Source organism: Ixodes scapularis, unplaced genomic scaffold (assembly GCF_016920785.2).
Source record: "Ixodes scapularis isolate PalLabHiFi unplaced genomic scaffold, ASM1692078v2 PGA_scaffold8__174_contigs__length_109621045, whole genome shotgun sequence".
NCBI lineage: Eukaryota > Metazoa > Arthropoda > Arachnida > Ixodida > Ixodidae > Ixodes > Ixodes scapularis.
Genome location: NW_024609883.1, coordinates 39378340 through 39450428, shown reverse-complemented (window position 1 = coordinate 39450428; position 72089 = coordinate 39378340). Strand labels below are relative to the sequence as shown.

General features: G+C 45.2%; 2 pseudogenes; both read right to left on the bottom strand.

Moving 5' to 3' along the window:
- Window positions 1–14223: 14223 nt before the first annotated feature.
- On the bottom strand, window positions 14224–15429 carry LOC120842085 (annotated as a pseudogene).
- Window positions 15430–15756: 327 nt separating this feature from the next.
- Window positions 15757–67145, bottom strand: LOC120842084 (annotated as a pseudogene).
- Window positions 67146–72089: the final 4944 nt, after the last annotated feature.

Here is a 72089-nt window from a genome sequence, read left to right as displayed (position 1 = left end):
GACCACGTGGCCTGGTGCCTATACTATGCCGCCATCGTTAATCATAGCCATGCGCTGGAGTTGGCGAAGTAGAAAACGCGTGCTGAGCTCCAGGCATTGTTAGAGTTCGGCTATTCGCATCACCGCAGTGGTTGGACACGAGCCACTACCGTAGTGTCCGCCGAGGCATTGATTGTTAGGAACCGAAGTCGAGTACTTACGCAGTTCTCGTGTCCAACCAATGAGCCGCGCTCAGTTGCCATAAGGCGGGTGGTTTTGATCCTACCATTAGGTCATCAAACTTTTCGAAGGCAAAACTGAAAAAAGAGAGTCCCCTTTTATTCTCACAATTTCACCGCGAGAAAGAAGCTTCTGAATAAGTGACGGTCTATGCGGATATAGTTGGGCCAGACTATGACCAATAGGCCTCTGCAAAGTCATGAAGATTCCAACCCGATATCGTTTTATGTCCTCTGTATGAAGCAGTCGCTTTTGTCGTATTGTCCACCTTGAAATTACTAAAAAAAAAAACGCAAAAGGGGCGATATCTCCATTTCACCCGGTGCCCATGCTCTAGCTGAGTCATGTAAACTGGGGTGCCTCCACGTCCGCTAGATCCAAAGCGGACATGAAGGCACCCTAGTGCATACATGGGTAAGTTGCTCGCAAAATGTAATTTAATTACAATTACAATTGCTTTGCACCAGTGTTGCGGAATGGGCACCCCCATTCCATTCCAATTCCATTCCGGGGAATTAGAGGTATCGACAATTCCATTCTTTTCAACTCCTAGGAATGGGGGCAATGGGCCCATTCCAACTCCTGAAATGGCTGAATCGTTCCATTCCTTTGCTCTAATTCCTAAACATAAATAGATTCACTTAACAGCCGCATTGCGTTGCATGGTTTGGCAGAAATATTCAAAATGTATTTAGAAACACAAATACTGGAATATGTGAAAATAGTTGCTCAAATAGTGACACCCAAGTCTCAAATATATCTGTAAAAATGTATCACGATACATATCGGAAATACATTTTAAAGAGGCAAAAAGTGTTTCGAAATACAAATACAGGAATACATTTTAGGGAGCGCAAAAATATAAATACTGATAATGCATTACATTTTTCAAATTTCGTTGAGACGCCAACTGAGATGAGGCTTTAAGCTTGAAGTGGAAGGTTTTTGTTGTCCCGAAATTACTTTCCCGCAGGCTTGGCACTTTGCCTTGAACGTAGTGGTTCCGGACGAAGAGTCTTTAATGGGTTCAAAAAAGGTTCCGTCAAGGATTGACCGCGCTCCCTTCCATGGCATCCTGTCTGTCTGACCAGTGATGCGAAAAGACTTCGAACTCTAAATAAATTCCATCAAAGCATCACCACTTCCCTGTCCAATAAGGGCGCCCCTGTCAGCACTGATCACTTGACGTCACGGTGGGGCGAACTAGTATTGCTACTATTGTTGTATATGCAGGTGTCACCTTGAACATGAAACTTTACCCACGCTGCTGTATGAAAGGACAGTACGTAATTTCGTTGTAGGTGACCCCGTTGAAGGCCATCCAGGCAGTTGCATTTGGAATTTTCGAGAAAAGTGGAGCGCCTGAAGCATCCTGAAGCACACGTCTTTTCTTCTGTTACGTTTGAAAAATCGATACGGTGGCATCCCTGTTGTGACGGTCCTATCTGCCGACCCTCCGCTTCCAACGGATAAATGGCAATCCTCAAGTTTCGCCTAGCATCATTCAAACAGAGACCTCGTGGATTGCAACCTGAGATGGCCGGCACAGGTGCGAGCTCTCCGAGAAACAGCCCGCTCGAGACGAGCTGCAGGTGTACGAAGTCTGGGTCCGCACAGCGAGGCCACGTCTGGCCTCCTTCCTGGGTATCGGATCACCAGAGCTGCGGGTCACGTTCACGTCGGCTGATGACGTACCCTTCAGCCGTGCAATATTTCAGGCGCAGATGCATTCGGATTTGTGTTGAACTTCACTGGTGAAAGGCGCTACCACCGCCCCCCCTCCCCCCTTTGTTCTTTGCTTTGACGCTTTTTTTATTGCATTTTTTTGCGTATAAGTCTGTTACGGCCTTACACGGGTTTGTAGTTTCCCGCTCATTTTATTTCTGAACAGCTGACTCGCTGCCTGGCTCGGTATAGCTGAACGTAAATAAATACATAAATAAAGATAAAGAATTTGGCGCATTCCATTCCCATTCCATTCCGAGCAAAAGACATATAACTCCATTCCCATTCCATTCCCTTCAACGTTGCCGCCATTCCCATTCCATTCCGGGGTCGAGAAAATGCGGAATGATTCCGGAATCATTCCAACTCCGGAGTGGCAACTACGCAACACTGCTTTGCACCAACAGTAGTTCAACTACAGGTACAATTACTACCATCTGAAAAGTAATTATTTACAATTACAAATTTCTTTTAAAAGTAATGCAATTACTTTACAATTACTTATTTTTGAGAGCGACCCAACTTGAGCCATATTACTTTAAATGAGTTGTATAGAACGCAACATATTTGTTCATTCTTTGTTCTAATGTATGAGGAGACTTAAGCATCGCTGCCTAAATGTCACGTATTGCACTACTTTCCGTTTATGAATTTCGCTAAATTCGTGAGAGAACTTGTCAGCTTGCGGCAATGAAGTACTACGTTCTTATATTTTTAATAAATTATGATAAATTAGCTCATACGCCGGAAAACGCCGGATCGCCAAAGAAAAAATTTGGTTGACAGACATTCGTTAGCCAGTCAACTTAAAATGCGGCAATTAGTTATATATGAATATATTACATCTGTTAAGATAAAATAATAGGCCCCACGCGCTGATATGACCACATGCACATACATATATTAACGCATTGTAAATTATTGGCATTGAGTTGAAATTATAATTATTATAGTCTCCAGAAAGCTGATGCAAATATAATCCGAAGTAACACCAACAGCAAACAAACTTGAAAATAATACAAATATACAAATAAGTGACAGTACCAGAAATGGGATCTAAAAAACCGACAAAAAAAATATTCATAGAAAATCAAAATTTCAGACCTCGGCTAAAAGCTGAAACTCAGTTTTTTTTTTTTTCTTTCAATATTTTGTCATGTTTACGCTATTGTTTTCTGCTCGCACCGAAGCCGGCGTAAACAGCGCCATTCAGGCAGACTCCCAAGGGGATTGTCTCCCAGCCCGCAGAGTAAACAACAACAACAACAAAAAAAATCAACGTGAGGCCATTTTTGTGCGTGCGTGTGCGTGCGTGTCTACGTGTGCGAGTATGTCACCGAGCGCCAGGGCGCTTGCGCGAGCTCTGAAGCTTTCAGAGAGGTTCCGTCGGCACCAGAAAATATTACAAAAGTAATTGTAATTGTGCCGCAAATTGTGCAATTACCGACGTTAGAAAGTAACTAAATTGCAATTACAATTTCTTTCGAGCCGAAAGTAAATAATCACAATTAAAATACCCCAAAAGTAATTAAATTAGAGTAATTTGAATACCGTAATTGGATTACAACCCAGGTATACTTTAGTCCAAACACAAGCGCACACTATCAAGACGCAACGCACTCTGTAGACTGTAAAAAAAAAGAAGAAACACGGGTTCCGGCTTTTGAACTTGCTTTAGGCTTTCGGTTGGATCGCCATCACCGCTTCCTGCCGCGATGTCACCGCTCCGCACTAAAACGCGTTCAAACGGGAATGTCCGAAAGGGCACTTACATTGGCCGCGCTTGCGAAACAACCCTCCGTCGGGTATTTCATGACCAGCATCATCATCAGTGCCTGGAGCTTGTTTTTATACTTTTGCAACGGCAGTGCGCCTGGCCAACAGGTAGGCTTCAATCCTTCAACCCATGATTGAGAGCGCTTTTGAAGAGCTGCAATACGACGTTCGTGAGTGCGCAGTTACGTGATTTCCACGTAATTAGTGGTCTTTATTTAACGTCCAGAAAAACAAACCGTGTAAGAGGATTTTTGATAAAAAGTATTGAATTGTATGCTTCTGAGGACGGCGTACAAATTTATCATTGCAACTTTTGCTTCAAGTAAAATATTTTAAAAAGTGCAATCATTAATGTTAATTGATTATATCATTGGGCAAAACACGAAAAAATGGTCTGATTTGCTCGAAATAAAGAATGTACTTATTCCTTTGCGTTCGTCTTCCTAACATGGTCAAAATGTCTTTAAACCTTGGCTTAAGGTGCATGGAACACCCTGAATATGATTTCGATGCTTATGCACTGCTTGCTATGGGCTATGCATTTTTATGGTACCTTGTTGTGCCTGTAAATCTTTTTCGTCTATCCCGAGCGTGACACTTTTCGCGTAAATCCAGCTGATTACCACAATTTGCGTTATCATCACACCGATACCATAGGGCGGGGATTCTAATTTGTTCTAATTGCAGGTTTAGCCTTCTACAAGCCAGGATTTCGAAAGCGTCCGTGCGTTATCCGCCTTGATAATAAAATGATTGGCGCGATTTCCATTTTACCGAAACTTGCAACACTCTAGGCATCCCAGTCGATTTTTTCGCTTCTGTCTTTGTTCATTTCGCTCTAGTTTAATGCTTGTCGCCTGTAGTTCTGCTATATTTATGTTCTGCAGGATAGGAGACAAACCTATAAGGGAAGGCGAATACTTCTTTTCTAATGCTTCTTATTTCAGAACGCTGAGCTTGGCAGCGTTGGGGTATACATCCTCCGGTATTCCCCCTATCCCCAAATGTACGGAGCCTGTAAGTACCACAAGTTAAGTCAACACGGTTAATATTTGGGAGTGTCTATGTGCCTATGAGTGTATACTAACTTAAAGACAATTGTGTCTACTGTCAGTTCAAGACGTAGCGAATACACACCAAACAACAGTAATGAAATTAAAAATAACAGAAGTTTTCAGGGCTAACCATTCAATGAAACAGAGAAACAACTGGTTTGGTAACACAGCAAAGGCTGCAGAGGAACATGTAGGGAAAAACAAAAGGTGAAAAACACGCAGTAAAGACTTTATAGGCCTGTTGTCACCTGGACCGACTTCCATTGGATCGTCATTCACTGAGTCTGATTAATCAAAACTATATTTCGTCTAAACCTGTTCGTAATTTTGTTTAGTCCCCTATGTCATCCCAGGGAAATTAAGTATTGATCCAGTTTTTCTTGATCTCTCTCCAGACCTCGGTACTGTTCTAAATTTCGTGCAGTGTTTTGCCCATTTCCCGCCATTTCTTCATTTCTTCAAATTTCCCTTGAATCAGTGAACTAATCTGCTCTTATCTAGTTTCGGTTTCTTGGAATTTACTCTTAAGGATTTGAACAATATTTTTTTTTACTTATAGGCTTCACTAGTAAGCCAGGCGGTGTTCTTCGCAACTGGTGGACCAATGTTTTTTTCAAGTTTACGCCAGACCGAAGTTACGACACGAATCTGAAGTGTGGTGTGTGTGGCGGGACCGGATCCGGTGTTTTCGACGAGTACACCAGATCGTAAATTAGAACGCTGGTCTGGTGTGGTTGTGTGTCCTAGCGCGACTTGGTCTGGTACTTTTACGTGTACACTGTTGCAGCAATTCAGACGCGGGTCTGATATTCTGGCGTATCTTGGCATGACAAGACCTCTGACTGACCCGGTTTGGTGTCTTGGTGTGATCCCTGTCCAGTGTGTTCTGGGCAGTTCCGGCCTACTCATACAGACATTTTATTATTTCGGTATGAAATAAAATATTTTCGATGCAAATCTAGGACATTGTGCAAAGACAGCACGACGATGTTTTAAAGGCTTAACTCTTTATTCGGTCACTTGTCAAGGCGTACTGGTACTCCTGCCTTGAGTTTGCATAGTTCCTGAATCAGCCGCCGAAGTCAATCTCATTTGATGACTTGGGTGCATGCACGCCCAAGCCATGCATGCACGCTGCCACGGGCGCGAAAAACAACATTCTCCTATTGCGGTAATACCTGTGTTCTATGCACAGTGACTAGGGAGCGTAACGGTACGGCGGTTTTCGTCTTCGGGGAGGGTATCGCCGCCACTCTCACCTGCAGGCCCTGGTGTCGGTGAGCGGGCCAGGTCCATTTTGAGCGGAGCTTGGAAGCTGGCTTCCGCCTGGTTGTTCCTCGGGCTCTCGGGTGTGACGATATCGTCTTGTGGTGGCACCCAAAACAATGAGGTCCTCGTGCCGCACCAACTGAAATACATGTTAGGAAGTTGTAGCACTCAACTTGTACGACGCTGGTCCTGTTTAAGCAAAAAGTGTTGCTCTCGACCACTTCTCACCACGTCTGAAATTTCATTCTCACGCTAGCGCCTATCGAAAATTGCTTTCCATTCCAACCGCCTTGACAAATTTCTAGCATCTGGGTGTATGGGCAACCCCTGATCCCTACATGGGAAAAAAGGCGAATGCCGAAGACAGGAGGGTTGCACTTGAGTACTGCACACGCGACGACCTGGCATGCTCTGTTCAAAACCCAACAAAAAGGACGTCGTCGAAGCCATGGTCAACGACAACAAGACCAAAGTCGTAAGAAGGTTTATGACCACTCTATTAAAGAAGCTTACCAGCTGTTTAGGAAGGACCATTACAATCGACAGGTAGGCCTATCAAATTATATTTCCTAGAACCATAATGGTTAAAAAGAGTCCTGAGCACGAGGTGTACGCATGCACATATTGCGCCAATTTTTCGTTGCTTTTGACGGCAATAACAAATGCCTCAAAGAGGACAGTTACTGGAGACGACCTCAAGCGCATCTGCCTCTGCAGCGCTCCACAGAACGATTGCTTCCTGCGCCGTTGCAAAAAGTGTCCAAAATGCAAAGCATCTCCCTCGCTCCATCTCGACGAAGACCAAGAGATCAGTTTCGCGTTATGGGATGCCGACGAACTCGTCAAAAAGGTTACGAACACTTCCGCCTTCCTGCGGGAATCGGAGTCATGGAGCTACAACTATATGAGTATATGAGACATTCTTACATCCGTGGCCTTCAACGAAGCCTGATACGTTACACAAGAACCGCCTTACCACCCAAGGCAGTGATGTTTCACGTCGACTTTGCGGAAGAATTGGATAGTAATCTTCCCAACCGAAGTGCAGAGTTTTCACTGGTAAAAACCTCAAGTTCCTCTCTTCCCATGTGTGGCTAGGTCCACGAAAGGCGGGAAAAACTTTGCCGTTGTCAGCGATGACACGACACACCGCACACGACACAGCTCACGCTTTCCTAGCTATAGAGGCCATCTCAAGAATCGCTTCCAAGTGCACAACCGTCTCGCGAGCCGTACTCTTCGGCAAGATGAATCTTTTCAGTCACTGAACACGGAAAAAGCGCATGTGATGGAGTAGAGGTGTTTAAATAAAAAAACACCACGCAACCCTCGCCAACTTAAGATCTTCGCTCAACTCAACGATTGTCACCGCTGAAGACTTGGTGGAAGTGCTACGTGAAAAAGTAGCAAATGTCTGCATGTTCCACCTGTCTCCGGAACGAGCTCGAGAGTTTTGTGCGGTGAAGCAAGCGGAGTGGACCACAGTAAAACATTAAAACATGTGAGAGGATTCCAGGCATCTTATGTGTTCATCATATGCCGAGAGGCCGGATGTATACATGACCACTTGCGCAATTGAGTGTTTTAAGCTTATGTATGCATAGTTAGCGAATTTGCAGAGTCGGGCCGTTGTGTTTTTGTGAATTTTAAGCTAATTAATGGTATTCCAGCTCAAAGTCCCTTTTCGCGTCAGTTATACTCACTCCTATTGAAAAAAATAATTAATAAATATAAAATACATGCCAAAACTAACGCTCAAAATGTTTGGTGCTATGCGGCAGAGCCGCTATGACGAAGACGTCGGCTCGCTCCGAGTGAAGATTTGTCATAGCTTTCCCCGTTCGGAGGTCATATTGCCGCGCGCAATATAGGCAGCGCTGCCGTAGCCTAACGATTCCACTTCCGGACGCGATAGCGAACGGACGTGTTATGCATCGCCCCTCGCCAGCGGCGGCGGCCGTTATCGGCCGCGGTGATAACGTTGCCCCCGTTTTAAAGGATCATCGTCTGCTGCTGCCGACATTGCCCACCGGTGAAGCGGCGAAACTCAGTGTGGCCCTTCACGCTGACCTAGAAGGGAGACCGTACCGCCTCGAGGACTTCCGGGACCCGTTGAAACAGGTGGGCGTCTTGTCAGATGTGGCGGGTCTGGGAGCCTACCAGATGAGTCACGTCTGGCTGCTCAAGTTGCGGACACCGGAGGCCAAGGCGAAGCTACTGCAAGCCGGGAGTCTCCAGGTAAAGCGGAAGATGTGTCTGCCGGTCGACCCAACCAAAGGGAGCTTCGCGTCAAGCTCCACTGGGTTTCCTTTGACGCGCCGGTTGACTCGATACGGCGAGCCTTCGAGCCTGTCGGGGACGTGAAGGAGGTTTCCCGTGAGTAGTGGAAGGTTGACGGCTTCGTTGACGTCGACTCCCCTACCGTCGTTATACGCCTGGCCCACAAGGAGGGCGTCGCCCTAGAGAGTCTCCCGCACCAGCTCCGTGTCAGCGGAGGCAACGTTTTGGTCGTGGTTCCCGGGCGGGCGCCCATCTGTCTCCGTTGCCGTGGCACGGGGCATATTCGTCGCGATTGCCGGGCTCCCTGGTGCACGGAGTGTCGCGCCTTTGGACACGAGGCCCGGGAATGCGCCCGTGCGGCCTCCAGCAAGGTCACTGAGGAGTCCACGGAGCTGCTGATGGATGAGGACGAAGCTGAGCAGGCTGCGACCCCGGCTACGTCAACGGCAAGCGTAGCGGCCGCCCCCGAGGGTGTCGCGGAGCCGTCCGATGTCAATGTCGCGCCGGTTGCTGGGGCGGCTGGCCGGGCCGAGTCTCCGGACGTTCCGTCCGTCGAGGCGGCGAAACCTGGGAACACGGCACCCGGCACGCACGACGTCACCGCCCCTGACTTGACAGGGGAATCGTCCATGGAGGACCAGGACTCCTCGGCAAGCGGTGCAGCCCCGAAGCGGAGACGGGACGGGGGAAGCGGGGACCCTAATGCGACGAGCCAGGAAGAGCCACCCTCCAAGGCGGCGCCCCTCTGGAGAAGACGGCTCCAAGTCAAACAGAACATTCCTGTGAATGACCAGAAAGGGGTGCAACCACCCCCCTAACCTGGTGTGCCCAGTGGCTCTCGGGCGTCGAAGTCCACACGTGGGACGGCCAGCTTCTCAGAACTTAAGGTCGGCACCATACGGTCTCCCTCCCCCTGAATGGCAATACGTCTCGAGGCAGCCTTACGCGTGGCCACGATTAATGTTCGTGGCCTGTCAGCCAGTCGTAGGCAGTGCCAGTTGGCCGTTTATTTTCTGAAAACGAGCTTGACATTATTGCCGTTCAAGAAAGCAAAATTGAAAGCCAGGAACACACTGATCGTATGGTGCGAAGTTTTCAGAATTTTTTTAACGTTTGCGTGTCGCATGCTGTTGGGTTTTCCGCCGGCTGTTGTTTGTCTATTCGGTGGTCAATTGGAGTGGTAGAAACAGCCGTGCATTCTTGTGGTTCCGGGCGATTTCTTTACTGCGATTTTTCGTTTTCTAACGCTGATTGGCGCGTTTTCTGTGTTTACGCGCCGAATCGCGAAGGTAAACGCGAAGTTCACCTTCGCGTTCACCTTCGCAAAAAACCCAAAAAACGAAGCAAAGAGCCTCCAACAAAGCCATGCGCTCCCACTCTCCCGACGCCCCGCATCGCACCGACGCCCCTGCATCGGTGTGCAACAATCTAAACGTTATTATCGACGGCCACGACACATCGGCACTCGTGGGCACCGGAGCAGACTATTCTGTCTTGAGTGGAAGGCTCTCTCACCGCCTTCGAAAAGTGGCGACGCCGTGGGAGAGGTCGCAGATACGAACTGCTGGGGGACACCTCATTACGCCTGTCGGAAGGTGCACTGCTCGAGTTGAAATCCGCGGTGAGACGTGCCCTGTCAAGTTCCTTGTTCTGCAAGACTGTTCGAGGGACGTTATCCTCGGAATCGGCTTCCTCTGTGAGTATGGCGCCGTCATCGACCTGGGAACAAACTGGCTGACGCTACGAAAACCTGCTCCACCACCGGAGGAACACAAAGCGACGTCATCCACGGTCCGCGTCCTCGCAAACCACGTAAACTTACCCCCGCGGTCGAGTGTTTTCGTACTCCTCGGGATCGATGAAGCTGCATGCGGCGAAGTTCTTCTCCAGGGAAGCCTCCAATTGCCCTTGGGAAGAAGAATAGCCATCACGAGAGGAGTAGCTGAACTTCAGGATGAGCGGACTATGGTCCTCGTGACGAATGTTCGAAATGAAACGAAACACATCACGAAAGGTGCAGCCGTGGGCCACGTCGAGTAACTCCGAAACTCCACCGAAATCGCCGCGATTATTGACGAATTCTCGCCATCTCAGCAAGACAGTACGTCGCCAGCTCAGCTCGACATTGACCCTAACCTTCCGGGCCCGAAACCTGTGCAGCTGATTAACCTCCACGCCAAATACCGCCACTGCTTTCAGACGTCGTCGAAGGTGCGCCAAACTGCCGTAGTGAAGCACCGCATCGTTACCGAGGACGACGCGCGCCCTTTGCCTCGATTGCCGTACAGAGTCTCTGCTAAAGAAAGGGAGGTGACCCAGGAGCAAGTTCAAGAGATGCTGAACGACGACATAATCCAACCTTCGAGCAGTCCGTGGGCGTCCCCAGTAGTGCTGGCTAAGGAGAAGGACGGAACGCTAAGGTTCGCCGTGGACTACCGGCAGCTGAACGCGGTGGCGAAGAAAGACGTCTACCCACTCTCCCGCACCGACGACACTCTAGACCGGCTGCGCCACTCTCGATATTTCTCATCGATGGACCGGAAGAGCGGCTACTGGCAGATCGAAGTCGACGAACGAGACCGAGAGAAGACAGCCTTCGTCACGCCGGATGGACTGTACGAGTTCAAGGTGATGCCCTTCGGACTATGCACGGCGCCAGCAACTTTCCAGCGTGTCATGGACACCGCACTGGCAGGACTGAAGTGGCAGAGCTGTCTCGTCTACCTCGATGACGTCGTAGTGTTTTCCAGCGACTTCGACGAGCACTTGCGACGACTCCGTGCTGTTCTTCAAGCCATACGAACCGCCGGACTCACCCTCAAGCCGTCAAAGTGTCGGTTCGCCTATGACGAACTGAAGTTTCTAGGTCACGTGGTTAGTAACGAAGGCGTTCGCTCCGACCCAGAGCACAGAAGTAAATAAGACGCCGGAAGATGAAGTGGCATTCTCGAACAAGGGGCCCCCTCACATTCCGTTCCCACGCACTTCTACTCGGCAGTCGTAAAAACTGCATCACAGGCGTCCTTGTGCCAAGGTGGCGACGAGCAGCCAAAACATAACACTGGCGCGCACGAACGCAGGAAGAGATGCTTAACAAGCCTTGGTCGCGTATTAACCTAATCCGGTCAATGCACGCAGGCACCGCGCCTTCAACTGCAACCGTAAAAAAAAAAAAAAAAAAATCTCCAGGGTTTTTTTTTTTTTCGTGGTGTTTGCTTTTAGTGAGTTCTACCTCAAGCGGTTTGGGGGTTCCACTGGAGACGCCTCTGGAATGACCTTGCACCTGGGCGACTGTTCCCATGGTTGCCTCGTCGTCATCGCATACTCCCTTGCGAAGCCGGACTCCTCGGCGCACAAACGCAGACACGGATAATCCGTTCATTTGAGCAAGCACGTTCCCGCTTCGACCTGCAACTGTACGAGCGAGGATGCTTGTTCACGTAAAGGCCCGTTCACACTCTTGCGACCGAGTACGACTGAGAGCGACGAGATCTCTTACAACTTCTTAAATGTTTCTAGAATGAGGGAACACACTGACATTGTGGCGCCATCTATGCTGTGACCCTAGAACTGCATTTCACAAAAGCGAAGGTTTTGCGGGATTTCCGAGGTCAAATGTGCGTAATACCCATAGAAAGGCTCGTTTATAACATTGACAAAAGTTTTTCGAGCCAAAAAAGAAAGGATATTGCGCGAGAAATAAAAAAAAATATGCCGGACCGCCGAGTTTACACTGCTTCCCAATAGATGGCGCCAGTGTGTTCTCTGGTTTAAGAAGTTTTAAAGGGGCACTGACACATCAAAATCTTATTTTATTTTACTATCCGGAACGATTGAAAACGATGCCTGGACATTACCCTCAAAATTTGAAACTTGGGAATTCAGTATTTCTGAATTAAAAAAAAAAAAAAACAATTTCCAAATGCCGAATTTGAAGTTCCCGCGCGATCCGCGCCTGTGCAGCGAGTCAAATTTTGCGGTCTCCTGCGACTCGACTTTCTTTCGGACCTCCGCTCCACGCTGTGAAGCTAAGCGCCGTTGCTACCGCGGCCCGAAGCGAGGAGGAGGCGAGCAGGCGGGATAGAAGGGTGCCGGCGCGGGAAAAAAACCGGTTTCGTCCCCGACTCGCCGATAATCCTCTGCTCGAGCGCCGCCAAGTTTTCCGAGGGAGCATACAAGTCCAGGAAGCGACATCACACCGAAATCTTATTTTCGGTATTTCAAAAAGAAAGGCCGTAGTGCGTTCGCAATTGCGTTAAAAAACATGTTTTACGATTGCCGTTATTAAATGTTATAGAAAGGTCGCCTACAAAGCTTCTAAATTTCCTGGTTTTTGACGTCACCGATCAAAGGAAGCAAGGAGGTGAGCGCGGGAAATATAAACGCCAAAAATAAAAAGGCGCGCGCGCGCGCGGAGAAATTTTTTTTTCGCGATGCGGTTTTTTTTGCGTGTTTATGACTACAATTTGCATCGTTTTAGACAATAAAAAAGAATACGACCTTTGGGGTGTCAGTGACCCTTTAAGGAACCCAGGTTTAAGAGGTCGCAAGCAGTCGCAAGAGTGTAAACGGGCCTTAATCCTTCGCGTCCTTCCGAACTTCCACGCCAGGGAGACCTTCTCTTTGGCGAGAACGATTTATTTGTCAGGCGTGTCAAGATACTGTAGTCGCCAGCGAGGATTGCGAGTCATAATTGGTAGAACCTTTTGTTGGACCCAGCGTCAGTGGCGAAACATACTTCGTTTCAAAAAAACTTTTTTTCTTTTTTTTTTTCTTAGTAGCGTAGCATTAGGACTGGAACGAGACGCGCAGTCGTCCGGATGATCTCAACGTCGTGGATCGAGACTTTACCCCATGACGGTCAGGTGCACTCACTCAGCGTACTCTCCGAGCGTCGTAGGAATAACAATCTCAACTTGCCGAAGAAAAAATAAAAAGGAGGAGAGTTTGTTATGAAAGACCCTCTAGCCGAGAGAAACTACACATGTTTCGTCATGGACACCAAAGATGCTGACACTCGCATACCCGACCCTCGACAGTCTGTTTCTGAAATTCAACGCTGCAGTTCTATCCAGCGCCAAGGTGGAACGTCTTTTTAGCTTGGCTGGGGATGTCTTTAGGAGGAAAAGGGGAAAACTCCGCGATAAGAACTTTGAAAGACAATTGCGTCTGCGAGCAAATAAACTCTTTTTGTGAAAACGCATACCATAAAATTACTGCATTAATTTTAGGTTCGCAGGATTTTTCAGAGATCAAAACTTCTGTTCATTTTGCTACCACATATATATAAAAAGTAACTTCGAAAGTAACTTCAAGTTAACTCGCTACTTTTTTACAGTAGTTAGTAGTTTACTCAATTACTATTACCAATGCGTAATTTCTACTCTAGTCCAATTACTTCTGGCATCGATACTCAGTAACTTAAATTAACTACCTTTTTTGAGTAATTTGTACATGTCTGCCGTCGTCCAATGACCTGCAAACGTCAGCGCGCAAAAGCCTGTTGAGAGGTGTAACCACACTGGAGAGGTTCGGGGCTTTAACCCATTGCTTCCCAGTGCAAAAAATAGCGAGTGTAATAATACTTAAAAAAACAAGCGAGCTGGTGATGATTCATGGTAATAAAACCCGGGACTCAGGAACACAGAACGGGATGAGTGTATTCGAATAAGATACTGAACATAGGCTCATTCAACACAAATATAGACACAGGGTCCAAAAAAAGCTTCATAAGCTATAAACATTGTCTACTCTAGCTTGTTGCATATCTGCAACAATGGGCAGTAAGTGAATATCTTAAAGTATGCGCCAAATTTAAGATGTGTGTATTTTATCAAACAAGGCGAAGCAGTGATAAACAAAACAAAGACAGATATGTTTTCTAGCATGTCTTGGTTATCTAACCTCGATGGAAACCGACGAAACAATTCAGGTCCTTGTTTATGCACAAGTGAACATTGCACTTAGAGCAAGCAACGTAGCTGTAGCCTCCTGTGCACACCTTGCATCTGTTGCGGCGGTCAATCCAAATGGGCCAATGATTGCTACCATCGCCTCTTACGTCGCGTGGAAGTCCTGGTGACGCTCGCTTCACCACGGAAAGATTCTCTTGAGAAGGGCGGCCAGGTGGACGCTTCCAGTACAAAACAAAGCTCGTGTCAAGGTCAGCAAGAAATTCTCGCAGAGGCTTTGAGCCTTCCCTTTGCTGCAGTGAGTGACGTTTGTGTAGATACCTCGCATTCACAGCAGCAATTTCGACACTGTGCCAAAATATGTACATGTACCACCGCTTTGAGCGTATGAAAAACCTGTAGCTGTAGCACATCTTGTCTTGCAAGTCAACGCCACCCATCGATTTGTTGTACTCAGGTACAATTGCTGGACATTCAACTGAGATGTGAGACTTATCTTCTTATTCCATCTCTTTATCGCGGTGACTAGTTCCACACCAGTGCAGTTAGGAAGAATTGTGACCGGTCTGTTGTCGAACCACATTACAGCTATCATGCTTCTGTCACCACATGATGCGACACATAAATCACACGCGGCACGACCTTGCATCTTCATTCCCTTCTCATTCATAAGTTTACACGACTGGAGTCTGTTCTCTCTCACAGTTGCAATGAACGAAATACCCCTACGCATTAGCTCGCAGACTAAGTGCGGTCCTGTGAAAAAAGTTGTCAGCAACAATGAGATTGTTGTCTCGGTCAGGGAGACTTGAACACAACTGAAGCACCGCTCCTGCACCAAGACCCAACTGATATCCTTCTTGATCTCCGTGGACTCCTTTGCTGCATGCCTGGTAAACGTCAAAGTCGTAACAAAGTCCAGACTCGCCAGCACGAGCCCAGAGCTTGAGGCCCCACCTGCACTTCGGCTTGTTTGGAAGATACTGACGAATTCGCGACCCTCCTCGAAAAGGTATCAAAGTTTGATCGGCGGATAACTTGCATTCCTGAGGTATATTTAGCATGTTGTCCTGCAGTTCTGAAAGCCATGATCGCAGCTTCCAGCATTTGTCTTGTTTCTCTTCGTCTGTTGCATCGTCGTTGTCAGCAAAATGCAAGTCACCAGCAATCTTCTCAAATCGATTGCGCAACATTACCTGTGCAACCAGCTCATAGCGGCTTCCATGCTTCCAGTAGGGACGTACATTATGCATATCCACAAGTCCCATGCGAAAAAACATTCCTAAGACCGAGGTGAGCTCTTCGACTGTCATATTTAGGGGTGTTCCATGCTTCCTCATATAGTAGTTGTTGGTTTCCTTAACATCGTGTTCTAGCATGCTCCTCGAAACAAACAGGTCAAACAGCTGCTTTGCTGCCAGGGGTTCAGCAGGACGCAGGGGGAAGTCATTCTCGAAGTCTGTGCCAACTTGGTCAAATGCACATTTTTTTCATGTGTAGCGTTTGTTTGCGTAGGATCTCTACAGGTCCCCCTTGGGACCTCCCGTCTCAACATTAGTGTCAGTGCTCTCGACGTCTTCATCGCCGCTACCTTCAGTGATTGGGTCGCATTCTTCACTGCTGCTTTCACCCTGCAATGGATGTTGTCCAGCAAGTTATCCTTGCCAAGGAATCACTTTGGTCTTGTCTTTGGCACACCATAGAAGGCCGAAGGTGCAATGACGGCCTGTAGATGGTAAAAGAAAAAATCACCAAGAGTACAACAACATCCCGAAACGACAGCTGAAATATGTTACCTAACCAAAAAAGAAAATTGTAGCGAGAATAAAAAAAGGCGAATGTTACATATATGCAACAACCGTGTGAAGTGACACTCACTGCCCACTGTCTCACATTTACAACATGTCAGGAATAAAAAATTATACAGCTTGATGTAATGTTTGGAATGCGAGATTCTGCATGCGATTCATGCGAAGAAGATTGCTAGAGGCCCCTCCCGTAATATAGAGCACCTATTTTAAGGTTTAGATGCTTTGCGGAAGTGTAAACATACCTTATTTGGAGAACCCCCGCCCGGCGTGGGGGACGCCATTTTCAAAGAATTTCTGCGGGCACTGCGCTGCCCCCAGTGCCGAAAGTCGTAACTCTATGGATTGAGAAATGTCCACTGAGGAGAGTACTGAAAACTTTTGCTCAGAAAATGGGCCCAATGTTTGTTTTTTCAGCTGTCGAAATCTGTGTTGCAGATGTGCCACATGGGGCATTAATGGGTTTCGTCAAACACAAAGTTCGGGTCGAAGCTCGCGGAGTGTGCCGATTGGAGTAGCGTGACGATAACGCAGCACTTTTGCCTCCAAAGTCCAGTCGGCGCGCTCCGCGAATTTTCGGCTCAAACTTTGTGTTGAAAGAGCTTGGAGTACTAGGAATAGACTTCTGGTGGTATTTAACTAGCCCCTGCTGTGATTTCAACTGCTGCGTGCTTTCACGACAGCGTCGACCTAAGTGCTTTCACGACAGCTTCGACCTTGACAGGGGCTGGTGGATCGCCATTAACGCTTAATATGCGACCCAAGTACTGTAGCATGTCCTTTAAAGAACGCACTCGGACGGTTTGACACTTAAGCCGTGCTCAGATAGACGGTGCAACACTGCCTCCAAGTTGCGCAGGTGCTCTTCGACAGTTTTTTCCATTACAATTATGCCGTCGGTGTAACAGGTGACGTCTTAGAGACTCTTCATGATAGTGCCCATAATTACCTGCAATATCGCCAGTGTGGCAGTGATACTGAACGGAAGGCACCTTACAGCGAAGAGCCCTTTGTGAGAGTACTCGGTTAAGGAACTTGTGGATTCCTGGTCCAGTTCAACCTGCTGGTACGCCCAGTCAAAGGATAGCATCAACAACTTTGTTCCTCCCGCGAGGGCGGAGAACTCGTCTGCTTTTGGAAGCGAATAACACTTGGTGGTGTCTAGAATTGGATTTAGCGTGTTGCCGCAGAGCCTAATGAAGCCATTCCGTTCGATGACTTGTACGGTAGGCGTAGCAAACTGGTAAATGGCAACAGGTGTTATAATGCCTAGCTTTTCAAGCTGCGAAAGCTCTTTTCAACCGCCCCTGTTGCCTCTAAAAGAATGTAGACGCCTGATTATTTCTAAACTGAAGAGGGGCAATCGCACAGCAATTGCTCGTCTTTATTTTTTAGATTTCCCAAGCAATTCCTGAGCAATTTCTTCTGAGATATGGAGTGATAGGCCGTCGTTGCTTGTTTCTTGAAGTCCTAGCTACTCAGCGTGTGTAGTGTCGTGTCAGTGTCCAACCTTGAATGAGTCGTCATGGCGTTCTTTACAGTTCCTTCTGGTGATAAGTCACGTTCACCGGCTTTCTGAAATTTTAAGTGCTTACCTTTAGTGATCAAGTGTCTCCAAATGTCCGTTTGTTGAAGGCTACTGACAAAGTGGACTCGGAGGGACTCATCTAGAAAAGTTCCGAGTTCGCACGTTTGCGCAAGGCGTAGTATCTCGGCTACGAACTGTGAAATGGTTTCATTGTGCTTCTGCGGCCGACGGTGAAATTTAGCTCGCACTCCAATGACGGACGGTCCGGGCGACAAGTGGTCTCGATGTTGTTTCCACAATATGCCGAAATACTTTGAGAACAGGGTTTCTGGAGTGGTCAAAGACTTGAGGAACGTGTTAAGTTTTCGGGCCGATCAAACTCGCGAAGGCACTCACTTGTAGGCCTGGCGGAATTTCGTAGGCACGTAAATAGGTTACCAATTGCTCTTCATAGGAAAGTCAGTCATTGGTAGATTTACAATTGCGGCTCGAGTAGCAGTGACTGCAAAAATTGCTTGTATGTCCTGCATGAATTTGACTGCCTTTCTGGACGTACGGTGAAAAGGCCGGAAATCGAAACGTGCTTGGACACCGTTCACGAGTATTCCGATTAAGAATCAAGAGGGCTACGCTAACCCTCATCGCTTATCGACACGCATCGTTCACACCATGATTAACTTCGCCCGTGAGTTGAACACGTGTTGTTAGCGCTGCGAAGGCGAAAACATGTGCTTCGAGATCTGGAACCGAGGTACCGCGAGAAATGAAATCCCGGGAAGTTGAGTGATGGGAAGGCATGCGCCAATTTCGGGGAATGGTCACATTCACAAGAGGTCTGCTGTGCCCCATTAGATTTCGCATTGCATTGACTCGCCCTGTGATCCGTGCGGCAGCGGTGCTATCATTCCGGCGATTTAAATGCTTGCTTGCTGTACCGACAATTTTGGCCTTTAGGCCCCGATTTTCCCGAGGGGAAGCAACGAATTCTCCTTCGGACTTCATCTCTGTCCTCCTTAGTGGAATCCCCAGTCCTCAGTTTCCGGTCAATATCCTCTTCTATAGTCTTGTTGCATGCGTGAGGTTGCAGTTGAGCCTCTAGAAAGATGTAAATATTTACTGCGACCTCCTGCAGCGATTTACAGTCTCGCTCCTTAAAAACACTGCCAACTTGCTTGATCAGGGCACCAGAAACTGCTCCACCAAGACGATATCTCAAATCCATTCAGAGGTATTTTCCACTTCGGCTACTTCGACCCACCTGTAGAGGTGATCGCTTTTATTTATTACGTTTTTCCGACCGATAGGACGGCATGCCCCGCTCTGTTTTGTTTAGTCGCCTGACGGCGCTTCGGTCGGGAATGGGGAGGCGCATTGGGAGTCGAGTGTCGCGTTTCAAGGGGTCCCGTGCCGTTACAAGTTGGAATTCTGCTTGTTTATGAGCTTTTCCCGGTATCGGGGAAATGGCCGCGGGCATGTCGCCCCCTTCGCTGCATTTCATGCGGAACCCCGGTTTTTGAACCCACGGGAAAACACTTCACTTGCCGACGAGAGGCTGCTGTCTCAGCGCCGCGTGCGTCTACCCCTTGACCTTGAGACGCGGGGCCAGACGCAAAGGTTTGCCGGAGACCCCACGGCCGAGACATTAACACGTCACCGGTCGCCAGGCCGTTTGCTGGGAGACAAAGTGCTTCAGAACTCTCGGAGTAGTGTCTCGGAACTCGTCCGTGACCTCCGCAGACCAGGCGCTTCCCATATATTCTGTATATCCCTGGCGTGCCTTTCTTTTTGCTTTGTTTCAACGGCATTTTGTGGTGGCATTGACGTGCCCCAGCCGACATGTCTCGGTGGTTCTCGCCTTTCGCGAATGTGTATCTTCTGTGGCAGATGGGAAAGCGATAAGTCGTATTTTATCCTCGGCTTCTGAGAACCAAGGCTTGGCTTTTGGTTCACTCCCGGAGCAATGACCTCTCACACGATTGGTCCAAAGTGCGTTGCGTGTAGGCGTTGTAGTTTGGTTCCTCTAGCCAATGGGACCAGGGCCGAACCCTAATTGGCCTACGCAGGTTCGAGCACGCTGTTTTAGACCCTGGCCGGACAGGGAAATTGGAGTTTTGGAACGGGCTCGTGAGCGACCCCACTGACGTTCAGCTCCCGCGGTGCGCCGTGTTACCTGTCGTGCGCGACAGTGTCTTCGTCTTCGCGGCTACAAGGTAGTCGCCGCCCTTACCGTGCGCGGTAGGACCATTCGAGGCCGAGGCGTCTGTGCAGTCTGTAAGCCACGTGCGGCAGTTTATTACAGTTCGCACTTGTATTTTATGTAATTGTATGAACCTTTTTTTTTAACGAAGAATAGTATCGTTCACCTCGTTAACCTCCGAGTTGTCGATCGCCTCTGCATCACCACCGACGAATCCAGCCCTCCAGCAACTAGCTTCATCCACGATCCCCCGGTCCTCGGCGGCAACTTTCAAGGTGGTCCATCGAGGTCGGGGAAAACAACCTACCTAACATCTACTCCACCTATCGAAGTAACCTCCTAGACCTGCCCCAAGTTTTCTTCTTGCTTCGCCCTTCTCGGGCTTGGCTTCGGGGAATCTTTCACGGCAACCTGCCCTGGTGTACCTGAAACTTTGAAGGAAAGCCAGATTCACCTTCGGGTGGTCTAGCGTATCCGCCGGCGTCATTCCCTGACCACCGTGAGCGCCTCCCCGAGTAAACATAGACTTCATGCTATAGCCCTCTTTTGCTGTTGCCACCAAAATTCCATGGTCGTACGTTCAAAGCCCTGCAGATAAGCGTTCGAATCGTCCCTCCGCTCGTTAAATTGGAGAATTAACTTGTGGAGGCACTCGCGGAACGTTTGGCAAGCGCTTCCCTCAGTCCGCCTTCTACATTTTCTCCATCCTCACGTTTCCCTTCACGAGCAGCGATCCTCAGCTGCAGCACCTCCCTTTCCTTGACCAGTTTCACACACTCTGAAGCTAAACCTCCTTTCACCCGCCTCGCGATCCAACCTAGCACTCTCCCACTCCTGAGCTTTGAAATCCCCCAACAGCGCTTTTTCTTCCTCTATCCGCGTTCTCTCGTGTTCAATCCACCCCTTACGTTCCGCTCCAGCGTAACCCCATTGTTTTGCAGCTGCGATCATTTTATCTATTTAAATAGCTGCTTACGACTCTCACATCTCTCGCCTGTCTCCTCACAGACAAACGAGACTAGGATTAAAAAGGCCTCGATCCTGGCAAGCTCGACAATTGTCAGGTTTTAACAACGAGGAGCGAGAGAGGTATAAAATATAAGAGGCCGAACGCAGGTTGAAGAAGTTGTTTATTTATATACAAAAATATATATATAGAGAGAGATAAAGATATACGATGGGAATAAGACATTTAATTTAACCGAAAATAAAGAAACAAACGAAAACATCTAGGAAACACCAACGTTGCTGGAGCAAGCTCAGTGGCGCAAGACGTGGGCTCAGTGGCGGTCACGACAACTAGCAGCGCTGCAGTCGAGTCTTACTTCCAGATTGTCTAGCCCGCCAAGCTTAGGTAGCAATGCTTAAGCTTGGACGAGTTGGTGATTCATACTAACACTTCAGAGCGCAAGGAAACAGACGCACACAACAAAAATTTCAAACAGTCAAAGAAAAAAAAAAAACATTGCGCTGACTCTCAACTCTCTGGTGTATTACACTTCATCTTCATCATCCTTTTTTGCTATTATACACATGGAAGTAATGAAAAAAAGCAGGAAGAAAAGAAAAAGAAAAGGAAGCTCTCAACTCGGTGGCAGCAGGCGACGTGGGAGAGAAAGAAGTAAAATCGGACTGCAGCGCTGCAAGTTCTCGTGACCACCATTTGGGACACTCCCCTCCGCAGGTGAGATTAGAGAGCTGCGAAATTGAGCGTGCTTGAGTAACATTGGGAAACACAGCCCACCTTTAAAGCCCAAAGACACAGCTTCTGTGCGCTAGGTGCTGGCCTCTAAACATATGCGACGCTGCCACTGCTTTTGTTAGCTTGGTGGAAGGGCAGTTCGCATACACTCACGCGGCCGAAAATTCTATCGTCGGTATCCACTCGTAGGTGCGAGACCAAGTCTTTTAAATGTTCCCGGGATTTTCTGCTCCGACGCGGTGAAGGGCTCCCGAGCTAACTTGGAGAGGAGTCCAGGGGCCTGGGCATTGCGATATGTGCCGCGCTGCCGCGATGAAGGAGCTGAGCTACCCTGGACTGGAGCCAGAGAGTCGTTCAGCGGCGAAGAATGAAGCGCAGTAGCTTGCCCTTCTTTGTACCGTCTCGGCCGACAAAACCCGATTCGCGCTCTTGCCATCTTCGCGCTCGCCTTTTTCCACGCTCTTCGTATAATTTTTTTTTTTTACTTGTTCTTCGCTTTGACGTAAAACGTGACACTCGGACAGGGGGCTTCTAGGCTTGGCCCTTTTAACCTTCCCAAATTACTGCCTCAACTTTCATAAAAACCCCTCTTCTGGTTTAGTAACATAAAAAAACAAAAATGCAAAAAAAAAATCAATCAATCATTCGGGGTTGATAACGCCAATATATGCTACATCAAATTAAAAAAAAACTAATAATAATAATTTTGTTCTTTAACTCGACAGTTCGGTAATTAATGTAGGCATTTTAATACATCCGTGCTCACAAAGCACAAGCAGCAGAGTCACGTTGTGCGAAGGCGATACACGACTTGCCAATGAGGTACAAATGCGCGCAAATAAAACGTGAACGGCGAAGTGCTTCGGCCTCAATGGAGGCTGCGCTACATGGTGGCTTCTTGGAACCGATTAAACTGCAGACGAGTGGAAACGGACGCTCTAAGAGTGGGGAATACACGCGTACTCTAAATTTCCATCTTTATTATTCCCAAAATATACATTTTAGTAGAGTCATGCACACTCAGTGTGTTCAATGATTATGTTTTATGCTATACTTTTGGTCTCATGCAATTATACACACACTGTATTTTTACACCTAATATACTGCAAATAAAATGTTCAAGAAAGTGCTTTAGTACATCAAATAGTATAAATAAGAAAATTTTAGTCTATTGATTTTTTTTTTTAAGTAGTAATAATGTACGTGCTTTGTGATATCAGTTCCCGAAAAAGAGCACTAATGTTTCAAAATGTGAGGAAACGGATTTCAATTACGCACTGGCAATATACAGTTGCATAAGAATATTTAGAAGGTTTCAATTTGTGTTAAACATTGTAAACTGGCTGTAAAAATTTATAAAAAAACTGCTCTAATTTTTTATATATATACATATATATATATATATATATATATATATATATATATATATATATATATATATATATATTTTATTTCATTTTTTGCAGTGCACTGGACGAGCGGGTGAATGCCCGACTGATTGCAAGCATTGTCGCAGATTCATAAACAAGAAGGGACTAGTTTGCGCTAGGGGCTACGGTTAAGTAAACAGTTAAGCAAACATGCAATAAACTGTTGAGTAAATATGCAATAATGTAGATGTTAAGTATACATGCAATAAAGCAGAGAAACGATTTCCAGACCAATGCACAATTACGTTTCTGTAGCAGGGTGGGTGAGGGGGGGGGGGGAGAAGCCAAGCAATCTTTTGTACACGAATGAAATGTGACCTCTATGGGAAATAACAGAGCGGTGTTCTTGCATTGCCTAATGCAGGCTACTTGGAATTGCGATGGCATTGCTTGTCTCCAATAAAGACCATATTCCACTGATTGAGTTGAGGCGAACCCTCTGCAAGTAACTTAACATCAAACGTCACACATATTTATTTAATAAAATGTTTTTTTTCTTACTTTTTTTAAATGCTTTACCGACTAAAATTGTAGCATAGTTAGGGCAGTGGCGTATGCCATGCCTCCTTCGCAGGCGAGGCGCTACTCACTTTTTACCGGCGCCTAGAGCCCCATTGCGCGTCTGCTTCTGATGAGCGATGCCCTTATTAGTAGGTCGTTGCTCCTGCGAGGCATTGTGAAGAAGACCGGAGAACTTCCAGCCAACGTCTCACTTTTAATATAGAGTGTGTCAATGTTACCTATCGGTTTGGCTAGAGTCTCCACTCGGCTGACGGCTTCTTTAGGTTAGAATTTCCAAGTCGGCTGGACGCTCCAATTCGGCGAAATGCCCAATTTGTTAGAATCTCCGATTCGGTGAGACGCTTCAATTTGGCTAAATTTCCGATTTAGCTGGAATTTCCATTTCTGCTGGACGCTTTGTTTTGGCTAATCGTAGACATGACTGGACTCTCCATTACGGCTGTATGTTTAAATTGGTCTATATATTGAATTCGTCTGGATGCTCCAAGGATGGTTGAATTCTCAGTTCAGTTAGAACCTCCAATCCGACCGGATGGATGTTAGGCTTATGCATTTCAAATTGGCTTCACTATGCCTGCGTCATGCGTTAGCACTTCATTGTAAATAAGACATTTCTGCGAAAAGCCCCTCATGGCCCATGGTAGTAACACTTGTATTTCTGCAACTACCATTTCTTTCTGGTAAAATACAGGCTTTCTCCTATTCAGATTCAGGTCTATTCATTTTTCGAGAAATTAAATACAAATGCACACAAATTATTTTGTCCCATAGCCACAATCGGTAGTGCCGGGATCGTGTTCGTGTTGTTTGTAACGTTGAGCTGCTCCGCATACGCCGATCTATGGTAAAATGGTTAATAACGGGCCCACCCAGCTGTCCAGTGGTCGGGTCTTCTTTCAGCGCTGACCGCGATCCCCTTGAAGATGGCAAGACAAGTCCTGGCTCCTCCTTTGTCCAACATATGAGGCAAAAGTATGAGTCAGAAAACAAAGCAGTGTTGTAGGGATTCCTCTAAAGGATTTGGGGTTTGAGGACCGGCACCGCAAAACGTACGCGATGCACCGTGATAGCGGTGAGGATAAAGCTTCTGGCACCCAACCTCATCGCACACTGCACTATTTTTAATATTTTTATTTCATTTGTTAGTTTTGATGCAGCTGTTGAATCTATTTGCTGCTAAATTCGTATGCTGCTTTCACAAGTGCAAGTTTCAGTCGGCCCCAAACTTGCGTAATACTTGATGTCCTTGCTATGCATTTCCGTCCCTACATGTTTGTTCACACTCCTTGCTTCGTTCACTTTTGTCGGCTAATGATGCACTCGCATCAGCTGCGGAGCGATAACAAGGTGCTGGGGAACTTAAGCGTCCAATGACTAGAACAATCAAAAAAGGCAGCCTATACAACTTCCAGTCAATGATTCCAGCTGTGACGTGATTGGTCCAAATTATTTTGAAGCAGCGAAAAGAGTGTTCGGAGTAGATACATTATTTCAATTAATTTCGCCGCAAATACTATGCTAGAACTGTCCGACTAAACAACAATGCCTTTTTCTTATCCCACTCCTGCGTCACCTTTCATAAATATGCTCGCACATCAGTTTTCTCCCCTCAGTCACCCAACAATTTGTATACTTGAGCTGCGACAAGTATTTGTGACAAAAAACGTTGTCCTTGTTTGCAAAGAATCATTGCAGCAAACTAATTAAACGTACCAGCTGACCGAATGAACGGCACCACGTGGTGCACATCCGTGAACGGTTAATTTAGGTATGGGATCAAAGATAAACCATGATAGATTAGGATACGAAATAATTTTGAGTACCAAAGCCGAAGCTTTGCTTTAAGTTACGAGGGCTGCAACAGAACTGTTCGATTACTAATCACCTAGCGAAGAATAGTTTCTAAGTAAGCATGTGCACCCATCGCCTCTATGTCTAAAATTTTCAGATAATGTAGAATCGGCATGCGGTCAATAAATGAAACTAAAATAATCGGGTTAAAATGTTGATGTCAATTCTCATGCTTTCGTGCAATCACTGCTAAAGCTAATTTAGTTTCAACATTACCGAGTAAGCGGTCAAGCATTAGAGGCTCCTATAGTTGAAGTATCTCAATGAGGGATTCGACATTCCCATTGAATATCAGGTGGAGCCTAGTGTAACCTAATCGAGGTTATTCAGAAATATTCTCCTATAACAAAGTGTCTTCCTTTTAATCACACATTTGATACAAAATGTCCCGACCAGGGATTAGCGCCAATCATCACGATGTCATAGCCTATCATATAACATGCCTCGTTTTAACTTTAATATTTGCTACAAGGTACGCAAGCATTCATCAGCTCTAACTTTTTATATCTACTCTACGGGTGCAAACTCACCGCCTCTCTATGGAAGAATGCGATTCTCTATGGAAGAATGCGAGGAGAGTAAATTCATATGAATTTACTCTCCTCACACGATATAGATCCACCCTCCGATGCAATGAACCATTTTTTACTTGTATTTCAAATTTAACTCCCATTTCTAAACCTTATGACGTTAGGGAAAGAGAGCGCTGGAGAATACCATTTAATCGCACGAGCTACGGGTTTCAAATGTTGAGCTATAATCTTCCACTTGTCTTAAATAAAGCTGAAAAACAAAATTTGTCAAACATTGAAAAGCTACATTTAAATGAAATTCGAGAACTTTGTTTTCACAAATAAAAAATAAATTGTCTTTGTGAGCTGTAAATGCATCCGGTTTATATATTTTTGTTTCCTGTATACATCCAGTCACTAGATGCTGTTGTTATTTTCGTTCTTTGTGTAAGAGGTCAAATCCTTCCTCTAGCAGCAAATAGAGTATATAAGTGTTTTATTTTTTATTTTTTTCCCCATGTCGCTGTCTGCTTGTTTTCCCCTGGTTGCTGTTGTTTGTTACCGTATGCCAATTGTAAGGCTGCAGAGGCCTTGTCAAGTCAAAACTGTTTTGACTTTTTGCCTCTGCAGCCCACATCACTATTTGATGATGATGTAAATAAAATTGATTGATTGATTGATTGATTGATTGATTGATTGATTGATTCGCGTGGCTGCCCTGCGGCAGAGATACGCAAGATTGTGATGTCTGCTTTGCAAGTGCCGCTTCTCCATGGCTCAACGATGCACGCTAAGTAGCATGTAAAACGGGCCCAACTAGCACGCCTGAAAAGACTACGAACAAGGATAAATGTTGCGTAATTTTCGAGAAGTGTAACTGTTTGATGCGAAGACCAAATCAAATATTATACTATTCAAAGCAACATGTTTTTGAAAATTCACGCCAGCCTCTACAGTAAGTACAGTCTATATTTGCTCAAGCCACTAGGTTTAGTGTCGAGAAATGCAAAATTTAGTTTTGCCAGAATGTTCACACTGCATGTGACTGAAAATGAGCACTTTGGTGCAGTTTGATATAGCAATCACATCACCGCTCAACTTGTTCCTGATTATACTGGTGACTTACCAATGCTTTATTTCACATCAAGAGTTCATATAGGTTGCAGGGGAAATAGGTAAAAAAGCAGCTTATGATTTGCACATGGTGACAACAAAAAAGGAATAAAAAGAGAAAAAATCTATGACAAAAACATATAAAGTCCTATTTATTTATTTATTTATTCAAATTACCTCAAAGGCCTGTCGGCATTACCTGAGGGGGGACAATACAGTCTGATTAACGCGAATAAAGAATGTCAGTGAGCACACCGACTCCATACAACAACAATACACACTTGCGCGCATCAAAATAAAACAAATATTTGCACAACTGGGTGACATGAAGCACATGATGACATAAAAAAATAATAATACACACATCCGTTAGCATCTCGAGTAATGCAAAATATAGATACAGTGCCCAGTTCACAAGGGAATAACATTGTTACATATTTTTAATTAGCTAAAATATATGTGGTTAACTCTGAACGAAAAAGTGCTGGTTCGGAAACTGAAACAACGGCCTCGGGAAGATCATTCCAGAGCTTGATGGCACGTTGCAAATAAGAAATATTGAACGACAATGATGTTCCAAAAAGGCGCTTAAAACTCTTAGAGTTAAAATTACGTGATTCCTTATTCAGGTGTTCCAGATCCAAGAACCATGTCCCACCGGGGCTGTGGCATAATCGGTGAATTAAGCATAGGAGAGAAATGTTACGTCGAGTTTCCAGTAGACAGACAGAATATTTTTGCTTTATTAGTGGCACGTAGTCGAAACGCGAATATGATGAAGAAATGAAGCGGGCAGCTCGGTTTTGAATGGATTCGATTTGATTAATAAGGTAGGTTTGGTGAGGGGCCCAGATAGCGAAGGCGTCGCTTCGTCGTCGCTGCTGCCTGAAGGTGTTTCGACAGTGGCTCTGGAGAGGCAGTCGGCGTCGCTGTGCTTGCGGACTGATTTGTGAACCACAGCCGTGTTGAAGTCTTGTAGTCGGAGACTCCATTGAACGAGGTGTCCTGACGGGCCCTGAAGGCTCGCAAGCCAGCAGAGCGGTCTGTAGGTCCGAGGAATGGGCTCCCGTACAAGTACGGACGAAACTTCATGATTGCCCAGACGACCGCAAGACACTCTTTTTCAGTCGTAGAGTAATTTCTATCGCCTTGGACAGTGCCCGACTTGCGTAGGTGATGACTCGCTCGGTGCCTTCTTGCACTTGAAGCAGTGTCGCTCCAAGTCCTACGTTACCAGTGCCTGTGTGAATCTCGGTTTCTGCATCCTGGTCGAAGTGTTCAAAAACAGGAGGAGTCTGGAGTCCGCCCTTCAGCTCGTCGAATACTTTTTGCTGCTCCTCAGCCCATTCGAACTTCTGGGCGTCCTTTGTAAGGTTCGTGAGCGGTGCAGAAATTCATGCGAAATTTCGAACGAAGCGCCGATAGTGGGGACATAGTGCAAGGAATCTTCGCACGGCCTTCGTTCCTGTCGGTGCTGAAAATGCTCCGACGGCTCAAGTCTCTTCCGGGTCTAGACGAACGACTTTGTTACTAACCACGTGACCTAGGAACTTCAGTTCTTCATAGGCGAACCGACACCTTGTCGGCTTGAGGGTGAGTTCGGCGGCCGGTATTGCTCGGAGAACAGCTCGGGGGTTGTCGCAACTGCTCCTCGAAGTCACCGGAAAGCACTACGAAGTCGTCGAGCTAGACGAGACAGCTCTGCTACTCCAATCCTGCTTGCACGGTGTCCATGACATGCTGGAAAGTTGCTGGTGCCTTGCATATTCCAAAGCGCATCACCTTGAACTTAAACTTATAAAGGCCATCTGGGGTGAACAAATCTGTCTTCTCTCGGTCCCGTTCGCCGACTTCAATCTGTCGGTAGCCGCTCTTCAGGACCATCGATGAAAAAATATCGGGAATGGCGCAGCCGGTCTAGCGTGTCGTCAATGCGGGGAGTGTGTAGACGTCTTTATTTTGTCACCGCGTTCAGTTGCCGGTAGTCCACGCTGAACCTAAGCGTTCCGTCCTTTTTTTTTACCAGTACGGCTGGAGAGGCCCACGGACAGCTCGAAGGTTGGGTTATGTCGTCGTTCGGTATCTTTTGAACTTGATCCTAGATTACCTGCCTTTCTTTTACACAGACTCCGTAAAACGATCGATGCGCAGGGCGCTTGTCGTCCTACGTAACGATACGGTTCTTCGCAACCGCGGTTGTGAAACACCGCACCGCTTTGACGATGTCGCAAAGTAGTCGCGATATTCGGCGAGGAGGTTAAACAACTGCCGTCGTTTTCGGCCCGGAAGCCTAGGGTGAAATTCGAGCTGCGCATGCGACGCACTATATTGCTTGGTTGGCGAGGATTCTTCAGTAATCGCAGCGGTTTCGGCGGAGTTCCGGAGTTCCTCAACGTGACCCACAGCTGCACCTTTCGTGAGGTCTTGCTTATCTTTTCAAACGTTCGTCGCGAGGACCACAGTGCGGCCATGCTGAATTTGAGCTACTCCTCTTGCGATGCCTATCCCTCAACCCAGGAACAATTAAAAATTTCCTTTAAGAACAACTTCGCCGCAGGTAGCTCCGTCGGTCGCGACGGTTACGGTATCGCTTGATTGCGGCGGCAGGTTCACATGGTCGGCAGCGACTCGGACAGTGGCTGAATATGTTTCGGGTGTCTCTAAAGGCTGAACAAGTGGCTGCAGAGTCAATCTGTACGCTCCAAGGGCGATGACTGCGGTGACGTATTCACACAGAAAGTCCATGTCGAGAGTGACGTCTCTGGCACAATTTTGTAGAACGACGAATTTCACAGGACGCGTCCCGCTGTGATTGTGACGCAAGCAGTGCACCTTCCGACAGGCGTGATGAGTTGTGCTCCAGCGGTTCGTATCTGCGGCCCATCCCACTGCTTCGTACTTTTTGAAGGCGGCGGGAGAGCCTCCCACTCAAGACTGAGCAGTCTGCTCCGGTGTGCACGAGTGCCGATGCGTCGTGGCCGTCGATAACAACGTTTACGTTGTTGGGCACTGTTGCAGGAGCGCCGTTGCGACGCGGGGCGTCGGGAGAGTGGGGTCGCTCCGGCGTTCATGGAGGCTCTCAGAAACCTCCTCGGGGAACCATTCAATGGTATGCGATGCACTGACTTCCTTGTGGCCAGGTGCGAATGAACACTTCTTGTTCCAACCTCGTCAGACACCTGATATTCTAAAGAATTGGTTGCAATAGCAATCGACGTTCAGAGAGCAGCGGTGGTACTCATTGACAGGTGTTTCTTCAAGAAGTAAACCTGGCAAAATACGTTTCGAAAGAAAGCAGAGAAAAATGTTATATTTGTTAAATATATAAGTATATATCTTTATACCCCCCGCCCCTTGTAAACCGTCCCCTTCAGGCCGTCGCGCCATCCTTATCATAATAAAGTATAACAACAACAACATCTTTATACGACTTACCTCTTTGAAATGCCGGTAGAATAAGCACCACGGCGAAAAGTACGAGCAGCATGTGGCTTATATTGCGACGCATAATCAAAGTTTAACGGGAACGTCCTCCTAAAAGAAAAAGATTAACAAATATAGCCTCGAAACTCGACAGGGCAATTTTTTTTCTCGGACTGTATAGTCACCTGCTCAAACGAGAGCTCCTGCGAAATATCAATGGTCGTCGATTTTTATAAAAAAATTTAGCGCGCACTAAATATTTACCCTTGAATAAGTTTATGAAATATCTCATTAAGATATTTACTTTCTTTTGAGAAAACAAATTTTGAAGTTTACGTATTCGAATCACAATCTTCCGCTCTACTGGCAACACTGAGCAGCGGCGGCATTGATTTTGACGTCAAATGTTCTATCCAAAAACTGACCCTTCCTCCTCGTTGTGTGTTGTAGCAATCAGAAGTAAGCGACAAGACAGTGGCGCCACGGTGCGGCTCCTCGCACAAGCATTTCATGTTGAAAGCGACCAGACTGACATAGACATTTCTGTGCAGCAGTTAACCTTAGTTTCTAGAGCTGACTTAGCTTAGCACAGTGCTACGTCCAGGGCCCCACACTGCGCTAACTCTTTTTACAGGAGACCGCGAATTCGAGAACACAGATCCTCTCCATGAGCCGACAAAAACCGTCGCAATCATCTCAATTCCAGCACGTCTACGCAATCCGCCGGCAAGCGAGGAACAATTTGATATTAAGAAAAGCGAAAAATACTTCTCACGTAAGTTTTATCAATTACTGGCTCTGATGAACGTCGTCTCGTAGTGATTTCCAGACCGCCGCGAACACGAACGCTTTGCAGAGGCATTTTTCCGAGTAGATAGAAGAAAAAAAAAGTGAAAGCCGTTTACAACTCCATGTAACGCCGAATTTGAGATCAGCTCTTGAGGAGGAGGAGGGAAGGGTACTGGGGAAGGGGTCACGTGACGATGTCGATGACGTCATCAGTGACGATGCAGATGCCGGTGACGTCATAAGTGACGTCACTGATGACGTCATCAGCGATGATGACAATGACGATGCGGATGCCGGTGACGTCATCAGTAACGTCACTGATGACGTCATCAATGACGATGACGTCATCAGTGACATCATCATCGTCATCAGTAATGATGATGATGACGATGCGCATGACGTTGACGTCATCAGTGTCGTCACTGATGGCGTCATCAGTGACGATGACGTCATCGGGGGTCACGTGACCTCGGGGGAGGGGGTCACGTGACCTCGGGAGGGGTTCACGTGACCCTGGGTCACGTGACCTCGGAGTGGTCTCGTGACCTCGAAGGGGGGGGGGGTCACGTGACCTGGGAAGTCACGTGACTTTGCGTGTCACGTGATCTTGGGGGTCACGTGACCCTGAGGGAGGGGTCACGTGACCTTGGGATGACCTTGCGGGTCACGTGACCTTGGGGTGACCTTGGTTACGCCGACGCCGAAGGCGACGCCGCTCAAGCCGGGAACGGGCCCCTAACCGCTCATTCACACTGGAAGCGGATCCGCGTTCGCAAAGCGGTTGCGAACGCGGTTGTATAAAGATCCAGTACAATTGCACGCGCACTTGATGTCATCGGGTGCGCGTGCAATTGCACTGAATCTTTATACAACCGCGTTCGCAACCGCTTTGCGAACGCGGATCCGCTTCCAGTGTGAATGAGCGTAAGAGCTGCGCTCTAAAAAATGCGGTGGCATAGCTCGGCTATGCCAGGATATACGTACACCGTGAGCTTATGCGCAGAAAAGGAGAGGCGCTATCAAGCGGCTCCGGTGCAGCGTCAGACTGGGCTACTGCGCAACGGAGGCGCACAGCTGGGCACGCGGCGGCGCCAGTGCGTCTGCCGTGGTTATGATGTCACTCCTCTGGAATGCGTAGACCGGCGAGGCGGGCGCGGTGGCGGCGGAGCGCGCGGCGGCGGCGGCTCCGGCGCGCCAGCTGTGGGCCGTGTGACGTCACTGCTCCTCGCGCATGCGCAGCACGGAGCACGGCTCATTATGCGAGCCACGGGAAACTGCTCAACCTCGGTCATGTATCTCACGCTACAAAATATTCAGCCTTTCTACTCTGGTGAAGAAGGAAGGCAGCGGAGCTGTAGCTTGTGGGTCGCCGATCAGGCCGAGTTCCATTCGCTCAGAGGAAGTCACACAGGGAGCGCTATCATTAAAGGAGCGATGCAACAATTTTTGTACTTTGCGCAAATACCGCTTAAAACGGATCCCTAACGTTAATGACCTATGAAACACGCGTTCGTTTTTCACTTCACGCAATAGAAGTCCCAGAAAAAAATTAAAGAAAAACGAGCAGCGTTCACCCCCTCAACTCGCAGCCAGAACAAGCGGCCACGCGATCTGGAGCCGATTATATGCCACCAATGTTGATCATAGCCACGCGCTGGGGTTGGCAAAGCACAGGACACGCGCTGAGTTCCAGACATTGTTATGGCTCGGCTATTTTCGTCGTTGCAGCGATTGGACGTGGGCGACTACCCGAATGCTTCTCGACCTAGTAATTGTCACGAGCCCAAGTCGAGTGCCCACGCAATGCTCGGGTCCAATCTATGAACCGCATTCAAATATCGTCACTTGGGTGTACTGCGATCCCCGAGTTACGTCATCAAATTTTGCTAAGGAGAGATTGAATGAAAATGATCGCTTTTGTCCTTGAAATTACACCGCAACAAAGGAGTTTCTTGGCCAGTGGCGTTGCGTGTGAGTATCCTTGAGTCCCAGGTGTGCCAGTAAGCTCGTGTATAGTGAAAAACACTCCAACTGAATATCGTTGCACAGCTCCTTTAAGCAATGTTTAATTGATACTTATGGGCTCGCTGTGGCTCGGGTCTTTCCTGGGCTCGCTGAGTCCCGGGTGTTTCCTGGGCTCCTGAGGTCCGGCTCTTTGTGGGCTCCTGAGCACCGTCCCTTCCGTTGGTCCACCGCACTTGGAACTCCTCTGTCCTCGCGCACATTCCACGAGCCTCGCCCTTCCTCCTCGTCGCCGCTCTTGGCGCCGTCCCTCCGTGTGCTGTGCAGCTCATTGTCCCCCACAAGCTTCTGATCGCGGCGGTGGCAACCCCCGGACATTTCCCATAGGGCCAATGGAGTCGAGTTTTGTACAGTAGCGCCGAATTCCTCGTCCGTGGTGGGGGGCTCTCATTACTTGAACGAGTCAACTTATCATTTTATGTTTGGTAAATTATAAAATTATATTAAGAGCTAACCATGCTATTAATAAAATATCTGCTTACTTTTCAAAACGACTTTAATATACACATTTGGGACGTAGTAGCCTACTTTGAAGCCGTTTCTAAGCCAAGCCGTAAAGAATCCAACATGGCGCTCTTTTATTTTCTTAGGGTGGTTCTCGTATGATCGCTTCGGGTCGCGCTGGAGCCTGGATCCAGGCTCCTGAGCATCACGCCCAGTCCCGGTAGTGCAATAATAGGGACTTTTAACAAATCATGTTCCGCGTACCGCACTATCGGAGCCTTTGAGGCATGCGTTTAAGTGCGCGCCCCGTTGTCACGGTACCACTCCGGGTGCGCGCCTATAAAGCATGTTTCAAAGGCTCCGATAGTGCAGTACGCGGAACATTGTAACAGTTCGCTAAAAGTCCCTAACGTAATATACGATGTGCGATTTCGCTTTCAGCTGTATAAGGTGCGTAGTCGTGTGTGTTCGTTGTTCTTCTGTTTCGAGGCGTCCCGCGTCCAGTAAGGAATCCAGAGCTGCGACCGAAATATTTCGAGGGATATTTATTGCACAGATGGTAAAACGGAATTAAGTACAGCACTGCAGCTGCATACGTGCAAAAATAAAACATTGACAAAATCACTTGTCAACCTCGCCCACCAGCTCCAGTTTCAGATCGCCAGCACCTCTCTGTCATCTGTGCACGATCTCATCACTTCAATATTACATGCGGCGCCGCACACCTTGGAAATGGGCTTTATCACTAATTTTATCACTATCACTTCTTGGGAATTGTCACTAACACATATCTTTACAAGTGTACATATTGACCCACGTAATTACGCATTCAACATACCAAGTTGGATCAGCTGTTCACTGAAAGTAAAGTTGTTCACTGATTTAAGAAATATAAACCACTTAGGTCGCCCCCAGCAATCATTAGCTTCATTTTTACACAATCAAAGTTCCTCACGCAAGCAAGATGAAATTGTGAAATAAAGCTTCGAAAAATGTTGGTACTCAAGAGGCTGTATAACTGGTTGGGAACCACGAAGTGTCCGAAGCTTTCTTCCTCCTTGAGACAACGTTCAAATGCTCGTTCCATATGTCCCAGCATCTGTAATGACAATGTGGTCATGATATTTAAAATTTTAAACTGATTTAAAAATAAAACAAATGTCTATCTACAGAGAATAAACTAAGGACATAATACCGTTGTCGCACCCGGAACGATGTAGTATTAAATGAAACTTCAAATTAATATATAGGATGCCTCATTCTTTCTTTTTATTATCCTCTGTCTGTTCGAGGACCGCCGAATACCATTTTCAATATTAAACCCAATTGTTACACTTTAAATAAGCAGGTGTGCACAAATCGAAGTGGGGCTAAATGTATACCCTTAACTTCATCAAAACTGTACTTGTTCGGGGGAAAGCATATGTTTTTACTGCGAGAACGAGCCTGCAAACTAACAGCTATGGGCAGCAAAAGTTTAATGGTAAGTTCGCTGAGCTAATAAAACTGAGTACGGGAATTACGTACTCACCTGCCTTTTCTTGAAACAAAAATGAACAAACAAAAACTTGTGGGTCTTGGCATTTGCGCTGTTCGTGCACCATCGGGATATGGCCACGTAAAATGCACCTCTCAACAGTCTCTGAAAGTTCGTACCAAAATACCCATCGAGTTCGACAGGCGCGCGGAACGCCGGAGAGCGAAACGACGCTCGCACGACCCTTGGGTAAACAAAACCACGCGACACCGCCGTCCGCCGTAACGAAGTTTCAAATTTGGGCGAGGGGAGAGCGAGTGGAGCAGCGGCGCCTTCCAAGGCCCACGGCGCCGGCGAAGCCAGCGGATCGGTTTAGTGTTTTGGTTTCAGACCGAAAACAGAACAAACAGAAAGAAATATATAAAACAAATTGCATTTTATTCTCATGGTGCGGTGAAGACGCTTTGTTGAAATTACTGTTAGCAAACAAAGTTCCATATTTGTATTTTTGTATTAATCAGAGCCAGCCCCCCCCCCCCCCCCAAGCGTTGCTGCCGGTGGCGACGCAATACACAGCGCCGCTGATGGTGGCGACGCTAATAGGGAGTTTTCGTAGACCGCGCTGCCCTTTCCGCCAAGCGTTCCGCAACGAAGAAGTTGCTACTGCGCCTGCGCGCCGATAGCCTTGACTGTGGAGTTCCCGCTATCGTAGCGGGTTGCGGAGGGCCTTGCGGGACGGCGAAAACGATCTACGAAAACTCCCTATTGTCAGCGCCGCGAAACTGGGACTGTGGCGGGGGTTGGCGGTGGCTTTCCAGGCGAGAGATCTGCTCTTCCTTCGCTAGGGAATTTGAAGCGCCCGACGGAGTCAAAGTTTAGGCGATAGCAGCCTCGCAACGGTTGCGAAACCATTCGCGCTGCTGCGCACATCCTTACTAGTTCCGTTCCCGCTCTTCTCCCTCCGAAGAAATGCCGCGCTCTATGAGCGATGGCGGGAAGCGGACAACCGGCGAACACAAAACGCGGGACACCTACCGCCATCTATGAGCGACGGTGGCAACCGGAGTTTTGTGGCGACATTTCTTTGCGGGGGACACGATCCTGGACAAACTTGCCCTTAAAGGGTAACTGCAAAGAAAAAAAGTTTTTTTCTAAATAGCCTAATTGGGACAAGCATGTCAAAAAACATATTAACGGAATTAGCGCACACGTATGAGGAAGAGAAAAGGGACAGAAAAGAGCGCTACTCACAACTGTATTTACAGAGATGAAGAAAAGAAAGAACATCGTCCAGCTCCCCATAAAGATGAAAAAGGAAGAAGAGGAAGCAGAAATATAAAACAGGAATATAAAACACAAAGTCGGGTGTTCCCTCGCGCGCACAGGCTTAATGCACTGGTTCTTTAATTAAACCCTAAAACCTTTTTTTTTTTTTTTTTTTTTTTTTTTGCTGTGCTTTTGTTGTCGTGGTGCTGGGTGTGTTTGCCTCAGTCTTCGCTCGCGCCTGGTCACCCGTGTCAGGGGGGAGACCAACACATCATCCATGGTCGGCTGCCGCTGGGTCGTCATGCCTGATGTCTCGCGGCACCCGTGACTCATGCGAGTTCTGCATTGTCCTTCTTAAAAAGTCTGTTTCCTTGCTCGTCAAGGCTACCGATGCAACACTAATGCATTTAGTAGCTGCGGATATGATGTAGAAGGCTTCTACCACTTCGCGGGTCATTTTATCCTTGTGTCTCTCTAGGGTTATGGTTTCCCCGAACAGCGGATTACAATTGCACTCCTTGCAATGTGTTGCAAGATGGCCTCCCACTATGGCTCTCAAAGAATAATCATGCTCGCGAAGTCGGTCATTAAGACACCTGCCTGTTTGCCCTACGTAGACCTTGCCGCAGGAGAGTGGAATCTTGTATACCACGCCTGAAGTGCACGGAACAAAAGGTTTAGCATGTTTTTTTGTGCACCTCTGTCTTGTGGCACCTTCGGCTTGCGAGTTGACTATGGAGCAAATTTTGCTCATTTTTTGCGGGGCTGAAAATACCACTCGGACCCCATACCGACCTGCCACGTTCTTTAAATTGTGTGACGTCTTGTGAAGGTACGGGATTACCACCGGTCTTGTCTTTCCTACATCTTGTTTGTTGGCTTGGAGGCCTTTTGCCCTTTTCAACAAGGTGTCCGCTACATTAGCCAGTAGTGGTAACGGATAGCTGGCTTTTTCTGAGTCTTTCAACCTGCATCGAGAAGCTGGCTTCCATTGTGTGGCAACATGATTTCTGGAGCGCGGATCCCAAACATGTCAGAGCAATGCCCCTCTTGACGATCTTAGAGTGAGCCGAACTGAAATCCAAAATTCGTTTCTTAGAGCGTGGAGAGTACGTCCAGCACACATGCGTATCACCTAAGTGAAGCGAAAGGTCTAAAAACTGGAGAACGTTTTCTTGAGGGACCTCATACGTGAACCTGAGGCCCCCTCCATACTCAGTGAAGGTCGCCAAAATATTGGTCACCTGTATGTGCACATCGGCGTTATCTTGAAGAACAACCAGGAAGTCATCCACATAGCGGGCTACCTTGTTAACTCCTCGACTTCCAAGCTCCCTTTCAATGGCACAGTCTACTGCTCCCAGATAAATGTCACTGAGGACTGGGGCTACACAGGAGCCAATACAAACTCCTGACTTTTGTACATAGCACCCATCTCGCCACCCAACAATCATGGACGTTAGATAAAAATATAAAAGCTCTAAAAAGCTCTCCGTTGAAATTCCACATGAGCCCCTGAAGGAGAGCTCTCCATTGGCTTCAATACATGTCTTCACAGACTCCAATAATTGTGCATGTGGCAATGAGTAAAACAGGTTCTCCACATCTATACTGAAGGCCGTACCGATCTCATTGCTCTTTAACCGGAGAAATTCGACGATTTCCTCAGAATTCACTACTTTGAAGGGGTCCTGTATTTTTAAAGATGACAGATGTTTTTGGAGATAAGACGCGACTTGTCTTTGCCAGGAACCCTTTTCGGTGACAATCGCTCTAAATGGGCTTCCTTCTTTATGCGTCTTTACTGAGAAGAAGACTTCAAGATGAAACTTGTCAACCTTCCCGATTCTCGCTGCTAACTGAGTTAGAGACAGACGTTCACAAAGACGCTTTGCTGCATCCCGAGTTTTCTTGGTGTCCACTTCTACCCGTTTGAAATTTTTCGTGATTGCTGTTGAGGCTCGATCATTGTACATGTTTTCTGGTAGAACCACAAACTGTCCTTTGTCTGATAGTAAGACGCGAAGTCCATTGTCACCCATAAAATCCACCAGGGGCTTAAAATGCCCAACAGGTTTTTTCTTCTGCTGAGGGTGAAGACTGTCAACGCACTCAGAGATGCACCGTGGTCTGTCCGTTTCCACTGTCCTATGGGCGATTTGCTTTGCTAGTGTAATCAGCTCCGGTGGGCTTACCACAGGTTCGAAACAGTACTTAGGGCCTACCCCTAGACGCTTGCCAATATCCGGTGGCATCCTTACCTCCCCCAGTGTTGTGTAGAGACCCACCGTGGAGGGCACCGGTTCATTTGCTTTTTTGGTCGGGAGATGTGGCCTGATCCTTTCCCAGAGAAACTCCGTAGAGTCTTTTGCTGTGTTGTTCATTACATGGTAGAACCTTCTTTTTTGTCGTTCGTTGCCATTACCCGAAAAGCAGGCAACTCTCAGGCAGTCCCTCAGGAACCTCTCCTGACGCCAGTATTCGGATCGTAGGATACGGCAAATTCTTCTTGTATGTCCTATTGAAGGAACCAAGAAGCCACATAGTCCCCTGAGTTCCACAGGACATGTACCCCTTCGAATGTGCCAAGAGGCCACCCGAGCACTGCACACACTCTTGGCTATCAGGTCCACAAGGACACACGGAGGCAAAAAAGGAAGGTCAGAACTCAAAGGAGAAGGGCCCGATGCAAAAGAAATAAACTGTAAAAGGGTTGATAACTGGGCTAGTTGGTAGTTAGACATATTAACGGCATTAGCGCACACGTATGAGGAAGAGAGAAGGGACAGAAAAGAGCGCTACTCACAACTGTATTTACAGAGATGAAGAAAAGAAAGAACATCGTCCAGCTCCCCATAAAGATGAAAAAGGAAGAAGAGGAAGCAGAAATATAAAACAGGAATATAAAACACAAAGTCGGGTGTTCCCTCGCGCGCACAGGCTTAATGCACTGGTTCTTTGATTAAACCCTAAAACCTTTTTTTTTTTTTTTTTTTTTTTTTTTTTGCTGTGCCTTCGTTGTTGTGGTGCTGGGTGTGTTTGCCTCAGTCTTCGCTCGCGCCTGGTCACCCGTGTCAGGGGGGAAACGAACACATCATCCATGGTCGGCTGCCGCTGGGTCGTCGTGCCTGATGTCTCGCGGCACCCGTGACTGATGCGAGTTCTGCATTGTCCTTCTTAAAAAGTCTGTTTCCTTGCTCGTCAAGGCTACCGATGCAACACTAATGCATTTAGTAGCTGCGGATATGATGTAGAAGGCTTCTACCACTTCGCGGGTCATTTTATCCTTGTGCCTCTCTAGGGTTATGGTTTCCCCGAACAGCGGATTACAATTGCACTCCTTGCAATGTGTTGCAAGATGGCCTCCCACTGTGGCTCTCAAAGAATAATCATGCTCGCGAAGTCGGTCGTTAAGACACCTGCCTGTTCGCCCTACGTAGACCTTGCCGCAGGAGAGTGGAATCTTGTATACCACGCCTGAAGTGCACGGAACAAAAGGTTTAGCATGTTTTTTTGTGCACCTCTGTCTTGTGGCACCTTCGGCTTGCGAGTTGACTATGGAGCAAATTTTGCTCATTTTTTGCGGGGCTGAAAATACCACTCGGACCCCATACCGACCTGCCACGTTCTTTAAATTGTGTGACGTCTTGTGAAGGTACGGGATTACCACCGGTCTTGTCTTTCCTACATCTTGTTTGTTGGCTTGGAGGCCTTTTGCCCTTTTCAACAAGGTGTCCGCTACATTAGCCAGTAGTGGTAACGGATAGCTGGCTTTTTCTGAGTCTTTCAACCTGCATCGAGAAGGTGGCTTCCATTGTGTGGCAACATGATTTCTGGAGCGCGGATCCCAAACATGTCAGAGCAATGCCCCTCTTGACGATCTTAGAGTGAGCCGAACTGAAATCCAAAATTCGTTTCTTAGAGCGTGGAGAGTACGTCCAGCACACATGCGTATCACCTAAGTGAAGCGAAAGGTCTAAAAACTGGAGAACGTTTTCTTGAGGGACCTCATACGTGAACCTGAGGCCCCCTCCATACTCAGTGAAGGTCGCCAAAATATTGGTCACCTGTATGTGCACATCGGTGTTATCTTGAAGAACAACCAGGAAGTCATCCACATAGCGGGCTACCTTGTTAACTCCTCGACTTCCAAGCTCCCTTTCAATGGCACAGTCTACTGCTCCCAGATAAATGTCACTGAGGACTGGGGCTACACAGGAGCCAATACAAACTCCTGACTTTTGTACATAGCACCCATCTCGCCACCCAACAATCATGGACGTTAGATAAAAATATAAAAGCTCTAAAAAGCTCTCCGTTGAAATTCCACATGAGCCCCTGAAGGAGAGCTCTCCATTGGCTTCAATACATGTCTTCACAGACTCCAATAATTGTGCATGTGGCAATGAGTAAAACAGGTTCTCCACATCTATACTGAAGGCCGTACCGATCTCATTGCTCTTTAACCGGAGAAATTCGACGATTTCCTCAGAATTCACTACTTTGAAGGGGTCCTGTATTTTTAAAGATGACAGATGTTTTTGGAGATAAGACGCGACTTGTCTTTGCCAGGAACCCTTTTCGGTGACAATCGCTCTAAATGGGCTTCCTTCTTTATGCGTCTTTACTGAGAAGAAGACTTCAAGATGAAACTTGTCAACCTTCCCGATTCTCGCTGCTAACTGAGTTAGAGACAGACGTTCACAAAGACGCTTTGCTGCATCCCGAGTTTTCTTGGTGTCCACTTCTACCCGTTTGAAATTTTTCGTGATTGCTGTTGAGGCTCGATCATTGTACATGTTTTCTGGTAGAACCACAAACTGTCCTTTGTCTGATAGTAAGACGCGCAGTCCATTGTCACCCATAAAATCCACCAGGGGCTTAAAATGCCCAACAGGTTTTTTCTTCTGCTGAGGGTGAAGACTGTCAACGCACTCAGAGATGCACCGTGGTCTGTCCGTTTCCACTGTCCTATGGGCGATTTGCTTTGCTAGTGTAATCAGCTCCGGTGGGCTTACCACAGGTTCGAAACAGTACTTAGGGCCTACCCCTAGACGCTTGCCAATATCCGGTGGCATCCTTACCTCCCCCAGTGTTGTGTAGAGACCCACCGTGGAGGGCACCGGTTCATTTGCTTTTTTGGTCGGGAGATGTGGCCTGATCCTTTCCCAGAGAAACTCCGTAGAGTCTTTTGCTGTGTTGTTCATTACATGGTAGAACCTTCTTTTTTGTCGTTCGTTGCCATTACCCGAAAAGCAGGCAACTCTCAGGCAGTCCCTCAGGAACCTCTCCTGACGCCAGTATTCGGATCGTAGGATACGGCAAATTCTTCTTGTATGTCCTATTGAAGGAACCAAGAAGCCACATAGTCCCCTAAGTTCCACAGGACATGTACCCCTTCGAATGTGCCAAGAGGCCACCCGAGCACTGCACACACTCTTGGCTATCAGGTCCACAAGGACACACGGAGGCAAAAAAGGAAGGTCAGAACTCAAAGGAGAAGGGCCCGATGCAAAAGAAATAAACTGTAAAAGGGTTGATAACTGGGCTAGTTGGTAGTTAGACATATTAACGGCATTAGCGCACACGTATGAGGAAGAGAGAAGGGACAGAAAAGAGCGCTACTCACAACTGTATTTACAGAGATGAAGAAAAGAAAGAACATCGTCCAGCTCCCCATAAAGATGAAAAAGGAAGAAGAGGAAGCAGAAATATAAAACAGGAATATAAAACACAAAGTCGGGTGTTCCCTCGCGCGCACAGGCTTAATGCACTGGTTCTTTGATTAAACCCTAAAACCTTTTTTTTTTTTTTTTTTTTTTTTTTTTTGCTGTGCCTTCGTTGTCGTGGTGCTGGGTGTGTTTGCCTCAGTCTTCGCTCGCGCCTGGTCACCCGTGTCAGGGGGGAAACGAACACATCATCCATGGTCGGCTGCCGCTGGGTCGTCGTGCCTGATGTCTCGCGGCACCCGTGACTGATGCGAGTTCTGCATTGTCCTTCTTAAAAAGTCTGTTTCCTTGCTCGTCAAGGCTACCGATGCAACACTAATGCATTTAGTAGCTGCGGATATGATGTAGAAGGCTTCTACCACTTCGCGGGTCATTTTATCCTTGTGCCTCTCTAGGGTTATGGTTTCCCCGAACAGCGGATTACAATTGCACTCCTTGCAATGTGTTGCAAGATGGCCTCCCACTGTGGCTCTCAAAGAATAATCATGCTCGCGAAGTCGGTCGTTAAGACACCTGCCTGTTGGCCCTACGTAGACCTTGCCGCAGGAGAGTGGAATCTTGTATACCACGCCTGAAGTGCACGGAACAAAAGGTTTAGCATGTTTTTTTGTGCACCTCTGTCTTGTGGCACCTTCGGCTTGCGAGTTGACTATGGAGCAAATTTTGCTCATTTTTTGCGGGGCTGAAAATACCACTCGGACCCCATACCGACCTGCCACGTTCTTTAAATTGTGTGACGTCTTGTGAAGGTACGGGATTACCACCGGTCTTGTCTTTCCTACATCTTGTTTGTTGGCTTGGAGGCCTTTTGCCCTTTTCAACAAGGTGTCCGCTACATTAGCCAGTAGTGGTAACGGATAGCTGGCTTTTCTGAGTCTTTCAACCTGCATCGAGAAGCTGGCTTCCATTGTGTGGCAACATGATTTCTGGAGCGCGAATCCCGACCAAAAAAGCAAATGAACCGGTGCCCTCCACGGTGGGTCTCTACACAACACTGGGGGAGGTAAGGATGCCACCGGATATTGGCAAGCGTCTAGGGGTAGGCCCTAAGTACTGTTTCGAACCTGTGGTAAGCCCACCGGAGCTGATTACACTAGCAAAGCAAATCGCCCATAGGACAGTGGAAACGGACAGACCACGGTGCATCTCTGAGTGCGTTGACAGTCTTCACACTCAGCAGAAGAAAAATCCTGTTGGGCATTTTAAGCCCCTGGTGGATTTTATGGGTGACAATGGACTGCGCTTCTTACTATCAGACAAAGAAGGACAGTTTGTGGTTTTACCAGAAAACATGTACAATGATCGAGCCTCAACAGCAATCACGAAAAATTTCAAACGGGTAGAAGTGGACACCAAGAAAACTCGGGATGCAGCAAAGCGTCTTTGTGAACGTCTGTCTCTAAGTCAGTTAGCAGCGAGAATCGGGAAGGTTGACAAGTTTCATCTTGAAGTCTTCTTCTCAGTAAAGACGCATAAAGAAGGAAGCCCATTTAGAGCGATTGTCACCGAAAAGGGTTCCTGGCAAAGACAAGTCGCGTCTTATCTCCAAAAACATCTGTCATCTTTAAAAATACAGGACCCCTTCAAAGTAGTGAATTCTGAGGAAATCGTCGAATTCCTCCGGTTAAAGAGCAATGAGATCGGTACGGCCTTCAGTATAGATGTGGAGAACCTGTTTTACTCATTGCCACATGCACAATTATTGGAGTCTGTGAAGACATGTATTGAAACCAATGGAGAGCTCTCCTTCAGGGGCTCATGTGGAATTTCAACGGAGAGCTTTTTAGAGCTTTTATATTTTTATCTAACGTCCATGATTGTTGGGTGGCGAGATGGGTGCTATGTACAAAAGTCAGGAGTTTGTATTGGCTCCTGTGTAGCCCCAGTCCTCAGTGACATTTATCTGGGAGCAGTAGACTGTGCCATTGAAAGGGAGCTTGGAAGTCGAGGAGTTAACAAGGTAGCCCGCTATGTGGATGACTTCCTGGTTGTTCTTCAAGATAACACCGATGTGCACACACAGGTGACCAATATTTTGGCGACCTTCACTGAGTATGGAGGGGGCCTCAGGTTCACGTATGAGGTCCCTCAAGAAAACGTTCTCCAGTTTTTAGACCTTTCGCTTCACTTAGGTGATACGCATGTGTGCTGGACGTACTCTCCACGCTCTAAGAAACGAATTTTGGATTTCAGTTCGGCTCACTCTAAGATCGTCAAGAGGGTCATTGCTCTGACATGTTTGGGATCCGCGCTCCAGAAATCATGTTGCCACACAATGGAAGCCAGCTTCTCGATGCAGGTTGAAAGACTCAGAAAAGCCAGCTATCCGTTACCACTACTGGCTAATGTAGCGGACACCTTGTTGAAAAGGGCAAAAGGCCTCCAAGCCAACAAACAAGATGTAGGAAAGACAAGACCGGTGGTAATCCCGTACCTTCACAAGACGTCACACAATTTAAAGAACGTGGCAGGTCGGTATGGGGTCCGAGTGGTATTTTCAGCCCCGCAAAAAATGAGCAAAATTTGCTCCATAGTCAACTCGCAAGCCGAAGGTGCCACAAGACAGAGGTGCACAAAAAAACATGCTAAACCTTTTGTTCCGTGCACTTCAGGCGTGGTATACAAGATTCCACTCTCCTGCGGCAAGGTCTACGTAGGGCAAACAGGCAGGTGTCTTAACGACCGACTTCGCGAGCATGATTATTCTTTGAGAGCCACAGTGGGAGGCCATCTTGCAACACATTGCAAGGAGTGCAATTGTAATCCGCTGTTCGGGGAAACCATAACCCTAGAGAGGCACAAGGATAAAATGACCCGCGAAGTGGTAGAAGCCTTCTACATCATATCCGCAGCTACTAAATGCATTAGTGTTGCATCGGTAGCCTTGACGAGCAAGGAAACAGACTTTTTAAGAAGGACAATGCAGAACTCGCATGAGTCACGGGTGCCGCGAGACATCAGGCACGACGACCCAGCGGCAGCCGACCATGGATGATGTGTTCGTCTCCCCCCTGACACGGGTGACCAGGCGCGAGCGAAGACTGAGGCAAACACACCCAGCACCACGACAACGAAGGCACAGCAAAAAAAAAAAAAAAAAAAAAAAAAAAGGTTTTAGGGTTTAATCAAAGAACCAGTGCATTAAGCCTGTGCGCGCGAGGGAACACCCGACTTTGTGTTTTATATTCCTGTTTTATATTTCTGCTTCCTCTTCTTCCTTTTTCATCTTTATGGGGAGCTGGACGATGTTCTTTCTTTTCTTCATCTCTGTAAATACAGTTGTGAGTAGCGCTCTTTTCTGTCCCTTCTCCCTTCCTCATACGTGTGCGCTAATGCCGTTAATATGTCTAACTACCAACTAGCCCAGTTATCAACCCTTTTATAATGTCAAAAAACAATTTTTCCGCGAGAAAAAACATTTTTTACAGCAATATTCATTGCGTGGGACGCATTTTAGTTTGCGGCTATTTCGTCCGTTTTAAATCGCGCGCCACGAAGTTGTGATTATGTGACGTCAATCCCAAAAGGTTCTCATTGGCTAAGAGTGTGATTGACAGCTTATATCTTGGTTGTTAAACCTTTGTTATATGTTGCAATTTCCTTTTGAGCGGCATATTTTCACGTTTAAAGAATAACCCATGTGATGAGAGTTATTATTCTTTACAAAAGGTTTACAAGACGGGCACTTCCGTTTGGATTCATACAAACAGACGCTTCGCCTTTCTTTCATGGCCGCCGAAGTCTCTGCTCCCGCCTGTCTCGCCTACCTGGACTAATCGTTTCGCCGAAGTGATCAGTGTTTCGTCGTTTCGTGCTGACCCAGGTGCTTGAGTGAGACTTCTTGAAGTGAAGTAGTGTGTGTTTAGCAGCTGTCGCAAATGTTAGTGATAGGAATTGACGCGGGGTTTTGGCTTTCATAACGCGGTTCTTTCGTCTTCCTCTTTGCTTGCATAACGTGTTTTTTTTTTTTTTTTTGTTTGCTTGTTTGCGCGTGCAAATGCTGACTTTTCGGAGATGTCAGATGCGTGATCCCGACAATGAGCCTTCCAGCAGCCATGTCGCCCCGAAAGGAATGCTATTTGGCTGGAGGCAATCGGGCGTTCGCGTAGCGACCAACGTGTCTAGTTACGTTCTCGTCATATCTTCTGGAGGCCGTCGAGATTCGCCCCATGTGCACCTAACGTCCGCGACTAGACAGAAAATAAAAAACGCACTATGTCCACTACGTAAAAATGGTCTCAGTTCATGCATCTGTAGGCAGGTACGAAATCGTGCCCAAATTTATTCACACCGCACGATGCAACACGTCGCTGTGCAAACGCAGTCCAACACGAAGCATAAAAACGGCAGATTTAGGACAACAATTCGGAGTCCATTGTTCAATTAAAACGACGTAATTTTGTTGAAAACGGCCGCAGCTTTTTACTCACGGTATGCGTCGGGAAACTTCCACATTTTGAAACAGAACGAGGCAGATTTACTTTTAAAAACGCTCCCAGCGTCCTCCCGGACCAGTTTGACTGGATCAGCTGACGACGACGGGACTTATCTGGTTGAACGTCAACCCCACAGCAACCAATTTGCGCTCCGTGTTAGCACCGCATTACACACACCACGAACGTTTCAGCTCTGTCGCATCGCCGTGTTGCACCAAACAGAACAAGATCGCCGAAACCAACGCAGCGCTGTCGTGAACCTTGGCTTGTGGTTGCGCACTCGTGGATTCTGTGACTCCCTTCGCTTTCAAAGCGCGCACGACGATTACGAACGATACTTTCCGTCTTCCGGGAACATCACAGGGGTACTTCTCCGGTCACGTCTTCGCTACATGTGCTCGCAAACCGCGTCAAACCAAAACAATACCGCGGCCTGGCGTAGTTGCCAGATCTTGCCGGAAGTCGAGATGCTGCGTCGTTCAACTCCGCAACGCAAGGAGAGTGAGGGGCGGGGCGTACTCCTCTTCCGCGGGGGTCGAAAGAGCGGGAGTTTCAAATGTGGAGAGGTTCTGACTCTACTAAATTACGTCCTGTGGCGTAAATATTGATAAAAAAAATCATTTTGTTCGCGGAACATTTGTTTTGTGACATGCTTGTCCCAATTAGGCTGTTTAAAAAAAAACTTTTTTTTCTTTGCAGTTACCCTTTAACAGCTCCGCTCTAAAAACCTGGCGTCGTGTTGCAGCCGTTGACGCTTACAACTATCTGACACACGATGGAACCCAACTTCCGAGCACGTCTTGCGGGTCGAATGAAATGAAAACACACACAGAGAATGCCGGAAGCGGGTGGGTTTTCGAATTTTAGGGTGTCACGCCTTCACTCTGAGCGAGATCGAGAAACCCGACCGCGGGAAGGCGCAGGCGCGGTTAAGGTGCTGCGGGCCGAGGTCCGAGCGGGAACAGCCTCACTAAACGCGGACGCTGTCGTTGCTTTCGGTGCCAACCACTGGCATCCCGTGTGGCTTCCCGCGCCCCGTCTAGATGCCGAACTTTCTCAGTAGTTAGCACTTGTTAGCTTTGCGAGCTGTGTATGGTATGCGATGGACAGAAAGGGGAAAGGCGGGGGGAGGGGGGGTATTTACACTCTGCTAAGGGGTGCAACACCGCGAAGGAGTGCAGTAGAGTTACACATCAGCGGTTGACGACCGACAAATGACTGCGATGGGAGTGGGCATGACCAGTGCGACGCGAACACCGGCTCTCAGCATTCGCGTAAACAGTTCGCACCGGGTTAGCGAACAAAACTCGAGGAGGCATTTGGGTCGACATGTCGTTGAATCGCGAAAGCAAGCTCAGAAAAAACATATGCTAATATAAAAAGATTAAACAGACTGAATGGGTAAAGTATGTCTTAAAATAAATTCACAATGAATATTTTTTTAAAGCCATATTTACCCCGTGAAACGAATTTGTAGTTAGCGTCCGCGGAAGCCGCCACTAATCACGTGGTACACCTGTGCGCAGTCGCAAGTTACGCTGGCGCCGTTCAGCCTGCCCCTGAAGTTCCCAGAACCAGAACCCCCATGCCGCCGCCGCAAGCTTCGCACGCTGAGCGTGGCGCGCCGCCGGCTGAACGCGTTTTCCGCGCCGCCACCGGAATCGAACACTTCGTCGCGCCGGCGCTGTCAAATTTCAACAGGCACTCGGGGCCATCACATGGTGCTTGCGCTATTTCGCGAGCTTCGAATGGGCTTTAACGATTTCTTGTCAATATTGATTTTTTTTTTTGGTATTTAAAACAAAAATTATTAAGTAACTTTTGAAGCCCACAGGAACCTCCCGAAAGAGCCCAAGCACCACGCGACTTTAGTGGCCAGTCACGTGACTCTATAGCCACTTTTCAACGGGCCCCCGTGTGTGCACACTACAAATTAGTTTCGCGCTGTAAATATCGCCCTAAATTATTATGTTTTCGTTGTAAATTTGCTTTATGACATCCTTCTTTTCATCCAGGTGTTTAATTTGTTTTCCTTGACATATGTCTTTTAACGGGTGGGGTGCAACGTATGGAGGCGATGAGAGCGAATGAAATGCGAACGGCGAATCGTTTAAAATGTCGGCTTCAACTTGAAACATTTGCTGGTCGTTGCTTAACACGAGAAAGCTTAACGAAGCTTATTCCATTGTTTTCCATGGATGATTACGACGGCTTGTCACGCTGGGCGAGGCAGGCTCAAGCTTCCCTTATGTGCTGATGTTTATACAACATCTGACGTCAAGGCAAGATGGCGGACTAGTAAAGTTAATACTGATATTGTGGTAAGTATAGCCCTATTTATAACACCAAACGAGGCCCACAAATTACGAAATGTATCTGTAATATTTTACAAAGGATATTTTTGAGAATATCAACCGGAATATTGAATCGATAATTTTTTCTAAGCCAGATAGAAACCAAATAAAGATTAAGGTGGGAAGAGCAAAATAAACAGCGAACAAAATCCCACTTGCAACTAGGATTTTCCTATGCTTTGACATACCATTCTCGTAAATGTTTTTTTTTTATTTTTATTTTTTCAAACGGTACATTGTAACATAGGTTCAAAAAGACAAAACCGGACCTGTACACGTTACCCCTTAAAGTAAATAAATACCGAGACTTCTTATTCGGTCAAAAACTAACTAAATACTCTGCATGTTATGGAATCTCAAAAGGAACACGTTACTTTACCTCAAAAGTAGCGAGTCACCTTTTTCGTTACTTTGACGAGGAAATACACAACTTATTTTGTTTTATAGTTTATTGTTTTATATTCAGTAGTCGTTGCACTTAAATACTTACCTCTTAAAGCTTTCATCCGTTAAGTTTCCCGCTTCGTTCACAATAGATCTCCGGCGACGCTGAAGTGTGTAGCGGCCAGCCTTAGTTCCTAAGGTTAGCTTACCTTAGCACAGCGCTACGTTCAGGGCCGAACTCGGCGCTAACTTTTTTAGAGGAGACCTCGAACTTGAGAACACAGGTCTTCTCCATGCGGTGGCGAAAACCGTTCCGGTAGTGCTGGAAACCGACCGCGTGATACAGGCAATTGAGCCAGTGCCCAGACTTTTGCTGTATGAGAGCGAAGCGTGTTAGCATTTGAGTCAATAAACACGTCGAAAACGGACTCACTGTTTTGGTGTTGTCTCTCGAGTCTCGACCACCGGTGCCCCATAAGGCAGTCAATGGACGGACCCAGCTGTAGCTGCGCAAAGATCGGACTACGGAGTGGGCCTTTACCTGAGTGAGTACCAGGGGTACAGACGAGAAATCCCACATCTGTTAGTACATGATAAAAACTTTGATTTCGGAAAGTATAAAGAATATTAAAGATTGGTTTTTCTATGATTTTCAAAATAATTCATATTTCGTTAAATGCCCCTGTGTGAGCAATTCTTCTAAATTTCTCCCGCCATGGGCTGCTGACGTTTAGCAGGCCACACACGGGCGCCTGGCGAGGGCTCCCAGCTTGCCCAGCATGCAGAAGATCCGGCCGAATTCCTGGTGACGAAGGGTGTCCAGCACTCCCGTGATGGAGCTCCATTGGTTCGCGCCGGTGTTAGCCGGGCGGCGATCCTCGCGAAAGCGGGCCTTGATGTCTTCCAGCTTGCGGTCGAGCTTGTAAACGAGCAGCGGGAGCACCCTGTCGATCGAAGATACGGTTTGTTCCACTGGTCTGGCTGACTCTCTAACGATAGAGAACACTTGTCATACGCCCAGTTGGCTTCCTGTTCCATGTAGGCCACGAAATAAACTTTCTTCGATCAAAAAGAAATTGGCACAATATTTGTGGCATGAGACTCATTTTAATTTAAGAGGGATTCTGAAACGCGCTTCTATTTCGTAGCGCATTTCCAAAATAGAAGCGGTGGTGAATAGTTATAGGAGCACTAGTACGCAAAGCGAGTCTGGAGCGACATAAATAATGTGCAAAAACTTTTGTGTAACTGTTCGAACCCCAAATGCGTTTTATGAGTCTTGTTTTTATCAGAGAAGAGTTATGTACAAGCGTCGTGACGCAGCGTCACGATTGAACGAGCCACACGCCGGGATTCGTTATCCCCAGTTATCCGGTTAAATTTAGCGCAGAAATTAACGTGACTTGACGTCACATGACCGAAACGCCAATTCAGTTTCCCCGCTAAATTTAGCGAAGGACATTTGTCGTCACGTGACATAGAGGAAAGAGAGTGTTTGCAGACTGTCTTTCCCAGTCGATATTTCGCTACAGCGTCACGTATATGTTTAATACCGAAACTGGTCCGGGGAAGAAGAAATCTAGACTCTAGAGGAAGAGATATTTCACGGAAGATCACGTGGCCAAACCCTACTGCGTTTTTTTGTTGTTTTTTTTTTCCTTTGTTTGTTTGGTTGTATGAAGCAAAGGAAAACCGCGCTCCTCGCAAGAACAACGCAGGTGCCAGACACTCCGTGCTTGACGGTTGCGTGTGTTTCAAGCTCTTACCAATTTTTGTTTGTAAGACAAACAATGTCCTTAGCCAGGACAAGGGGCGACGACTCGGCAAAGTCTTCCTGCGAATGATTCTGGTGGTCGGGCGTGTAGTACATCTACAGACGCTTTATGATACCACGTTCTACAGTCTTAACTCAATCTAATAGCTCTAAGCATACTAAAATAAACCGAAATCACATGTATCTGAGGCCGCGTTTCGTATTAAAAAAGTGATCAAAGATCCTGACAGCGTTGGCGCAGAACTACAGATGGTGAGCCATCGCGCTATTTACACACAAGCTCGTGTTCGCACAAAGCACGTGGCCAGATCAGCGAAAGCGTCTGCGCATGCGCCGTGCGCCGACAGTGGCGCCACCGCACCTGCCTGACGTCATAGCCGCTCTCAGCTACAGACGTTGATGAGAGACTTTCCTCCAGCTCAGGAATGGCAGAAGGCCAGAGTTCCGTAAAGCGGAGTCCTATGACACCCTGACGGAACATTGGAGGCGGAAATGACCATGATGGCACATATAATCATTGTGTTGTGTGTATGTTTATACAGCCGGAAGTCAGTCATCCCCAATGGGCGTCTGGTGTCTCAGCTGCTGATGAGAAAGTTAGCTAGTGCTGTATAACTGCCAGCCTGGATATTCAGCGTGTGCCACGCAGTAGTGACGCACGCCGGTACGATGCTCATCAAGATCGAAACGGGCTAAGGTGGCGATTGAACCCAGGATACCTGGGTTCAAAGGGGGGCAGGTGAAGGGGGAAGGGGGTTTCAGCCGTTCCCCCCTTCTTTCTTTTTTCGAAATCCAGCCCGTTTATTATTTGCATGCATTCACTCCGGGCTGCGGTGCGCTAACACTCTCGGCCACCGATCCCTCCATGTCATCCTTTGGCCAAAAAGAGCGTAATAAAAGTATACTCGACATACTTCTAGTATAATGTAAGGCAGGGAGTGTAATAGAATAATAAAAAAGTATAGTAGTAGGATATGGCTAGCGGGAGTAGTTCCATGATCCAAGTATAATTTCTAAGCATGTTTAGATCATATATAACTACTAGCCTACTCCAAGTACGCTCTAAGCAACCGCTGACACTTCAAGTATAACTTAGGCGCGCCATTAGTATTGGTTAGGATTGTACAAGTAGCGCACTCCGGGTAAACAAGTTAAGTTCCGCACAAGGCTGGCATTCGACTAATTTTGACTAAGTCCTGGCATATTTTTAGCGTAGCAAACGGGTTTAAGTGGAACGCTTGTTTTTTATTTTTTTTATTTATAATTATTTTTTTTGTTAGATGAAGCACGTGCATTTAAAGCAGGCTGATCACCTGTTCCGCCTATATTTGTTCCAGTTACCAAAAACTTCTTCCACTTAAACTCTTCACAATATTGTGTTTTTTTTAAAAAATTAATTTGCGACTTTGTTCGACTTATGTGGTGAGCTCTGGAAGACACACAAGAAAAGAAGGAAGCGTTCGTTTATTAAAATTTACAACTTTCTTAAAGACTTGAACTCATGCACGAGTCTCTCCTCTGTCTAAAGCAGTATAATCTTGAGCTTACCACTTTAAGCGCAAAAGTTTTCAATTGAAAATTGCATACGTTTATGTCGCCCGCTACACGTGCGCAAATCGTCGTCATAACATATATATATATATATATATATATATATATATATATATATATATATATATATATATATATATATATATATATATATATATATATATATATATATATATATATATTTAAACTGATGTAGCAGACTTTCAAACTGTACATATTGTAACTGAACCGACCAGATTGGTAATCAAACTGCTGAAATCGAGACAATGAGTGGGCACGGGAGCAGCGCGACGGCCGCAATGGCTTACAAACCTTGTTTCTTCGTACCTCAGGTCCTACTACCACTCCTGGCTTACTGCGCGTCCCGGTATAATGGTTTCGCCTTCGACTTCATCACCATGGATTCGCTGCCGCAAGTTCCAGTCGGCGATTTCCGCCGACATGATGACGTAAAGCAGGCCACCTGGATCTACGATTCGCCTCGCTTCATCAAAGAAAACCCATCGACATCGACGACGCCCGCAGCGCCAGATGTAAAAGGCTGGCAGTTCAGTGAATTCTCCAGTGGGCACGGGAGCAGCGCGACGGCCGCAATGGCTTACAAACCTTGTTTCTTCGTACCTCAGGTGGGTATCCACATTCCTTTGAACCCAAAAAACAAAAACAAACGTTTGCTATTGCTGTTCCCGAGCCCACGGGTGTTTCTTAGTGTGATATTGGAGTACTTGAAAAATTGTCTTCTTTTATTGATGTCGGGTGACGTAGACCCCAATCCCGGCCCTTTCACACGAACCACGTCGTCACAGTCCACCAAAGGAAAAACTAGCCAGCCCATGGTTAGTATGACAAAAGATAATACTGAGGGAGCGGTTGCACTGACCCAGGCAGATCAAAACATAGAAATTTTGCGCATGTTGCGCGATCTTCAAAAGCAATCAGCTGAAATAGCAACAGGTAATCAGGAATTAAAACAAAGCATCACTGAAATTAGAAACGGTCAACAAAACATTGAATCTACGCTTACAAATATAGGCGGTAGATTAACAGCTGTCGAAGAGAAGCTAGAGGTGCTAGATAGTGTTGAAGTTGATTTGCGGAATACTTCCAACACGGTAGAAGGTCTTCAAAGACAAAACCAATTATTGCAGACTCGTATTAACGAACTAGAGGACAGGTCACGGCGTGACAATTTGATTTTACACGGAATTCCAGATATTCAGGAAGCGTGGCCACAAACAGAAGAAAAGGTATCAAACTTGTTGTCCAACTGGCTTGGTATTCAGCTAGCCTCGATTGATATCGAACGCGCTCACCGTTTAGGAAAATTTTCCGGCTCAAGGTGCCGCCCCGTAATAATAAAATTTTCTAGTTTTAAAACTAAAGAAAAGGTACTTCAGGCCAAAGCTAAACTGAAAGAACACGACGTGAGTGTAACTGAGGATTTTTCACCCGCGACGAGCGAAGTACAGAGGAAGCTGACCGAATTCGCCAAAACGATGCCTAACAGTCCCTCCTTCCAGCTGAAATACAACAAACCGTTCGTTAATGGAAAATTATACACGTACGACCCTGTCTCCGATAAAATTTGTGAGTCAAGAATTCCGATTTCACAATCAGCTACTACCGATACACCAACAACTGTGCCCTCGGGACAACACGCTGCGTCATCCAGGCAACGTGATACGTCAGACACGTAGGGGTTACCGAGGGGCTGTGGTTATCGTGCATCCTTATCACAAGTCTCTATTTTATTTACTGATATCAGAAGCGTTGTCAGAAACCGCACCGAAATTTCTTCTGCTATTGATTCTTGCTCTGCCGATATTGTCGTGTTAACAGAGACATGGCTTAACAGTAACATTCGTGAAAATGAAATATTCGATTTGTCCAATCAATTTCATTTCTACAGACGAGATAGGGAACGAGGCAAGGTGGTGGTGTACTAATAGCGATTAAAAAGGAATTTGAGTCATTCGCACTTCATATTGTGTCATTCTTAGAGATTATATGGGTGTCTGTAAAACTAGCTCATTGTAGAATGGTTGTCGGGGTTTGCTATCGCCCCCCGAATGATTCCTCTACCTTTGTTACTGAGCTCTATGATGCCATAAACATCGTTATCACACGGTACCCAACATCCCCTGTATTCTTGCTGGGTGATTTTAATTATCCAGGAATCAAATGGTCAACGTCCCCCCCTTCACTAAATTCGTCCTCGTCTGTTTGCCAGGAATTCATCGAGTTATGTTCATACTTTCACTTTACACTGATTATTTCCGAACCAACCAGAGTTACACCGACGAGTGCGAACCTGTTAGATTTGGTATTAACTACTTGTCCCGAGTTATGCTCAGAAGTAACATACATGCCGAAAATAAGTGATCACTCTCTACTAAATTTTTCTGTGACTATTCCTGTAAAAAAGTTTTCTAATAGAACTAAAGTGATACGTAATTATCCTAATGCTGACTTTAACCAAATCAATGATGAACTGTTTTTATTTCTACAAGCGTTTCTAAACGGGTTCGAAGCACGCTCAGTTGAATATAATTGGAAGCTTCTAAAAACGAAGATGACAGAGCTTGCTATCCGTTTTATTCCAGTTCGTGTAATCTGTTATAATCCGCAAGCACCATGGTATAATTCATTTATCAGGCGCCTTTCCAATCGAAAAAAACGCATGTATAGAAGTGCAAAAACGTCTAGTGACCAACATCGATGGTCTCTATATCGTACCTGGCTGATGAATATAATTCTGCAGTCAAATCGGCGAAGGAAAATTTTCTAACCAACACATTACCAAATATGTTGCTGAACAATCCAAGAAAATTTTGGAATGTATTGAACCCGGCTGATAGTTCGCGAATTGTACTAACGAATTTGGACGGTGAACCAATTGATGACAAACAGTATTCAGATACGCTTAACAACGTGTTTTCCAGCGCTTTTTCGTGTGTTTTTTGTGACGTTTTGCCTTCATTTAGTAACCCTGTGTATTTACCCATGTATCCTGTGCAGATTGAGACTGATGGTGTTGCCAAAATTATTGACTCTCTCAAACCTTTCTCCTGCTCTGGTGTTGACTGTATTACTCCCATGTTCCTAAAAAACACGAAAGCCTATACCTCTGTCGCCCTCGCTAAAATTTTTCACCAATCCCTCAATTCTGGTGAGCTCCCGCAGGACCGGAAAATAGGGAGGGTGGTTCCCGTGCACAAATCTGGCGACAAGCACTCACCCTACAACTACAGACCCATATCAATCACTAGCGTTCCTTGCAAAATTCTAGAACACATACTTTTCTCCCATATCGCGAACTATCTGGAATCAAACTCTTTTTTTCACCGCGCACAGCACGGCTTTCGCAAATCTTTTTCGTGCGAGACACAACTGGCTTTATTCACCCATAAGTTGCAATCTATACTCGATAACCGATCATCCGCCGACTGTATATATCTGGATTTCGTGAAAGCATTTGATAAGGTATCTCACCAGCTCCTGCTGCTAAAACTAAAAAAAAACAGGTATTGATATTAACATACTAAAATGGCTTGAATGCTTTCTCACACATCGTCAGCAATTTGTAACCGCAAATGAAGTCAGCTCTCTCCTTCACCCTGTAATATCTGGCGTACCCCAAGGTACCGTACTTGGGCCATTACTTTTCCTTGTCTATATTAACAATCTACCAAACTGTGTATCATCTTCGATTTATCTATTCGCAGATGATTGTGTTCTTTACCGGGAAATAACCTCTATCAATGACGTGCATGCACTTCAATCTGATATTGACGCTATCACTTCTTGGTGCAAAACGTGGCATATGACACTGAATGTTAACAAGTGCAAATTCATGCGAATCTCTCGTTGTTCCGCTAACTTACCTTCATATCACCTTGATAGTAGTCTACTCGAAATTGTCGAATCATACAAGTATTTAGGCGTCCATATTACTTCTAATCTTAGCTGGCAAATTCACATCGACTCCATTACTAACAAGGCTAACCGTATGCTTGGGTACCTAAAACGCAACTTTTACTCGGCCCCTACTTCTATTAAATTACTGTTCTACAAAACAATTGTGCGCTCACAACTAGAATATGCTTCAGCGATATGGGATCCTGGCATCGGAACTCTCGTTAATCAGTTGGAAATGATTCAAAATAACTCGGTTCGATTTATATATTCTAAGTACCAACGAGCTGCTAGCGTATCCTCCGTGAAATCTAACCTAGGTCTTTCTTCCCTAGCGTCACGACGCAAAAACGCACGACTTTGTTTGTTCCATAAAATTTTCCACCACACCACTTTACGCGGTGAACTGTTAACATCACCTTCATACATGTCGTCACGGATGGATCACCCACATAAAGTAGGAGTCATTTCATGCAACACTAATTCCTTTTTTTATTCCTTCATCCCACGTACGTCTAGTGACTGGAACCACCTTCCCTCTCTGATAGCCACTATTACTAATTATGATTTGTTTCAATCTGCCTTAAAAATATATCTGATTGATTATTTAACTGTATTAGTAGAAGACGTTGTGTTTGCCGGTTTCAGGCTAGTGGACTATATAGTATCAAAGTGTATTAATAATTTGTAACCATTGTTTTTTTTATTTTCTTTCGTGTATGCTTTCCCAATTATTATTCCATTTCACTTATTGTATTTGCTGTACCACTCCCCTCTATAATGCTTCATGCCTTGAGGGTATTTATAAATAAATAAATAAATCAAGGGGTCGAACTTCTCGAGGTACGTTCGAAGCGCGATATTTAGAAGAGCGACGGATCTTCGCCCTATTTGCGAAAGTGGCCGATTGGTGTCTGTCTCAAATGACGACCGGCAAAAATAAATCTCAATCAAAGAATCAAACAATCAATCAACCAATCAATCAATCAACTAGTGTTCACTGCAGAGTTAAGGAAAAAACACTGGACTTCGCGCTGGTATATTTCAATAATATTAATAATAATTCAATCATTTAGTGTTTGTTACAGTGTTCAGGGACACCCAATTGGTCTGCTTTCTGGCGTACTCGAATAAAACGCAAAAAGAGATATGCTTGCGCGCGAGCTGACACACATACACACGCGTGCTCACGCGCAAACGCACGCACGCACAAGCACAGACGCACGCATAAACAAGCACGCGGACGCATCCACACGCGAACACGAACCCGGACCGGCATGCGTGCATACCGGGGTTGGGCAGTATCGCGATACAAATGTATCGCGATAGTATTTCAGAAATACATTTTGTATCTGTATTTCTGTATCGCGATACAATTTTTTCACCAGTATCTGTATTCCTGTATCGAAATACATTTTGAATGTTCCTTTGTATCGCGATACAATCACGATGAAGTGTATTTCGTGACATTTCTTGAGAAATACTCCCCCCCCCCCCTTCCCCCGAAAAAAAAAAAAAATTTCGAACGCATTTTTTTTTTTTTTTATTTCTAAGGGCACCAGAGTCAAGGAGATGCTGGGGTATTGTTACTGTGCTGTCCAAGGTTCCTTTTGATTCAGCAAACTATTTTTCTATTAGTCCTCTTCTCTCTTCTGAGAAGTGTTGCGTAGTCGGAAACTCGAACCAGGTGGCGTGCCAAGAGTGGAGTCAGAGCATATTCTGCCGCAGGTCCTTAGGTAGGGATTTCTTGAGTCGTTGTTTCCTGGCATCCAATGCCCGCTGCTAACCGTCTCTCTCGCCTTAGCCTACAGAGTACACCCTGCCGGCAAAGCTGAGTCACATTCCGTTGCAGCACGAGCCAGGCGGTGGTTGACTTGAAATAGTAGGAAGATTCATGCTGTGAAGTTCAACACATATCTGAATGCATCTGCGGCTGCGCCCGTAATATTGCACGGCTCAAGGGTACGTCATCAGCCGACGTGAACGTGACCCGCTGCTCTGGTGATCCGAAACCTAGAAGGAGACCAGAAGTGGCATCGCTGTGCCATCCCAGACTACGTGCTCCCTCCACTAGTCTCGAGACCGCCGTTTCTTGGACAGCTCGCACCTGTGCCGGCAATATCAGCTCGTAATCCACGAGGTCTCTGTTTGGATAATGCTAGGCAAAACTTGAGGACTGCAATCCGTGCGTCGGTGGCGGAGGGTCGGTAGTAAGGACCTTCAGAACAGGGATGCTACCGTATCGTTTTTTCAACTGTAAAACAAAAGATAAGACATGTATTCCAAGATTCTCCAGGTGGTCCACTACTCTCAAAAATTCCGAATGACACTGCATGCACGATCTTCAGCTAGGTAGCCTACAACGAAAGTGCGCACTGTCCTTTCATACAGCAGCGTGGTAAAGTTTCATGTTCAAGGCCACACCTACAGATATAGAATTCTAGTTCATTCCGCCGTGACATAATGTGATCAATATTGACAGGATTCCCTCGTCAGACAGACAGGATGTCATGTAAGGAACCGCGGTCAGCAATTTTTGGAACGTTTGTTTGGGCCCATTGAAGACTCCTTGTCGTCCGAAACCACTACCTTCAAGGGAAAGTGCCAAGCCTACAGGAACGTAATTTCGGGATCGAAAACATCCACTTCAAAATTCAAGCTTCATCTCATTTGGCGTCTCAAAAGATTTGGAAAATGTATTGCAGTATCAGTATTTCTGTATTTGTATTTCTGCCCTCCCTAAAATGTATTACTGTAATTGTATTTCTGCCCTCCCTAAAATGTATTACTGTATTTGTATTTCCAAATACTTTTTGCCTCTTTTTAAAATGTATTTCCGATACGTATCGCGATACATTTTTGCCCATGTATCATAGTATCAGTATTTTAGCTACTATTTCAATGTATCCCAGTATTTGTATTTCCAAATACATTTTTGAGTATTTCTGCCCAACCCTGATACACACGCAAGGAAGCGAATACGACGAACGAAACGTAGCTTGAAATAGTTTCTGTTTCGGTTTTTACATTTTTTACATTGAAAAGAAAACCTCAAGTTTAGATAAAACCTAAGATAAACTATATTTTTGTTCATTTTTTACAACATTATAGTGGCATTATTATTAGTAATATATTAATTTGCTTAGTTTCGTTTTCAAAGCAAACAAAAAAGAGCCTTTTGAACACTGCGGAAGACCATCGCCATTGTAACCAGCGTCCGTTTGGCGTTGCCACTCACGCGTTGGGGTTCCGCAGGCTTCTAGAATAGCTTCCTTTTTACGTTTTAGCCGTTTTAACAGATATTTTAGATATCTTCCTAACGAATACCGTGTTCAAGAATAGCGAGCGATGGCTGAGAGCTGAGAGACGCTGCGTCTTACCAACATAAGTTTCAGACAGTCTATGATCGGCTACTGGGGGGCTGTGTTGCGCTTTTCGCACTGCCAGGAGACTAGGGAGAAGGAAGTGACGTCAACAACGCAGCAAATGCAGATTGGATGTTGATCTTGTTTTCTTCTGTCAACATCCAATCTGCGTTTGCTCTAGTCGTTGACGTCACTTCCTTCTTCCCAATCTCCTGGGAGTGCAAAAAGCGCAACATAGCAACCCTGCTCCGAGCACCGGTGAGCAGTGTTATTTTGTTTCTACGAAGTGCGCCGCTGTTTCAAACTTTGTCGTGCACCATGTGCTTACTAAGCCATGCTTGATTCGAACAATGCTTCTGGCTGGTGTTATTTCGGTATTTGAAAAGAGCTTACCTTCTTCAAAACATATGGCTCGCTCCGCAGAATGAGAAAGATTCGCGTGCGGCGGAACCGAAAGACCTTTCTGGGCACCGTTCTACAACGTTCGTCCGACGATGCATTTGCGGAGCGTTCAAGTGCAGTCTGACGGCAGTTCAAGCGATCACAGGTTATGATAGTTCTGACGTATGGTCCCAACAGCCTCTAGCCACCGATTTGTTTCATAAAGCGGGAGCGAGAAAAACGTTACAAGCGCGAGCAGCATGATTTCTTGCCTGTGCTGATGCCTGTGCCGTAGACACGCGCGGTCTCTTCGCGTATGCCGAAGCGGCACGCTTTCGAAGTTTACGATTGTGTGATGTATATAATGTGAGTTTGGGTGTCACGTTTTTCTAGTGGCGGCGAAAGCCGCTATAAACAGCGGAGCAGTTAGAAAAAGCAAAAGCATGAAACAATGCGAAAATGACCTGAATATTCGATGGAGTTAAAATACTAGCAACGTACCACCTCACCGAGTTATTCCTTCTGTCAAAGAATAATAGCCAATAGTAATAAACAAATGTCAACTTTTAATTACTTACAAATTTGTAATTGATGCAGTACAGCCCTAACCACCTCTAGTGCTTTTATGATATCAGGTAATTTGTAAATGCATAGGATGGTTCATAGCAACCATTTATATCCGACCTATTATATTGAATCTTTTCTCTAAAAGCCCGAGAGCGAAATCCTATACGGCAAGAAATTGAGGGAGAGGAAGAGACGAGAGCACGCTGGTACCTCAGAACGCAGGGCTTTGATTGTGATGATTTGTTGGATTGAAGTTATATAAAAAATGTTCATCATAAATTAAGCCGCACCACTGAATGTACAATAGCGTGTAACGTTATCGTATGCTCTCAGCAAAGGAATATGTGTTCAAAAAAGGACCAATTATTGCGTTTCTCCACTGTTGGAGCTTCTTTCAGGTACACGCAAAACGTTTGTTCTCTACATCAAGAAGAGTGGAATTGACATTTCCCGCAGGGTTGGCAGGCCTGGCTCAGTTTGGCTGGCAACTTGAGTCCTATGGGAACCTGGGGAATTGCACCACAAGAGTGAGAGTGACGCCAACCCTGCACTTCCTGAACGATGGCACCATAAGGAAGGGGGCAGCATCCCTCAAGATGGGGGATGCTGCCCCTAAAGTGAATGCAATGGCAGGTGGGTCGTTACATTGAACCCCTATACAAATGATACCAAACATAAAATCATTAAAAATAATTAATATTAAAAACAAAGAATGGGAACCGCACAGTCAAGATGGAGGAGATGAACACAGCGCTGTGTTGTGTTTGTATCCCCTGTTCCCATGTTCTTCACAATTTATTCTTAATAATTAACTGTCTACCAACTCGTCCACTCGTCAGCACTAGCCAACAAAAGTATGCAACAATTTTTTTCCTCTGCATTAATACTGTACTTACAGTTGAATCCTACAGTAATGAACAAACAAAAAAAAAAAAAACGGGTGGGAGCTAGGCCCGTAGCCAGGATTTTGATTGGGCAGCGCCTATGACAAGATGTTATACAAGGGGGCTGGGGGAGAGGAGGCACCAACAAAATGGAAGACTTTGGGGAGAGGGGGGGGGGCTGGTTTTTATGGCCCTTCACTCTGGATGCGTGCCTTGTGCAAACTAGCAAGTGCAGGCTAGACAAGATCAAATTATTCAAAACGGGTTCTTTGAAGGATGAAGAAAACGCAGAGAAGTGTCACACACAGCGGAGTTCCAATGAACCAAAAATTAATGGGAGACCCAAAAGAGGAAACAAGGGAAGACACGGAGACACGCTTTGCAATTTATGTTCTGCTTACCATCACTGTATAAAGGGAATTTCTTTCTGGACCGTACAGCGTTATACGGTTCACAACGCCTAACATAACCAAGGACAGTAAACGCAAAGGAGCAACATACTAACGTGTGTGTAGATGTGATTAAACAAACAACAGGGAATCCCTTGGGCTTTCAACCTAGGAAGTAAATATTATCATGCACAACATCGCTTTCAAAGACAGACAAGCATCACACTTGTTTCTAAAATAAATATAGGCCAAGAAACTGCGTCCACCCGATGGCAAAACACAGGGAAGGCATTCAAGAGATTGCTAGGTTTCATCATTGTAATTGATTCTTTCAGCATAAAATTGTGGTCATTCTCTGTAGTCAAAACCATCTCAGTAGTGTTTTATAAGGGCACAACATTTTTATAATAGGTTATGTGTTTTGACACCGCTAAAGGCAGATGCTTATTTGTCTGCAACCTTTATGCTAAGTTCAACCAATCGTAAATGCAGGGTTTTGTCATAAACGCTTAATAAAAACAAGAGTCTGCATCTATAAGTGTGAAAAGTTATATTGAAGGAGTGTGTGCCTTTATTATAGTTCTCTCCTGAAAGAGCTTTGAACGAAGGAAATGACCACACGTTTAAGCTGAAATAATCAATAACAATAATAAACCGTGGAAATGTGTTGAATAAGACTGCTATGTTTTGGCTCTTAGCGTAAGAAGTTACTTTATAACTTTTCTAAAGAAACAGGTTTGGTGTATGTCTGTTCTTTTTAAGATTGAGTTTTTGTGTGGTGATTTTTATTCCGTAGGTTTTAAGCTGAAGGCCTGTTTTTGTGTTTAAAATCTGTATTTTTATCATATTTGCATAAAGATTAGTGTGTTTCCTCTTTTTATCCTCTGCCCTTGGGCATGTTGGGGGTCGTCTCCAATCGTGGATAATGAAAGCTGAAATAACTGCGTAATGACCTAAATAAACTGGTGGTTGTACCTCGATGCGAGAATCGAAAGCAGCAGTGACAGAATGTATGAGGACGAGTGTGCCATGGCCCAGCTTCGCGACCCAGCTTGTTTCTTCGTGTTTAGCAGCACCTCAATGTCGCTCACCTTCAAATGTTTCTACCAACTACCCATGTTGTCGTTGCCTCAATTATATCGTTTTGTGTTCTTTATCCTCGTCAAATAATATTGCCAGATGGCTCAACAGTCTCACATAATGGTAGCTATAAACAAGCCCAGAAACAGCACGTGTGCAGCTGATGGTGCGTAGCAACGTTCAGTTTGCCCGCAGATCAGTCTGCTTCACGTATCTTTTTCTGTGGGGAGGGATGTCTCGCAACATAAAATGTCGTGTTCTGTACCCTGCGGCGGTGCTGAGGAGGGAGTTGTGCTGGGTGCTGGAATACGGATTTGCTTTCTTGTGTGGCTTGTGCATTTTGCAGTGGAAGACACTTTAGTGGGATAATGGTAGTCAGCAGTCATATTCCAGCATGCCTGCTGCTCAGCATTTCTGTCAATTTTTTTTTTGTGCCACAGCTTTCTCGTCTGGTGAGAGCCCTGCAGCAGCCGGTTGTCACAGCACCCCCAGCGTACTAGGGAGGCGTATCAGAACTGGTATGTCAGATTTCAATACGTTTGGATCTTTTAGGTTTTTTAAAGGCCTTAGATGCCTTTTTGACGACTTGTGTATTTAAGAGTAACAGAGTGTGAATGTGCAGCCAGCAAAGGTAGCAGAAGTTTAAAGCTTTGGAATATACTCAATTACTCAATTTCTAAGTGAGAGATAAAAAAAGGAAATAAACTGTTCCTCTCGACCTGCACCACCTGACGGTATAACAGGTTTGATCCAATATAATATAAAAAATGAGGGCCGTAATTGACCAAACGTTTCTTTAGTCCTTAAAGCCAATTAAAAAGAAAAATAGGGAGACAGCTGAACATTGGCATTGGGACGAACTTGGAGAATCCTGCGAGCAATTATGAGTATTTGTGTTTCGTTTTTTTCCTTTGGTATTAAGTTATTAATTGTTGTTCCGCTTGGTCCTGCCTCTTGTCTTCTGTGTTCTTGACGACGAGGAAGTTGTCTTCTTTAAAATTTTCGTACTGGAATATATAAGAAAATGGATTGGAAACAATGTTAAAATTTTATTCTCTTTTAATGATTTTATTTTAAAATTAGTTATGTATTTCTACGTATCTTGGCGTTCTCATGTATGTTTTCATTTTATTTCTTATTTGTCTGTCGCCTTAATTATTTTTGAGGGGGGGGAGGAGGGAGCAGAGAGCATTGTAATGTTTCGTTGTTTTTGATTTTTTTTAATGATTATATTTTACAGCAAGAGATTATTATTATAGCTATACATACCCTAGTATTTACCTATTTACATTTTCCCCCGAAGGAGAAGGATCACACTTATATAACTTCATGTTTGCATCCTGTATTCTTATCATGTGTTGCTATTAATCTTTTTTTTTTGAGATTGGGAGGAATGAGGTTATGTCTTGAAACAGACACTAAATATTTAGTCGTTTTCGTCAGTATTACTTTTCTTTTCGTACGTTGTTTGTTGTTGGTGGTCGGTCTTGAGGGGTGCAATAAGAGATCAACCTCTTTTCTTTTTCACTGTCTGTCTTGGTTGTCCGTTCCTGGACACTGTTGCTCTGAGAGTAGATGACTTTTCGTTCCAGTTTTATTGTAGATACTCTCGTTACTCTTGCTGAGAAGCCCGGAACCTGTAACTGGTCTTAGGTCCTTGTAACCTGTTGTTTGGGGTCTTCTCTGTGGATGGCTGTTTGTCGAGGGTGGTTAGTGGAATCCCAGGGAAGGAAACTGGCTCACTCCCCCTGATCATGTTGTGGGCCTTCCAATTGCCATTGATTGTGGTGTTGGTTCAGGATGGAAAGCTAAGGAGAAGCTCCGAACCAGGAACTAGTCCACGGCTCTCCTAACCAAAGAAGTCTTCTCATAAAGATGGCGTTTTTTTGTTTTTTTTTTTCTTCTAAGAAGCTAAGGAAGCCCGGAGAATGGAACTGGTCCAAACCCCCCTATCCACCACTTTTGGGTCTTCCAAGGCCATCGACAGTGTGCATATTAGCAGTTCAGGGTTTAAAGATGACTTTTGGTTGTCTTTTTCTTTTATTCCGTTCTTGTTTGGGTTAAAAGTTAGTCTGTAAGGAATGTTTTTTACAGTAGTTTTTGTTTTTCCTTGAGATTGTTATCTTCCATTCTCAAGTTTGTTACAAATACATATAATCATATATACATATATATACATATACATGCACACATACATACCTACATATACATACACCCACGCGCACATATAAACACACATACTTATACATTCACATATGTATACATATACGCACATATATATATATATATATATATATATATATATATATATATATATATATATATATTTATTTATATAGTATGGAATGTTGTCTGAAATATGTTTAACTAACGCCTCCAGAGTATTTATATGAGTTTTAGAGTTCAGTAGCTTTTGACGAATATTCAAGTTTATGTGCGATATTGAAAGTTTTTGAATAAATGGTTTTGTTAGATGGCATGCAGTAAAGTAATGATCCATACTAGTACAAGTTTGTCCACAGGGACAAGTAGTGTGGTTGTGTATATTAAATCTATAGAAATAAAAAGGAAATCTGCCATGTGCAGTAATAATTTGTGTGATGTTACTAGAAGGAGGGAAGCTAATGGGTATATGATTGGTTGATGGTATCCATTTAAATAATTCTGTGTTTTTGCCATCGTTTTGCCAAGAGTGATCCCATCTCCTACGTGCTAATTCCATTATTGTATGTTTTATATTTTGTTTTGATTCTAGTAGGTGTATGTATTGGCCATGATAACGTGCCGAGTTTGCAAATTGGTCGGCTAGATCGTTCCCTAAAATATTAGTATGGCTTTTGACGTGAAAAAAAGCCATTGTATTAAATCTGTTGACTGATTGGATTATATGTTTTATTTCGTTAATTAAAGGAATTGCATTGTTTGGATTTGCCAATGCTTGTAGGACTGATAGGCTGTCGGTGTATAGGGTACAATGTAGTTCATCTCTTGTTGCAAGAATATAATCAAGGGCTTTTAATATGGCAATAGCCTCTGCATCGAATATTTTACTGTGTTTCGGTAAGCGATATTTTCCTATTTTTATAATTCTTCCATTGTTTTTGAGAATAACGAATGCTTCTCCCACCTGATCTAAGTACACTGAACCATCTGTATAGAGTGATATGACGTTGGTTATTTGAGATACAGTAATAGAATTGATTCTTTGGAATGATATATTGAATCTCTTTGTTGGATGAGTTTTCCAAAGATCTATAGGATACGATACCTCTGTGGGGGAGATACTAAAGCTATCGAATTGGGCGGGTATCTTAAGTTGGAAGACATTAAACATAAATGATTCTACGTCAAGAGTAATGTTGATTGGGGTGATATTACATAGTATGGGCAGGCTTATGTTAGAAACTGTGCGGAACGCTCTTGCTATTTTAAGTAATGGTAACCTTTGTATGGATTGCAGTTGTCTTAACATATGTGAATTTCCTGATGGTCTCCACCACGCGGGTGATCCATACACTATATATCTTTCTATGCTTCGTAAGTATATTTCCCGTAGTTGGCTTGATGTGATACCCCAATTTGTTGAGTATATTTTTGAGATGTTGGCTGTATGGATTTGAACTTTCTGTTTTATATATTGAAGGTGTGCTAAGAAGGTTAAATGTGTCATAAATGACTCCTAAAATTTTAAGTTGTTTCACTATTTCTAACTTATGTTCCTGAAATTTTATTATTGGGGGTCTTTTTTTATATAGTTCTCCTCTAGTTATTATTAGACATTTACATTTCGAGTAGTTCAAATATAGCTTACGTTCGGATGTCCACTGTCCTATTTCTTGCAGTATTTCGATAGTTCTTTCTTCTAATTCTCTTCTTGAGTTCCCTTCTATGACAACTACGATGTCATCTGCAAACGCTTGTAGATATATGTGATTCGGAAAGGTTCTTTCTAGTAATCCTGATGGTAACATGTTCCATAGTAAGGGGCTTAGTGGAGAGCCCTGGGGGCCTCCCATATTAATTGATTTGTTTATTTCTTGTTTTTCTGGAGTGATATATGTGACGGTTCTATCGTGGAAGAATGAATATAGCAGATTGTATAGATTACTTGGGCAAGAATGGTGCTTTAAATAGGCCAAAACTACCGGATAACATAATGTGTTAAATGCTCCTGTAAAGTCTAGAGATACCATAGCTACCGCTGTTGATTTATTTTTTAGTTTTTGTAGATGTGTAGTAAGTGTGAACAGAGCTTGTGTAGGTGATTTAAGATGTGTGAACCCGAATTGTCGTGGGTGTAATAGTTTTTTTGAGTTAAGGAAGAAATATAATCTGCTATAGAGTGCACGTTCTAAAACTTTTCCGAGTATGGAATTTAGGCAAACTGGGCGATAGGCGTTGGGTTTTGCTTTGTCGTTATCTTTTTTATTTAGCAGTAGTATTTTCCCTTTCTTCCACTCCTTTGGAAAATATTCAGATGTTAGACAGGAGTTTGGAATATACTGAGTAAACATTCTGAAATAACTGGTGTACACCCTTTTTGGATTTGAAGGTGAATACCGGGCCGTCGGCTGCTCCACATTATGAGCGCCATGATGTGGTGACCGCGGTGGCTTGTGTGTCTATCACACGCTTCGTTTAGGTTAAAGGCTTGGGTGAAACGGCAGTTCTCAGCTAAGCTGGTACTCCGTGCAGGATGGGGGAGGAGCCTTTCAGACGTTATCAGACGGAGGCTGGGGGGCACCCTGTGACTCAATAAACCTTTTTCAAATGTGATATGATTTCTTTCGGCTTGTCCAAACACCGGACACGTAGCCAGGGGTGTGGCCCGAAGGGTCCGGACCTCCTCTTACCCCTTTCGCCATCTATGGTGTTTTGTTATATGTGACCCACAGGCGTGCTTGGGGGACATGACAGATTGTCTGTTATCCCATTGGTGTGACTATGAAGCAGACATGTTACTTCTGTGGAAGAAGGCAAGGAAAAAAAACGTATTCACATATTCCTATTTCTCACATGCATAGTAAGCAATTTCGTCATCTGCAACATTGAATATATTTTAACTGCACCGCTATATTCTGAGAAAATGGCGTCAAAAATTTATTCAGTGCTCCTGTAATTGTTATTTTTTATAAGGTGTATAAGCCTCCGCACTGTTGTATTGCCGCAATGCTGAGAGCAAAGTTCTTCATGTCTTGCTCGAATCAGTGTCTCACCTGAGACTGGGTGAAAGAAAGCCTGTCAAGCCTGAAGTTTACGGGTGCCTAGGTCTAAACCGAGTCTTCCACTTCGCACCTGTGCTAGCCTCGGTTGTGCATTCTTTCATCCAGACTCAGCTGAGACGCCTATTTTAGCAAGCCGGCCATGATATCCCCCAAGAGAAATGAGTGTTCAAGGTTTGTATTTTTTGAGAACCCCTGGTCTAGAATTTACCTTTTGCACCTTGTCCTATGCAGCAACTGCATAAAGTATAAATTGATGTTGGAAGAATCATTGCCTATTGTTTTGTGCTCATTGTAGGTTTGTTACCTGATTGGCCTGAAAGGGGATACTGTTTGCCCTCCTCAATATGGAGGCCCACGTGGTCACTTTTGGGATGTCATTTTCGGGAACATCAGTGGAACAGTGACACGAGGATGTGTAAAGTAGAAGTTCTCTGGTTTATTTGAATTATATTATCAGAGAAGCTTTAAGAATGTTCTTTCTTTCCAGCTCACATCATGGGCAAGTTCAAGGGGGAAAATGTTATAACCGTGCGGTCCTTCCTTTGGCGAAAGTGTAGCAACGCAGCCTTGCAGAAGAAATAAAGCCGTGTGGAGTGAAGCTTTTTTCTATTATTTAAATGGCACTGAAATGTCCATTTCAGTCATTTAAAATGTGCTACTACTGCCAAAATTGTCAGTTTACACTATAGTCAGATAAAACTTAAGAGCAGGGCGAGGGAAGCAAAGGCTGTTGAGGAGGAAGCCGATGGAGCGTAGGAAGGAGGGGAGGTTTCCCTTTCCCTTCTTCACCGTCCAGCCTGTTTCCTCCTTGCCAGGCTTCGTTTCCCTCGCCCTGGTCATAAGTTGTATTGACTATACTACAAAAATTTACATTTAACCTTACCAAAACAATCAATACGTCATGCAACTTCACAAAACAAACAACAACAAAAAAAACTGTTCCGGTCGCCACAGGAGACCGAATTCTTTTACTTTCTGTTTTTCTGTTGTATGAAGTGAACAGTTATAACAGAAGAGTGTTTTATGAGAAGAGTGTTTTATTACAAGAAACTTCGTTTATAACCAAACGACCCTGAAAGGTTTTTACTTGAATTTTCACTGTCGTTTGCTGTTTTAAAGGACCTTTTTTACGGAAGAAATAAAGGAGCTGGCATTCCAGTTCTTCTGTCTTACCTGTTGTTTGCAGTGGCACATGTAAAGAGTGCAGAGTGAAGACAAGCTTTTTTTTAACCAAATGACAACTACTACAAAGTTAGCATGTTTTTAAGTTAGCATGCAGCACTACTACAAAGTTAGCATGCTTTTACCATGCAACTTCAAATTACAAAATCTGATGTGGTGAGTGTCTTTTTGTTAACAGCTCCTTTTGGCGAAATCACACTGGACAGTGTTTTTTGTATAAAAAGTAGAGGCCTAATTTTCTGTTAGCACTCCACAAGTTGGCAGTTGTTTTACCAAAGAGCAGCGTTGCGAGATTTTCATGATAGAAAACACGGTATAAAAGTGCTTGCAACCTGTAGGGAAGGCATCAGCAATAAGTATGCAGCCATGTACTAACTGATAATGCCTCCATGAAAAGCAAATTCTAACTTTTTACATTTCGTGATATTAAAGGTGGCGATGAGCTTTCTCGTGAACGTTTTCCACAGAAAATTTACGTTTTTAGGAGTAGGAGCAACCTGTTAGAGATATATAGTACACAGGCAAGTGTAAATATTTGTTTAACCCTTTATATATAGGTTCAAAACAACCTAAAATGACTCTATTCATGTATACAAGGTCTATATCAACTTATTTATGAATAAAGTTTCTCCGTTGTAAAATCTTTGAGTGCATGCATTCATACTTCTCTTCGCGATCATAGTGCGAAGGGGCATTATCGTTCCACCCCACGTTTCTGACAGTGCGCATGGATATATACTGGTAATGAAGTTATATTAGGTGGAATACTGAAATGTGAGCCTTCTGTTAAACAAATTTCCAGCATTTACATAAACATCAATTTTCTGTAATGAAGACTAGGTTTGTGTCCACTGCTGGCAATTTCTTTTACATTCTCATTTCAATGTACCACTTAATATAATTTCTTTACCTTTACATCAAATTCTCGTTATCGGGTGCTTCAAGTGCCCTTTTAGCAGAATAAACTCACAAGCTTACAGATCACTGGAATCAGACTGGGAGCTTAGCTAAAGTATGCTCACTTTTTCCTAGCAGTATGCACGAAGTGTCCTGAAAACTATTCCGCAATAGACCTGCAAGCCTACAAATGGTATGCTTTTACCATTGGCAAGTATACTCGAGATTGGCCAATTTAACACAAAATTATTACAGGAGTAGTATGCATAATAAGCACAGCAGAAGTATACTAGAATTGAGCTACTTTTCGCTAATGATTCATTCCTATGCTTCTCGTGCAAAACATTGGCTTCAGTTCTGCACCTTTTGCGAGTTAAGGTAGAGTCTTTGAAACAAAAAGTGGGCAAACTCGACGTGGGGTTCGCAGTACTTGCCATCTAGATTTTTTTGGCATGTACTTTATTGGAGGCGGTTCAGCAGAAAGTTTAATATTAGTAAAACCTGAAAGTTCACGTTTTGAACCCAGTACTACATTCATCGTTTAAACTCTCAGGTGAAGAGCCAAAAACATGAGCAATGATTATAGCAAAAACAACGGCGGTACAAAAACATCGAGTAGTAGCTGGCAAGCATGAAGTGTCGTAAGTAGGGATGTCGCGAACTTTTTTCGAACCGAAAGTGCGATGATCGAATCAAACGGTTTGAAAGGTTGGAAAGATTTCGATTGTTCGAACTTCCCATATCGAGAAATTCGACGGAAGTCGAATTTTCGAACTCGTTAAACTATGAAGTTCGACGCTTTTCGAAATTTCAAACTTATTGCGTTCCAGAATTCGATTATTGTCGAACTTTCGACCTTTATAGACGACAAAATTCAATTATTTTCGAACTTTAGAATTTCTTGCACTAAAAAGTTAAAAGATTTTCGAACTTTCGAACTTTCTACGCTAAGAAATTCTATAATTTTCGAACTTTCAAACTTATTAATCTAAAGAATTCAAAAATTGTTGAACTTTCAATTCCTGAAAAGTCAAAAGTTCGACGAACTTCGAAGTTTTATGGTAAAAGTTCGAATTTCATCAAACTTCGAAAGACGGGCGGGCGGTTTAATTTGGATTCAAGCTGTGAGTTACATTCGTAATTTTTTTTTCGCATTTTTACATGTGGCGCCGCATTCCTTACGAAAGATAATGCCGTTTATTTCAATCATCTGGCATGCTTGGTTTTAAAGAAATAAATTGCCGAAGGAGCGAAGGACGACGGGTTTTTGACAATTGTCGTTTGTGCCATATTTCAACCGCGCTATAGTCGAAGATAGTTATGATAGAGATGTCAAACCTTTTAAGAATGAGCTATGTATAGCCTAGGTAAATGTAGTCTTAAGATATGATTATTATCCTTCAAGGCGAATTTCAAAGAAATATCCAAACATGTATCTACGGGCAATTATGCCCTAAACTTGGTAATTTTTTTCGTCGAAATCGTTTGAGATATCGCATTTAAATTAACACCACCCACAGTACTTATCATTACCTTCTGCAGAATACAAATTAATGTATATATTGTTCTTTTCACGTTGAGGAATAAATTAACCAAGGGAAAAAGATTTATAATATTGTTCAGACCCGGCACGGTCATAAAAAAATATTATTTTTT